The sequence below is a fragment of the Dipodomys merriami genome, unplaced genomic scaffold, assembly GCF_024711535.1.
Source record: "Dipodomys merriami isolate MVZ:Mamm:240054 unplaced genomic scaffold, mDipMer1.0.p SCAF_611, whole genome shotgun sequence".
Taxonomy (NCBI): domain Eukaryota; kingdom Metazoa; phylum Chordata; class Mammalia; order Rodentia; family Heteromyidae; genus Dipodomys; species Dipodomys merriami.
Window position 1 is genome coordinate 13,006 of NW_027206193.1, and position 72,089 is coordinate 85,094.

A 72,089-nucleotide genomic window follows, 5' to 3' on the forward strand; every position below is an offset into this window, starting at 1 on the left:
TCTGGAACTCTATACAAATATGTATTTATTGGTATACTACCACCTGCCTATCCATGTATGGCTATTTTGTCCACCCCTGTGGCTCGATGTCAGGTTCTGGGAACTGTTTGGCAGTTTCCTTGGCTAGAAGTTGCCATTTTGTCACACCCATTCATGATTTGGGTCTGCTGGGCCCTGAGTTCACATCCCAGCACTGCCAACAATTGGATTGTGGAATAAGAAGCCGAGTGTGACACCTGTTTTCCTTTGCTCTCAGAATTCTGGGTGTCAGACATGATGGAGAACACATCTATAAATCTAGATACTATGTGATAGGATGTCACCAAAATAATGAATGGAATGTGTGCTACCACAGTCAATAAAATAAATGGTAAATAAATCAATAAAATAGAAATACAATAAATAACTACAAAGAGTATATGTACTGAACATCTTAAGTACAAATCCTATCATTACAATGTACATAAATAGTATGTTTCCCAGGGATGGGGCTTGAATTCAAGCCTAGGGACTAGGCCTGACTTTCTTGTCTTCAAGCACGGTGAGCTTCCATTTTGCCCACAAAGGGGAAGTTACCCAGACCCTGAGTTCAAATCCAAACCCTGGCAGAAAAAACTGCACCAATTGCAAGCCAGGGAGATAATTTTGTTGTTGTCGTTTGCGAAGCCAAGTCTTGAACTCTGGTATGGCAACTCTTCCTCAGCTTCCATCACCCTAGTCTGGGGTACAGCCACTGGAACCATAGGCAATCCTGGGATCCTAGACCTCCAGGCCTTTTGTGTGTGTGGGAACTCATAGAGAAGAAGTGGCAGGATGAAGTTTTAACATTTTGCACCATGACCATTTGGGTCTGAATGACATGGCTCCAAAGGGTACTTCACCTTGTATTCCTGAAGGCTGGCAGGGTACTGGGGAAGACATAGTCCTGCAGGGCAATATAAGCCTAGAGTTGAATGCCAGTCATGTCACTTCCGAATAGTGGGAGATCCTAAGAGACTCGTTCCCGTTTATTGGAATAATAATTGAATGTTGTAAGTGTTACGGTTGAATGAGATGCTCATTAAAATACAACTATTTCTTACAGCGACACAATAATTTCAGTACACTGATTTGTTTAATAGTTTAATAAGGAAGAAAACAATAATATTAATTATATGGAGGCATAATAAATACCCAAGAATTGTTAGGACTGTAGTCTATATAACTGAATAATGGATAGACATCTCTAGCACACACACACACACACACACACTATATATATATATATATATATATATATATATATATATATATATATGTATATATATATGTATGTATGTATATCTATATCTATATCTATATCTCTCTCTATACATATACATATTAGCATATTACCATGTGCATGCCAATCTGTTCTTATTTTGTCAACCCCAGGGACACAATCTCAGGTCCTGGGAAATGCCTGTGAGCTCAGTTTGCCCCAGGATGGCATGTTGACATTCAATCATTCATGAATTGGGCCTTGCAGGCCATGAGTTCAGATGCCAGCACTCCCAAACAATGAATCGTGGAGGAAGAAGCAGATGGAGACACATGTTTTCCTTTTCTGTGAAAGTCCTGCATGTCAAGTATGAAGTGGAATACATATGCAGACCTATATTCTATGTAATCAATGTAATCAATATTCTATGTGCCATAATAGTCAATAACATAAATGGTTACTACATGAACAAAACAAAAGGTAAAATGAATAACTACACTGAATGCAATATCGAGTCAATATATGTATGTAAATATAAATCATATATTTAAAATGTACACAAATAGGAGGTTTTCTAGGGGTGGGGATCAATTTCAGGCCTCAGGAACAGACTTGAATTTCTTGACTTCAAGAAAGCAATCTTCTCTTTACTACTAAGTGCAACAGAGTTACCCAGACCATGAGTTGCAATCCCAGTCCTGGCAGAAAAAAATGGCATCTCTATGCTATGTGACAACCAATTCTTAGGTATTTCATTATTTCATTATTAAAATCAATCAGTATCCTAGAATATAATTGTATATAATTTATCCTAGAATCATTCAAACACTGCCCATTCAATCATGACATACATCACATTCCATTGGTATTCATATGGATAAAAATTAGTTTCTTAGGATCTCCTGCCATTTAGAGGTGGCAGGATTCGAATTGTGGGCTCCAGCTCCCACCACTTAAGCCCGAATATAGGGAACTCACCAGTCTGTCCAAGAACATCAGTAAGACCAATGAATAAGCAGGCTCCAGTGGCACTCAGCAGTCCTCAATGATACTTACAAGGCTGTGAAAGAAGATTCATGGTCAAAATCACTTAGGCTGGAAACTACTTGAGACCTCTGTCAAACTTCAGTGTTAACAAACCAGAAATCGAGCCATGTGCCTCCAGTGGTAGAGGGGTAGCTTTGAGCAAAAGCAGCTCATGGACTGTGCCTAGATCCTGAGTTCAATGTCCAGGACTGGCAACAAACAGACATACACAACAATCTGTGCAGCCTCTGGCGTCTTTTGATTGACACCACTACCAGCAGTTGGGGAAGGTAGAGGTAACTAAATGGTAAGCAGGAGTCTCGAGGCGAATTTGGAGTACAATAGGAAATTGACGACCTAGCCAGTGAATGGGAGAATAGAGGATTTCCCAGAGCCTGGGAATGTGGCTAGCCCATCTTTCCCATCAAAGTGCTCAGATATCTGAAACAACAAGACTCCAAGACAGAGCTGCGGGCAACAAACTACTGCCAGAACACCAGCAGAAGCATCCTCTCGTCAGACCTTCAACATTCAAGAAAACAAAGAATACAAAAAAGGATGAATCCCAAAGACAAACACCACTGGGGAGGGTGATTCAACGGAGGGTCTGACCACATGTGTTGCCTACCACAGGCTTCCCCTGCCTTTGGACACAGTCACAGATACCAGGGTTCAGAGTGTCAAGGTTCCTGATACCACCAAGAAACTACAGAAGTGCTATCGATACGGGGTGCCTGCCCTGTACTGCAGCAAAAGAAGAAACCATGTGATCTGTGACAAGATCCAACCACTGAAGCAGGAAAAATCAGACCTTCATGATTGACACGAGAAAGAGAAGGAGAAGGTAGACCAAGTGCACAAAGCACCAAAAACAGAGCTAGACATCCACAAGCTACCCATACAGAGGTTGGTTTTGGCAGAAAGTGATTTACAATCAGCACCAGCCCACATGGATGATGAAAGAGAAATGGAGCATGAAGCTCTCACCAGCTGCCTACAAGCTGCAGAGCAGTGTATGGGGGAGATTGAGGTGGTGGCTTCTCTGATTACTACTTACAGAAGGAAACTGAAATGTTGTTCGAACAGCTGAATGTTGTAACACTTCAGCTTAAGGAAAAGGCCAGAAGCTTCTATGGCCTGAACAAGTGAACACAAAGTTTTAGGAGAAGCTGGAAGCACTCTGGACATCCTAGAGCAACAGGAAGAACAGAATCTGCAAGTTCCAACAAGTGCTGCACAGGCGTGATGTACCAAAGAGACTACAGGACAACCTGAGCTGAATGGTGACTGCAGCGAATCTGGAGACAGACAACTACTCGCAGAACCTGAGCATTGAGAGGTCCATGCAGAAGGAGCAGGCCTGGTGGCTGACCAAGCAGGTAAACAAACTGACAGAGGAGCAGAAGTGAGGATCGAGGTAGGTGCTGCACCTAGAAAATAGCTGGGGGAACTGAGAACGAAGCTGGCAGAGCCATGGCCCCCGGAGTGTTCATCTCAGGAGGAGCAGCAACTGCAGGCCTAGGCCTACCGTATGCAGATAGGGTTGAAAAACCTGGAGGAATAATTTCACATCTAGGTCCAGGAAAACCAGAGGCTCTGTCTCCAGATTGCGGAGCAGAAGGAGAAACTGGGAAGACTAGAGGAGAAAACCAAGGATAGGCAGGATATCCCCAAGACCCCACGCTGTGCATGTGTGTGCAACCCAGAGCTGGAGGAACAGGTGGTCTTGCTGCAGGACGGTCTCCACAGGGTGAGCAGTGAGAAGGAGGATCTCACCAGCATCATGGACTCAGAGCAGCAGGTGAAGAAACACCTGCGGGACCAGCTGGACTGCTCAGAGGAGAAGATAGAGAAAGGGAAAGAGGTGGCTGAGAGAGAGAGAGCCAAGCGGCTCGGGAGCTGCAGGAGCAGCAGGAGCAGTCCCTGGCCTAACTGCAGGAGCTCAGAGCCACCTGTGTAACAGCACATCACTTCCAATAAGCAGCTGTGCTCCAAGTAGTAGGTCCTGCAGTAGCACTTGCAGAAGCAGATTCAGCTGTTGGAGCAGCTGAAACAAGTGCAGAGTCTGACCAAATGGGGGGACTAGGTGGTGCCCACAAAGTGGCAGGACAGTTTCAAGTGCGTGGAAGTGACCAGTCCACAGGAGGAGCACCTGCACGGCCAGCTGAGCTTCCTGGCTTTCCCTGGCGAAGGGGAAGCTATGAACCCTGGAGAAGCAAAATCTGAGGAACCGACTCTCCTCGATGTGCCCATGGCAGAGGATGGAGATGTCCCCCAAACTGATAAGGACATGGCTCTGTTAGAACTCTCGGAGGCTGAGATCCACAGGGGGAAACTCCTGCCAGATTGCTGCAGGCACTCCTTCTACCCTGGACATTTAAGTGCCAGATAGGGCTGGAGCCACAGTTCCCCCACACCGTGAGCTGCCACCACAACTTGTGAGAGAATGGGAAGTGGGACATGTGGGCATCCGAAAAGAAAATTTGCTTCATACAGAACCTTCCTGATGAGGTGAACTTCCAGAGTCCTGCAGATGAGCTCCACCATCAATGTAACCAACTGTCGGCACATATCCGCACTGTCCAGGAATCCCTCCTGGCATGTAAAGGACAGATGTTCATTCTTGATCAGCTGTGTCAGGAGAAAGCAGAGGGCATGTGCCTGCTGTCCCAGGAGAAGATGAAGAGTAGATAGCTGCAGGAGCTGCTGTCGCTCCTACACGGGACTCCAGATGCTGACACAGGCTGAGCTCCCCACCAGTGCAGCTGCTTCAGAGGCCTCAGGCTCCTGGGTGGGCAAAATGAGGGAGAAGCAGAAAGGTTTTGAAGAATTGCAACTTCAAGGTAGTGTGGAAACTGCAAGAGGAGAGGTGAGGGTTCCCTGCCCCATACAGGACTCCCCCACAGAGCATGTCTTGCTGCAGATCCCCACATCCAGAACTTCCCACAGCTGGTGTGCTCAGGCTTGCAGTGCTCCATCCCTTTTTTTCTGTAGACAGAAGGGGATGATGACTCCCTATGTGACATACTGAGTCCCAAAATCCTCAGCAGCCACCAGAACTAGGTAGCCAGGTGGGCTTCTCTAGGACTCCATTTCCTGGTGATAAGAAGGATAAACTGTGGGCTGAGTAGAGCAGAGGCTGGTGGGAGGAGGCACAAATTCCAGGGACATCTAATGGCCCATTGGTGGCCAGGGAAGAGGCCCATGTTATGCTTATCATAAAGAATGAATTGTTTCCAAAGGGAAAATAAAGCCTCCACAAAGATTTGTTCTTCCAGTTATGGGGCTGGAACTCAGGGCCTAGCCACTCTCCTTGAGCTCTATTTGATCAAGACTGGAGGTCTACAAGTTGAGCCCCACCTCTCCTTCCAGCTTTTTCTGTGTGGAATCGAACCCAAGGCTTCAGGCTTGCTAGGCGACCACTTTATCACTGAGCCACATTCTCAACTAGGATGATTCCCCCGCCCCCATACCCATATAGCCAATCCTCAGATAAATAGGAATTAGGGACTAGAATGAATATTAAGCACAAGTCTGGTTCACACAGAAATACTTCCTTGCCCCCTCTTTGACACCCTTATTTAAAGTCTCTCTTTTACTATTGAGGGATGAGAGAGGGAGAGGGACATCCGAGAAAGGAGTACCAAGAACAGTGGCCCCCTGAGTCCCACAGCCTCCCCCACACAAGTGGTCCTATAGATTCCCGTCTTCTCTGACTCAATGTTGTGTCTACACTGTCTCCCTACCCCTGTAAGTATCAGAATGAAATAAATGTCAGCCCTGGCCTCAACCCACACCCAGAGTAGAAGCTCCTAGTCCCAGGCTGATTTCCACCTCTGACTTCCTCGAGTTAGGCTGGACCCACCACTCACCACTGTGTTGGTGTCAATGATCTCATGGATGGATTTCAGGAAGAAGGTCTATGGCAAAGAGCAGAAGCAGCAGTGTGAGCAGGGAGGAAGGAGCCGGGGCAATTGGTCTGGGATCTTCCTCCTTGGAGCCTTCAGGTCAAGTGAGAGCCATTCTGACCTGAAGCACGGCCAAGGCCAGGGGTTGGACAAGATAGAGGATCATGGGACTAAAGAAGGTACTGTTTTATGTTGGCACACTTGAAATTTCCAATATGTGGAATATGCCAATCCCAAAGCCAACATGCAATGCCTCTCCTTGTTGTTGTTGTCCATATTTGTTGTTGCTGAGCTCTTTTTCTCAAGGCTTGCACTCTACCACTTGAGCCACAGGGACACTTCTTGTTTTCGGATGGTTCTTCGAGGATAAGAGTCTCACACACTTCCTTGACAAACCTGGCTTGGAAGCCAGATCTCACCTTCCTGAGTAGCTAGGATGACAGTCATGAGCCACCAATGCCCAGCATGTGATGCCTTTTTAAAGGATCTTGGCGAGTCTGTTAAAGGAACCCCAAAGGGTCTGGATAGACCATGACCCAATCAAAGAGTTGGGATTGTGGAAGGCTGACATTATATCCATTCTGTTCCCCAAAATTATAGATGTCAGGTAGTGTTGGAGGCATTGAACTCTTAGGCCAACAAGCACCGGATTTAGTGGGGGGGGAAAGGTAGAGAATACCCAAAGGTAACAGTGTAGAAATCTCTGATTTTGCATGCATATGGGGTGTGTGTGTGCGTGTGCGTGTGTGTGTGTGTGTGTGTGTGTGTGTGTGTGTGTGTGTCTGTGTCTGTGTCTGTGTGTCTGTGTGTTTTCCAAGGCTTGAAGAACCTAGATGTTAACCTTTAGATTATTTGCACAAGTTTGGTGCAAATTGTTTGCACAATTATAGTATTTCTTCTTCCCAGCTTTTTGTTTGTTCTTTGGAGATAAGCGTATGCCCAGGCTAGCTTTGAATCTTGATTGATCCTCCAGTGTCTGCCTTGAGTAGCTAGGATTATAGGCATGAGCCACTGCCATGCAGCTGCACGGATGTCTTTTCATACTTTCTGTTCTAACAGCTGTCTACTTGCCCTGGCCTAGATCTTTGACCTCTACATCAGCTCCCAGCAGCCCCTGACTGTGTGGAGAACATAATGCTCAACTTGTCCTCAGGGGAGGGTATGTTTCCTCTTAAGCCCGGAGGGTTAGGGGAAGGGGAAAGAGGGATAGCTGTAGATGGGTGCTCGGCTAGGATATAGGTATTCTGTTTTATCAAAGAAGGAAAGCGTGGTCAGATGCTAATGGCTCATGGTCTCTTATTCCTAGCTCCCTCAGCAGGCTGAGATTGTAGGACTTACATTCAGATGCAGCCCAACAAGAAATGTTCGTGAGACTCTCCTTTCCCAAGAACCACCTGAAAGCTAGAAGAAAAGCTGTGGTTCATGTGGTAGAGTGATATCCTTGAATGAAAAAACTGAGGGACAGAGCATGGGCTCTGAATTCAAGCCCTACTACCAAGATGCACTCATGCACATGCACGCACACGCACGCACACACACACACACACACACACACACACACACACACACACACACACACAAGAAGGTAGTAATGATAACCTGAGCTAGAATTGGGGGCACTTCTGAGGCATAATCATAGTAAACTTTCAAGCTACATCAGTTGTTTCTCCTTAAGTCTTTCTTGGGCTGAGGATTCTGGCCTATGACAGTAAGTTCTATGGAACCTGCCCCTCCATCCCAGCACGGGGCCATAGAACCAAGGGAAGGACACTATGGATGCTTCTTTGTAGTTGGCCCATAATTGCAGATCTTCATCTGCTCCTAAGCACTGGTGAGTTAAGCAGGGCTCTGAGCCCTGGGACTCCTGGGATGTAGTGACTGCTACAAGCAGCAGCCAGCCTTCTTTGGATTCCTCAGCATCCAAGTCTCACATGAGCCCAACTCAAAACCTGTCCAAAGTGTGCCTGAAAAATTCACATTCTTGTGATTCCCTTGTGAGCCGATGTTAACTGGTCTACCCCTTCTGGCCCAGAACTGTGGTCTGAGACATCGATTTAGTACTCAGATCCACACTGCACTCATGACAGATGCCCTTCTGATGACCCAGCCGATGACCTCCATGCCACAAGGCTTGTTCCTGATATTGTACTGTGTCCCGCTCTATAGGCAAAGGACTTCAAGGAGGCAGCTCTCTAGAATTGTAGGACACATAGACATTGGAAGACCATCAGGAGCCCACTGGAAAGTACTCTGCCTAGAGCCACAGCATGAGGTCAAAGCAGGCCAGGTATTGGTCATGGGGCTCTAACTCTGGGGATGGGCACCATCTCTCAGTTCTTCAGCTTAACTCTTCAGCCACATCACTGCTTCTGGTTTTCTGGTGGATCATTGGAGATCAGAGTCTCTTGGACATTCCTGCCCAGGCTGGCTTTGAATGGCAATCCTAACATCTCAGCCTCCTGAGGAGCAAGGAGGACTAGCATAAGCCACCCATGCCTGGCTGATCTGGCCTTTCACCACAGTGGACTAGGAGCTCCTGAAAGCTTTCCTTTATTTTTTAGGTGCCAGTACTGGGTCCTGAACTCATGGTCTGACCTGTAGTCTATTAACGTTTGTCTCAATGTGGACATTCTACCACTTGAGCCACAGCTCCATTTCTGGCTTTTGTTAGTTCATGGGCAAGAAAGTCTCAGTAACTTTCCTCCCCTGAGATGGCTTTGACCCATGATCTCTGATCACATTCTTCAGAGTAGCAAGGATTTACAGGGGTTGAGCCACTGGGGGATTGATCTAGAAGCTTTTCTTAAGCAAGAGTTCTTCCCTGCATTTGCCCTGACTCCTCCATGCAAAGGGGGTCAGAGGGTCAGGAGCTGTGAAAAATAGGCTTCCAGCCACGGAAATTGGCTGGGGTGTTTGGTGAAAAGTAAAGCTAATCTTTCCCTGGGCCTCATTCTGGGATCCCACCCACTTCCCCACCTGTGACTCAAGTACAAAACTTGACCCAACCTTCTGTGTTCGGCCAGACTTGTCTGAAGCCACAGAACCTTCATTCCATCCACACCACCTGCTCTACACCACATCTCAATATCTTTGCCCATGCTGTACCTTGTGCCTGAGGCTCTCTGTCCTGTTCCACATCTTAGAAATCCTGTGGAATTTTGGCACTGATTATATCACCTCCTGGAACAAGTCTTTCCTTCTTCCTCCCTCTTTTTTTAAAAAATACTGAGTTTTTAGAGGTGGAATTTGTGCAGGCTGACTGTCAAATTCTCTATCTTGGTGTGTGTATGTGTGTGTTTCTGTGTGTGTGTGTGTGTGTGTGTGTGTGTGTGTGTGTGTGTGTGTGTGTGTGTGTGCACGCGTGTGTGCGTGTGCCAGTCCCGGGTTTTGAATTCAGGGCCTGGACGATATCCCTGATCTTTTGTGCTCAAGACTAGCACTCTATTACTTCAACCATAGCTCTACTTCTTGCTTTTTGGGCGGTTAATTGGAGAAAAGATTCTCATATAGATTTTCCTACTTGCATTTGGGATCCTCAGAACTCAGCCTCCTGAGTAGCTAAGCTTACAGGGGTGAGCCAACAGCACCTGCCCTCTACCTGTTACCCATAACCTCAGCACTCTTCTAAGTCCCATTAGAAAATGTCTCACCATGCTCACTTTTTTATTTGCCAGTCTTGTGGCTTGAACCCAGGGTCTGGGCATGTTCCTGAGCTTCTTTTGCTCAAGGTTAGCACTTTTATTGCTTAAATCACAGTGTCACTTTTGACATTTTCTGTTTCTGTGGTAGGGAGGAATCGAACTCAGGGCTTCATGTGTGCTAAGTAAGAACTCTACCAGTAAGCCACATTCAAAGCCCAAGACTTACTTCTAACGGGAGTTATGACAGTAGGATTTATTGGATTACCCCTTTTGGCACAGAAATTGCAGCCTATTTTCTATCTTTCCCAGGATTTGCGAGCAGCCTGAGACTTGGCAATGAGGAATGATGAATGAGTTATGGCACCAGCTCCCAGAGGCCTAGGCTCACATCCTACCGAGGGATAGAGGATATGGAGCCACAACCTTCGACAACTCCTACAGCCTAAGAATTGTGGTTTCCCTTGACAAGTGCAAGGACATAATTCACCCGTTTTACAAACCAGTTGCACACACTAGCCCACACAAAGATTTCCTGGCTTTAGTTTTTAAACTGCAGTGAACGATGCTTGTTCAAGCTGACTGCTCAGACTTAGTACACTCTGAGGGCTTGTTCCAGATTGCCCATTGTGGGGGGCTGGGCATGGGCAACCTGCTGAATGCCCATCATCCAGGCCCTGTCCCTGAGCTCTTTTGCTCAAGGGTAGTGCTCTGCAACTTGAGCCACGGGGCCACTCATGTTTTTTTTATTATTATTATTTTGTTTTGACTTCCTGTGATCTCTTAAGAAATATGAATGTCACAGTCTTTCCTACCCAGGCTGAATCCAAATTGGCATCTCAGCCTTCTGAGGATATAGTATTACAGGCAAGAGCCACTGACACCTGGCTTCCTTTTCTTCTTGTTGTTCTTTTTTCGTGACAACCTGAAATCTTCACGGTGTCATTCCAATGGTTTGCATTTGAAGTAAAGGTCCCAGGCCTGGAATTGGAATGCTAGGACAGCCACACACAAATGGAGGGAGATCCTCACTAACTCATTCCTATTCATGTGAATGCTAATGGAATGTTATAAAAATTAAAATTAAATTTGCAGTTAATTCATGACTCTATTTTAGAATGCCACACAAAAATTATTGAATTTATATCTTCCATTTTAGCACGATGGTATGATTAAGGATAATATTGACTGATTTTTTATTAATGATTTCATAAATATTAGATGATGATAATTCATTAAATGGAAGCATAATTAATAACTAATAATTTCTAAGAATATATAATTTTATAATATCCTCACATTCCCTCTGTCAGTATATATATATATATATATATATATATATATATATATATATATATATATATATATATATATATATGGCACTACTGTGGATTGATCACAGGTCCTCAGAACTTCCTGGCAGCTCAGTTTTCTGGAGGCTGGTGTGCTAAGACTGTGACCCCATTTATTGATTGGGCATTGTAAGCCATGAGTTGAAATCCCAGCATGGCCAATAATGTATTCATGGAGAAAGAAGCCAATTTTGACACATTTTTTCCTTCTCTGTAAAAGTCCTGGGTCTCAGTATATGTGATATACTGTAATAAAGTAAATGTTTTATGTGTAATAATACTAAATAAATAAGGGTAATAAATGTCATATGGAATAACCTCATGTATGTAAATAGATCTCATATATGAGTATTATTTTTCCAGTACTGGGAATTCAATTCAGGCCCATGGAACTTTTCTGAACTTCTTGTCTTCAAGGACGGTGATCTTCCCCTTAGCCCACAGTGCCACAGAGTTACCCAGACCCTGATTTTAAATGCCAGGTCTGCCAGTGAAATGGTGCAAATTCCAAGACAGGGCCTTAATATTATTATTGTTGTTGTTATTGTTATTGCTATTGTTATCATTATTATTATTATTTGGTTTTAGGTCAAGCACCGGGCTTGAACTCAAGTCTTGGCATCTCTGCCAAAGCAGATCCTGGGAGCCTAGGTCCTGAGTTCAAATCTCAGGGCTGGCAAAAAAAATAAAAAGGAAAAGGATAAAACTGAGAAGTTCAATCAGGTGGTTTTACTTTTTTTTTTCCTTTGTATTGTACCATCCTGGGTCTAAATAACAGTGCCCAGACAATATACATGACCTTACATTGCTGATGTTTGGTGGGCTATTAGGGAAGCCAAGCAGAAATCAACAACTTCAGCCTGAAGTTTGAATCCCGGGACTGCCACTAATGAATGGCTGACTGGAGATTCTAAGAAACGCTTTCCAGGGCTGGGAAGGTGGCTCAGTGGTAGAGCGCTTGCCTTGCATGCTAGAGGCCGTGGGTCCGATTCCTCAGCACCATATAAGCAAAAAGAAAAATGCCGGAAGTGGCGCTGTGGCTCAAGTGGCAGAGCACTAGCCTTGAGCTGAAGAGCTGAGATACAGCGACCAGGCCCAGAGTTCAGGCCCAGGACCAGACCCCAAAAAACAATTTAAAAAAATTAAAATTAAAATTAAAAAAGAAACGCTTTCCAATAGACACCTGTACAAATAGAATGTTGTAAATGTAACAATTACATTAGTAGTTAGTGTATGATTATATTATAAAATTATACGCAACAATTATACTACATTGACTAATTTTCAATTAATACTTCATTATGTATTCAATCATGATACTTAAAAAAGGAAGGAATAATTTAATTGTCAATATTTGGCAGAAATATCACATATGCAATTTTATAATTTACAGATATCTATGGTTAAATATATCTACATCTATCTATCTATCTATCAGTCAGTCTGTCTGTCTGTCTGTCTGTCTGTCTGTCTGTCTGTATGTCTGTCTGTCTTTCTGTCTACCAATCTACACATTTATCTGTTTATACACTTGTCATTACTGGGGCTCGGTGGTAGAGTGCTTGCCTAGTGAGTACGACGCCCTTGGTTCGATTCCTGAATACCAGGTGCATAAAAAAATCCAGAAGTTGTGCTGCTCAAACACTCGAGCACTAGCTTTGAGGATAAAGGCTTAGAGACTGTGTCTAGACCCTTACTAAAGACCCAGGACTGGCATCAAAACAAAAAAAAAGGAAAATATAGAATGTTCTGACTGCAACTATATAAGGATAGGGCTGCAAATACCTCTTCACAGAGAAAGCTGGGATTCTAGGGCTGACATTTGCCATCTAACTTGAATTAGCCAGAGGTAAACCGCTGCAACCCAGTTCCATGGACTAGATGCATTTCGCTTGCTCATTCTGTCATCCAAGATACTCGGGGGATTGAGATCTGACCCTGGTGGGTTTAAAACCCAACCCTGGCAGGAAGTCTGTGAAACTCTGAGCTGTGGCTTAAAGTGGTAGAGTTCTAGCCTGATCAAAAGATTTTAGGACAGTACCCCCAACATTTCAGTGCAATCCCCGTGGCTGACTCCCCCCAAAAAAAATCTCACCCCTCTAAAATCTAAATTTGGAGTGTTTGTGGTATGTTTCTGAAAGAATGATGATACTGATGAAAGCACCCTAATTCTAATGACATTATGTGGGTTACAGCTATGTGATGAGTCTTTCATGAGTTGTTGTGTGCTGAGTACTTCATGGGGTGCATTTTTTCATTTTTTCATCTGGTTCTTGTAAGAGCTCCACAAGTAAGATGATTGTGCAGATGAGAAACGTGTGGCTCAGATATGTCCTCATGTCTGGGCCAAAATTATGTATGTACCTAACTCTAGTGAGTTGTCTCCTGTAGACAATTGTTTTGTTTTATGTTTCTTGATCATGAACCTTGAACTCAGGGCCTATCCACTGACACTTACCAGTGGGGATCATGGGTAGCACAGTACCACGTGGAGCCAAGGACCCCCTTGCAACAGAGTGTTACAGACTGGGCATAGTAGCTAAGGTCTGTCATCCTGCCTACTCAGGAAGCTGAGATCTGACGATATGGGTTCAAAACTATCCCAGACACAAAAGGTCCCATGAGACTATTATCTCCTATTCAACACTTAGAAACTTGAAGTGGAAGTTAGTCACTGCTGACTCGTGCCTGTCATCCTAGGTACTCAGGACGCTGAGAGCTGAGGATCACGGTCCAAAGGCAGCCTGGGCAGGAAATTCCTTGAGATGCTTCTCTCCAATGACCCACCAAAAACCTCAAGGGGTGCTGTTGCTCAAGTGGTAGAGTGATTGGCTTTAGCTAAAGAGCTCAAGGACAGCACCCAGGCCTAGACTTAAATTCCTCCAACTTCCAGCAAAAGAAAGAAATAACCCTGAAGATTAGTGCTGGGAATGTGTCTTAGGAGTAGAGTTCTTTGCATGTATGAATCCTTGGGTTTGATTCCTTAGTACTACATCACTAGAAAAAAGCCTGAAGTGGCTGTGTGCCTCAAGTGGTAGAGTGCTATCCTTGTACAGGGGAAACTCAGGTACAGTGTTCAGGTCCTGAGTTGAAGCTCCAGGACAAGTATATGAACACACATACACACACAGATACCAGAAGTGAAGCTTTGACACCAAATGATAAAGAACTGAGATTCTGCTCTGAGCTCATGGTCAGTACCAAGGTCTTGTGTTCAACTCTGAAACACAGCCACCCAGGGTCCAACTAGGATAGGTCAAAGTTTCAAAATCTGATGAGTTTCACCAGCCCTAGATGACAGGAAGCATAGTGATATTACACATGTGTTTTGATTTAGCAAGTTTCTGGAAACCCAAGGAGGCATCATTGCCAATAATGAGTCATTTCATTAGATTCAGCTAGCTAGTTGTCTGCCAGAAGGACCCTTGAATTAATTGTAGCACGTTATTTCAACACTGGAACATAGTCTAACAAAGACAGGATAAGTGCAGGGAACTTGGGAATGGGAGGTGCACAAATGAAGTCTTCCTGTCACAACAGAGCTCTCGGCAGAGAGATAGCTTGAGGTACATAGAGGCCTTTTTCTCCTGGACTTCAGAGCCTACCCACACTCCTCACTAATTGGCCTAGAAGGAGTTTTTTTTTTTTTATCACTCAGCTGTACAGGAGTGAGGCCTGTTCCAACAATGAGGAAAACTTCTTCCAACAGTCCCAGATGTGGAAAAAAACCTCAGGTTACAATGGGAACAGTGAGAGGAGTCCCGGAAGATGCACTGTCTTGAAAACTCTCTCTGTTCTATGAAATCATTCTATTCAAAGCAAATTTCCTAGCTGGATACCTTCCATCATAGGAACTCTAGACCTTCACCAATAGAAATACATGTATACATACATGGGGAGACTTGTTGTTACTGGCTTTTTTTTTTTGGCAGGTCCGGGGGTTTTACTATGAGCCTAAGCAATGTTCCTGAGCTTTTGCTCAAGGGTAGCGCTCTGCCCTTGAGTCATAGCCCCATTCATGGGAATTTTTTATTCCTGTAATCCCTCAGAAATAAGAGTGTGGCGGAATTTCCTGTCCTGGCTGAATTCAAACTGGTATTCTCTACCTCTCAGCCTCCTGAAGAGCTAGGATTAGAGGTAGGATCCACTGACACTTAGCTTTCTTTTCTTCTCATTTTTTTTCTTTCATCCTGACAGTCTGAAATCTTCACAGTGTCATTCCAATGGTTTGCATTTTGAAGTAAAATACCCAGGTCTGGAGTTGATGTGCCAGGACTGCCACCTATAAATTGAGGGAGATCTTGAGAAAATCATTCCTATCCATGGGTATGCCTAATGGAATGTTATAAAAGTAACAATTAAATTTGCAGTTAACTCATGATTCCCTTATAGAATGCCACACAAAAAGTATTGGATAATGTCTTCCATTCTAGCATCATGGTATGATTCTCCCAAATAAGGAATACTGACTACTTTTACATTAACGCTTTAATAAGTATTCAACCATGATACTTCATTTCATTAAAAGGAGGCATAATTTAATAACTAATAATTCATAGTATTTATAATTTAATATCCTCACATTCTCTCTCACATACATAGCAAACTACACATCTATCTATCTATCTATCTATCTATTTATCTATCTATCTATCTATCTATCTATCTATCATCTATCTATCCATCCATCCATCCATCGATCTATCTATCTATCTATCTATCTATCTATCTATCTATCTATCTATCTATCTATCTATCTATCTATCTATCTATCTGTCATCTATCTATCTATCTATCTATCTATCTATCTATCTATCTATCTATCTATCTATCTATCTATCTATCTATCTATCTATCTATCTATCTATCTATCTATCTATTTGTCTGTCTATCTATCTATCTATCTATCTATCTATCTATCTATCTATCTATCTATCTATCTATCTATCTATCTATCTATCTATCTATCTATCTATCTGCCACTACTATTGCTTGAACACAGGTCCTCAGAAATGTCTGGCAGTTCAGTTTGCCAAAGGCTTTTGTTTTACAACTGACCCATTCATGATTTGTGCATTGTGGGCTGTGAGTTCAATTCCCAGCATGACCAAAATTTTATATTGGAGTCAGAAGCCAATTTTGACCCATTTTTTTCCTTCTCTGTGAAAGTCCTGGGTCTCTGTATTATTTATAATCTATATGCAAATAAATCCATGTCATAAGATGTAATGAATGAAATAAATGTTATATATGTAATAATACTAAATAAAAAATAAATAAAGATAATAAATGTCATATGGAGTAAACACATGTATGTAAAGAGATCTCATGTATGAATATTATTTTTTCCAGTGCTGGGGCTTGAATTCAGGCCCTGGAATCTGGTCTGAAATTCTTGTCTTCAATGATGGTGGGTTTCCCCTCCCTCACAGTGCCAGAGAGTTAATCAGACCCTGAGTTGAAATCCCAGGCCTGTCAGAAAAATGGTGCAAATTCCAAGCCAGGGTACTAAATGTTTTTTGACCAGGAACATGCACTGTCTTGAAAGCACTCTCTGTGCTATGACATCATACTTTTCAAAGCAAATTTGGTTGCTGGGTGCTATTCTTCATAACGACTATGGATGTTCACTGAAAGATATACATACATATATACACAGACACATGCAGTTAATGGCTCTTTTTTTTTAGTGCAGATCCTGAGGCTGGAACTATGAATCTAGAAATTGTCCCTGAGATCCATTTACACAAGGAAGCACTTTATTGTGCCTTAATCCCTGATACTTCATTAACTGGAAGCATATTTTAATACATAATAATTATTAGTAATATATTACATGTAATTTAATAATATATAGACATCTCACATTCTATAAATATATTTATATTTAAATGTACATTGGAATACATATATACATCTCTCTCTTTCTCTCTCTCTATATATATTTATATACACATATTTGCAGCAATTTACACATCTATCTATTTATATATTGGCCACTCCTGGAGATAAAACTCAGGTCCTGTGAACTGCCGGGCATTGAATTTGTTTGAGGCTGCTGTGCTTAAACTGACCCCTTGATGAATTAGACATTCCAGGCCCTGAGTTCAAATCCCAGGAGTGCTGAAGTCAATAGGTGGAGTAAGAAGCCAATGTTGACCTGATTTTCTTTCCGTGGAAATATTGTGCCCTAGGTACAATATGTAATATCTATGCAAATACATATATATGATATATATTATACATGTATATAAATATTATTTTTGCCAGTTCTAGGGCTGGAATTCACACACTGGGAAATGCTCCGGATTTTTTTTTCTTCTAGGTTAGCTTTCACTTCACCCAGAGCACAATAGTGTTACCCAGTCCTTGAGTTCAAATTGCAGGTATGGCAGATAAAATGGCTCAAACTGCAAGCCAGGACCTTAACTTTTTTGGGGGGACAGGCACGAGGCTTGAACTCAGGTCACCACAACGCTGACTCAGCCTTTATTACCCTAGGCTGGGGTGCAGCTTTTAGACCCACAGATGATCCAGGGATCCTAGGTCCCAAGTTCAACTCCCAGCCCTGGCAAAAATAATCCAATCAAGATGGAGGAGGAAAAACTAGGAAGTTTTAGACAACAGTTTTACCTTTGTTTCCTTTGCACTGTGACCATCCTGGCTCTCAATGACTCGGTTTGACAATTGTACATGTCCTTGCATGGCCACAGGCTGCGGGCTGTCAGTGAAGCCTGAGCCCAACCAAGACACGTAGGCCCTGAGTTTGATGCTGGGACTTCCACCTACTCATTCCTATCTATAGGAACAATAACAGAAATTTTGTAATATAGCAATTGAACTACTAATTAGCTAGTCATTGTAGTATAAGATTGTACGCAATAAATATAGGTCATTGATTAATTTAATTAACACTTTATTAAGTCTCCTACTGTGATTAATTAATAGAGGCATAATTTTAGACCAAATAATTCATAGTAATAGAATGTATAAAATAAGATATAGGTCATCATTTTTTATATAGATTTATACACTAGAATCTACAAAAATGTCTGCCTCTCTATAAAACTTTATTTATAGATTCATATACATATATAAATACACACACACACTGCACTCTACACATCTATCTGTTTTTATATTGGCCACTCCTAGGGTTTCATTTCAGGTCCTCAAATTTTCCCTACAACTTCACTTGCGTCAGACTGCTGTGATAACATTTACCCATTCATGAAGTGTGCCTTCTAGGCCCAGAGTTCAAATCACAGAACTGCCAAAAACTTAATCCTGGTGGAAGAAGGCAAATTGTCCCACTTGTTTTCCTTATCAGTGAAAGTCCTGGTTCTCAGGAATGATGTACAATACATAGGCAAATCTATGTTCTGTGTAATAGGATGTAAAAAATGTTATACATGTAATCATACTCTCTAAAATATATAATAAATTAATAAAAAACAAAATAAAATGAATAACTACGCTAACTGTAATATGCAGTAAACATGTGTATGTAAATACAAATCATGTATTTAAAATGTATATGAATATTATTTTGCGAGTACAAGGAACACGCCTGTCTTTCTTGTCTTGCAGCATTGTGAGCTTTCCCTTCCCCCACAGTACTGCAGATTTACCGAGACCCTGAGTTCAAATCCCAGGCCAGGTAGAAAAAATGGTGTGAATACAACTCCAAGTAACCTAATAATTGTTTAAATATTTTTAATGTCTATATGTACGTATGCATGTATGTATTATGTATTTTTATTTTGTCAAGCACAGGACTTGAACTCAGGGCATGGCAACTCTGCCTCAGCTTTGATCACTCTAGACTGGGTTGCAGCCACTGGACCCACAGCCGAACCTAGGTTCCTTGTCCTCAAAGGCTGACAGGAAAAATAAATAAATAAAATGACACAGAAAAAAACCCAGTAACTTGCAGATGGCTGCCCGTTTTACATTTGTTTTCTTTTCGAGGTGACCATCCTGGGTCTAAATGACAGGGCTGAAAAGTGTTGGTAACCTGGCATTGATGAAGACTGTTGGGCTTCCAGAGAAGCCATGGGCCAACACGACAACATAGGTTCTGTGTTCGAAGCCGGGTCCTGACCCTTACCAATGGAGGGAGATCCTAAGAATCTCGTTCCTATTCATAGGAATTCCAATGGAAAGTTATGAATATCAATGTTGAATTACTTGTTCCTGAATGATACTAGCATAAAATTAGAGAGTGATTTTAGGAGGCCGATGGATTTTAATGAATATTTTTGACACATTAAAAGAATACTATTACTTACATGGACACTATAGTTTCGAGACAGTGGTCGATATAATTAATAATTCATTAAGGATGAAAACAGTAATATTAATTATATGGAGGCATAATAAATACCCAACAATTGGTAGGAATGTAGCCTATATAACTAAATAATGTATAGACACCTCTGGCACTCTATAAAGATCTATATTTGTTTGTGTACTACCATCTACATGTCCATCTTTTCTTGTTTTGTCAACACCTGGGGCTCAATCTCAGGTGCTGGGAACTGCTTGTCGGCTCCATATGCCCCAGGTTGGTGTGTTGACACTCACCCATTCATGAATTGGGCCTTGTAGGCTGTGAGTTCAGATTCCAGCCCTCACAAAAATTGAATCATCATTAAGACTCAGAGTGACACTTGTTTTCTATTTCTGTGAAAGTCCTGGGTGTCAGGTGTGAAGTTACATACATAGACAATTCTATATCCTATTTAATAAATGTAGTAAATATTCCATGTGTTATAGCAGTCAATAAAATAAATGGTAAATGAATAAAAAATAAAATGAATAACTACACTAAGCACAATTTGGAGTGAACATACGGGGCTCAATCTCAGGAGCTGGGCACTAACTGGCAGCTGAATTGGCTAGTGGCTGCTGTGCTGGCAGTCCTCCATTCATGAACTGAGCCTTCTTTGCCCTGAGTGTAGATCGCAGCACTCCCAAAAATATAATCTTGGAGTCAGAAACCGAGCATGACACATATTTTCCTTTTCTGTGAAATTGCTCAGTTTCAGGTAGGATGTATAATTTGGATGCAAATCTATTTGCTATGTAATAGGTTGTAATAAAGGTAAAAAACATCATAGGTTGAAGAATTGCCACTACAGTAAATAATAAACAGATTGAATTAGTAGTGAATAATTCTAGTCTAAAATTAGATGCAATAATTGTAATATGTGCACTAATTTTAATTAATATTTTATTAAACATTAACATAATAAAAATTACATGGAGACATAATTAAATAACTAATAATTGGGAGTAACAGACGATGCATAATTTAATAATATATAGACATTAGTCTCATTCTATGAAATATCTAATTATATGTATGGTTATATGTACATATATGAGAAACAATTATAGGATATTGAGTAATTATCAATTAATGCTTTATTAATTGTTAACTGGGACATATCATTAAATGGAGACATAATACCTAAGATTTGGTAGCAATATTATCTATAATTTAATAATATGCAGAAATCTCTTTTTCTGTATATAATATTTTTATACAGGAATCTCTATCTATTTATACGTTGTTCACTCCTGAGGTTTGGGGGTTGAGTGCTCTCATAGTAAGCACAAAAACCAGGGTGGTATTCCTCAGTGCCACGAAACAAAAAACTCAGAAGTTCTGCTGTCCTTCAATCAATTGAGTGCTAGCCTTGAGCACAACCGTTAATGGACAGTGTCTAAGCTCTTACTCAAGCCACAGGTCTGATGCCAAAAAAAGGTAGGATATTCTAACTGCAATTATAGAAGGGCAGAACTTCAAATACCTCATTACAGAGAAAGCTAGGAGTCTGGTGCTGACAGCTGCCACCTAACCTGACTTAGTCACATGTAACCCACTGCAAGCCAGCTCCATGGGATACCCATGTCATCCTGATTTATGCCCGTCATCCTAGCTGTTCAAGGGCTTTAAAACCCAGTCCTGGCAGGAAGTCTGAGAGACACCTCAAAATGTGGCTCCAAGTGGTAGAGCTTTGAGTTCAAGCCCCATGGCTAACACACCCTCCCCAGAGAAACACCCCACTAAACCATTAGATGTGAACTTCTATGGTTTATAAAATTTTCCTCAAAGAATGTTGATACTGATGAAAACACCCTAATTCTAATGACAGCTTGTGGAATGGAGCTTTGTGCTGAGTCCTCCACTCGGTGCTCTTTTCTGAGTCCTGCACAGGGTCCTATGTGCTGAGTCTTTCACAGGATGCAGTGTTCTGAGTCCTGCATTGGGTGCTGGGTGCTGAGTCTTTCACAGGATGTTGTATGCTGAGCGGTGCAAAGAGTGCCATGTGCTATGTCCTTAACCGGTGCATTCTTACATCTTGTATATGTAAGAGCTCCACAACTTAGATGATTATACAGACAAGAATATTGAGGCTCAGATAGGTCCCCATGTTAGGGACAAAATTATGTATTACTGAAGACTCGTGAGTTGTCTACAGCAGACAATGCTTTGGTTTGGTTTTTCCTTGTTCCTGAACCTTGAACTTGACGTGGAGGCACTGACCCTTACCTCTTGGGCTCATGGCTAGCACTCCACCACGTTGATCCATGGACTCCCTTGCAGCAGAGGCCATGGCCAAGGGGTCAGTAGCTGAAGACTCTCATCCTGCCTTCTTGGGAAGCTGAGTTCTAAAGATCTGGGCTCCAAACTATCCCAGACACAAAAGGTACCATGAGACTATTATCTCCAATTCACTACTAAGAACCTAAAGGGGAAGCTGGATGCTTGAGGTCATGTAGGTTATCCTACCTACTCAAGTGGATGAGATCTGAGGATCATGGTTCAAAACTAGCCTAGGCAGGAAAGTCCTTGAGATACTTAGCTCCAATGAACCACCAGAAAATCGGAAGTAGCTCTGTGGCTCAAGTGGTAGAGCATAAGACTTGAGCTGAAGAGGTCAGGGACAGCAACAAGGCCAAGACTTCAAATCCTTGAATCGACAACAACAACAATAAAAAAAGACAGAAATAAAGTAACAAAGCTGAAGTAGAGTGCTGGGAATGTGCCTTAGTTGTAGAATGCTTTGTATATATGAAATCGTGGACTTCATTTCTTAGGACCACATCACTAGGACACAGCCTGAAGTGGCTCTGTGGCTCAAGTGGGAGAGGGATATCATTATACAAGAGAAACTAGATACAGTGCTCAGGTCCTGAGGTCAAGCTTCAGGACTCATGTATATGTGTGCATGCACACACACACACACACACCCGCGCACAAACACACTGTGGTGTGCACACATACACACACACACACAAACATCACAGACCAGAAGTGATGTTGTTACACAAATTGGTAAATCACTGGACTTCTGCACTGAGTTCATGGTCAGTACCCAGCCCTGTGTTCAACTCCAAAACCTAGCCACCCAGGGCCCAACTAGGAGAAGTCAAAGGTTTCAAAACCTGATGAGCTTCACCAGTCCTACATGACAGGAAGTTTTTTGATATCCAACATGTGCTTGGATTTCCGAAGCTTCTGGAATCATAAGAGAGGCATCATAGGCCCAACATTGCCTGCAATGAATTGTTTCACTATGTTCAGTGCCATAGTTGTCTGCCTGAAGGACTCCTGAATTATATTGAGCACTGTAACTGAACATCAGAATATAGTCTCACAAAGGCAGGATAAGTGAACAGAACTTGCCCTGCCATGGGAGGTGGCACAAATGAAGGTCTCCTATTAAAACAGAGCACTGGGAAGAGAGATAGCTAAGGGTACAAAGAGGGATTATTTTTTTGTGACCTTCAGAGCCCGCCCACACTCATCCTCACTAACTGGCCCAGGTAGAGTTGTTTGTTACCCAGCTGTACAGGAGAGAGGGCTTTTGTGTGCCTTTCCACACAATGAGAGAGACTTCCTCCAGCAGGCTTGTGATACAGAGAAACCCTTAGGTAACACTGTGAACAATGAAGGGAGCCCCGGAACATGCACTATCTTGAAAGAAGTCTCCGTTATGAACTCATTGTAGTGAATATAAATTTCCTAGGTTGGTGCCATTCATCATAGCTACTCAGGAATTTCACCTATACGAATACAATACATAGACAAAGACATGGGAGTACAGGCTCTTTTTGAGGGAGCAGGTCCTGGGGTGGAAATATGAGCCTATGCCTGGTCCTTGAGCTCCTTTTGCTCAAGGGTACTGCATTAAGCTTGAGTCACAGGTCAACTTCTAGGAATTTTTATGATCTCTTAGAAATAACTGTGCCATGGACTTTCCTACACTGGCTGCATTCAAACTAAGTTTCTCTACATCTCAGCCTCCTGAAGACCGAGGATTACAGACAGCAGCCACTGGCACCTTATTTCTTCTCTTCTTCATTTTTTAATCCGGACAATCTGACTTCTTAAGAGGGTCATTCCCAAGGTTTTAATTTATAAGTAAACTACCCAATGTTCTTTATAGTTGCCCTGAGAAGGATTTTCTCTCCTCATCTTCCGCTCTGGTCACAGGTTTGAGGCCAAAAGTGAGAAATGAATATCACAGGATTTGGGAGCAAATATCCACAGTACATGCCAGTTCTGTCACTTAGCATTGAGCTGCTGTGAATTTACTGTCTCAGGATATGAGGACCAAAAGCTAGAGTGATCCTCATACAGTCTGCATTGCTCCTTTTGCCTATAAAATGATCTAATAATTATGAGTGTTTTGTGTCTCCAAAGTTAAGTGTCTAGAACACACTAGTAGCATCTTCATGTGAAGGGTTAAAGTTTTGAGGTAGTGATCTCAAAACTTGCTTGTTTCTAGCAGAGCAACACGTGGTGGTACTCTAAACACCTGGTTGGTTGTGTGCCTCTAAAATCCCTGCAACTCTTTAGCTCGGGGTTCTCCTCCTAGGCTCTGCTGTGTTGGAGTGTAGGATGAGACTCGAGCTGCAGCCTGTTTAAATAAAACCTTAAAACAGCTGTAAAGTCTGACTCTCGATGGTCTTCTTGGTGGGGATCCTGCGACCTGGGTATAACATATTAGTGGGGGCTCGTCCGTGACCCCTAAGATATCAGACTCCAAAGGTAAAACAGCACTGTCTTTGTTAATTTGTCTGGTCCTGTCATTTGTCTGTTTTACTTTCATTCTCCTTTGTGAGTATGGCCACTCCTATTCGTAAAGGGTTGTTGAAGCAGCCTCCCTTGCACCACAACCCTGGAGGAACTGGGAGATGTCCTAGATCCTCTTGTGGAGTGGGGGTCCTTGAAACTCTGACATGTGGGGTGGGGGTCCTTGGAACCCCGCTGTGTGGGGGGGTGTGGTCCTTGGAATACCGCCATGTGAATTGTGGGGTGGGGTTTGGTTCAGTGTTGGGCCAGAACTTACCAAGAGGGCCTCCTAACAGAGGCTCAACACGCCCACTGTGGCTCTGCTCCTTCTGCTGTGTGGCATGGGTGTGAAACCCCACCGTGACTGTAGTCAGTGGACTAATTTGGGAGATCTCCACTTTGTAAGCATTTTTGTAACTGTCAGGCCTGCATGTGTTTTGTTTGTACTGTTTCTAGTTTTTTGGATTGTAGGTCTGACGGGACTGAAAACCATAGGCACCACTCCATCTAGCAACCTAGACTTACAAAAAGAAACTGAGACAGAGGGAAAGAAAAGGTAGCCCCCAGTTTTTCAGGGAGATAACTTGGAAGAAAAAATGATTCCTCCCCCATATTCTCTTTCCAGGCTCCTTTTGCAGAACCTGAGAATGATCAAGAGGACGAGGGAGCTATAGAACACTTGGCACCTGCCCTTAAAGTTTCTGAAGAGCCAGTCACTTGACCATACCGTGGGATCCACCCCCCTTCTAATACAGCTGTTTTTCCCTTATGGGCCATAGGTCCTGTGGATGCGGATGGTCAACAGCAACTCCAATATTGGCCATTTTCTACCAGTTACCTATACAATTGGCACACCCAAAATGCCCCCTTTCCTGAGAAACCCTAGGATTTAATTCGTTTGCTTGAAATTGTTCTCTTTACCCATCAGCCCACTTGGGATGATTTTAGTCAGCTTTTATAGGTCCTTTTTACCACCAAAGAGAGAGACTGTATCCAAGAGGCAGCCTGGAAACATATCCTTGACCCCACAAGAGCACCTATCACAGATCCTCCCATGATCACTGCCTATTTTCCTGAGATCCGACCAACATGGGACTACAATACCATTGAAAGTAGGGAGTGACTCCTCGTCTGTTGCCAGGCTCTGTTGGCAGGTCTCAAGGTGGAGGCTTGCCAACCTACTAATATGGCCAAAGTTTATGATGTTAGACAGGGAGGAAGTGAAAGTCCCACAGCATATCTTGAGCAGCTCAGGGAAGCTTTTAGTCAATATATCCATATGATCTTGAGATCCAGGAGTTGGCTCAGATGATTATGTTTGCCTATATGAATCAAGCTGCACCAGGCATAAAGCGAAAGTTGCAGGCTCTAGACAGACTTGGTGAAAAGTCTATTAGGGATCTAGTAGCAGCGGCGGAAAAGGTTTACAATAAGAGAGAGAGTACCAAAGACAGGAAAGGAAGGAGAGAGAACGTGAAATTGAGTGTGAAAAGAGCGACCAGGTCAAAGAAAAGAGGACAGAATTGTTGGACTCACCCCTATTGCATGCCGAGCATACCTGGTTCAAAGATGGCAGCAGTTTCATTTGAGATGGAAAAAGGTACATGGGTACAGCATTCACCATGGACACTGAGATAGTGTGGGCAGAAGCACTCCTCCAGGGAACGTCTTCACAAAGAGAAGAACTAGTGGCACTAACAAAAGCCCTACAGATGGGAAAAGGGAAGAGACTAAACATTTACACGGACAATCGGTATGCTTTTGCCACTGTGCATGTCCATGGAGCCATTTACCAAGACAGGGGGCTGTTGACAGCTGAGGGAAAGGCTATTAAAAATGAACAAGAAATTTTAAGCCTCATCTGGGCCTTATGGGAACCAGCAAATATTGCCATTATGCACTGTCCTGGCCATCGAAAGGTAACTGATTCAATAACCAAAGGAGGTGGATCTCCAGCCCAGAGCGGAAGTAGACCCAGGGCCACAAGCTTTGCCTCCTGAGCCTCAGTACTCCGAAGAAGACTTGGAGTGGATAAAGAAAAATTTCCATGGCCTATGAACAACCAAATAGAGAAAGAAATAAAGACTGGAGGAAAACTGGTGATGGGAAACTTATCTTGCCACAAAGATTGGGCAAGAGGATTCTTATGAGAATCCATCGGGTCTCTCACATGGGAACTCGAAGAATGGAGGACTTGCTCCAACACTCAGAAGTAAAAATCAGGCATGGATATCAACTCATTGAGGACATTGTTAAAAATTTTAAAGCTTGTCAGCTCACCAATGCCCCTAATCAACTGGTTACAAAGGAGCTCGCCTCCATGAAGATAGGCTAGGTGTGTATTTGGAAGTAGACTTCACAGAAATTAAAACTGGAAAATTTGGATATAAATATTTGCTAGTTTTTGTAGACACCTTTTCAGGATGGGTTAAAGCTTACCCGACCAAGCATGAGACTGCACACATCATACCTAAGAATATCCTGGCAGAAATCCTACCTACCCAGGAATGGATTCCCATCCACCATCGGGTAGGACAATGAACTGGCCTTCATCTCAAAAGTAAGTCAGGGAATAGCCACGACACTGGGGACGGATTGGAAATTGTAGTGTTCTTATAGACCCCAGAGTTCAGGGTAGGTAGAAAGAATGAATCAGACTCTAAAAGAGACCTTAACTAAATTGGCGTTGGAGACTGGCCCAGACTGGGTATCACTGCTTCCTTTTGCCCTGTTTAGAGTAAGAAATTCACCCTATCAGCTTGGCTTTACCCTTTTGAAATAATGTATGGATACCCTCCACCCACTATCCCTAGCCTTCAGACTAAATTGCTTGATGATTTGGATGATATTGAATTTCTGTGTAAGCTTATCTATTTACAGCTGGTGCATAAGAGGATGTGGCCCCAGCTAAGAGCATTATATGATTCTGTTTCTACTCCTACCCCACATTTGTTTAAACCAGGGCACTGGGTGTTTATTTGAAGGCACAACCTGAGATCTCTGGAGCCACGGTGGAAGAGACCTTACATGGTTCCATCCTTACATGGTGCTACTGGTGTGTAGCCCTGCTTAAAAGTGTGTTACTTCCCTTAAGGTGGATGGCATTGCTGCTTGGATCCACTGTTCCCACGCCAGAGTGGCTGACCCCTTTGCCCTGGACAACCGTGGGGAAACATGGGAAGTCTCCAAGCATTCTACCCAACCACTCTGCATACACCTCAAGAAAAGAAAAATGAACTGATTGTTATTGGTATTGTTGTTTAATAATATGGCTATATCCGTTCAAGATCAAGAGCTCTTGGAGTTTTGTTTGAGCCTGGAGTCACAAGATTGTGTCTCAGGACCATAAGACAAGGGGCGGGGGGTAATGAAGGTTTAAAGTTTTGAGGCAGTGACCACTTGTTGCTTGTTTCTAGCAGAGCAACACGTGGTGGTAATCCAAACACCTCGTTGGTTGTGTGACTTTAATATACCCTGCAAATCTTTACCTTGGGGTTCTCCTCCTAGGTGCTGCTGTGTCAGAGTATAGGACAAGGCCTGAGATGCAGCCCTTTTAAATAAAACCTTAAAACAGCTGTAAAGTCTGACTCTCGTTGGTCTTTTTGTTGGGGGTCCTGCGACTGGGTTATAACAATGTTTCCATTTTTCGCTAGTACTCCTCCAGATTTAGACTGAGGGTATGTGTGGAGAGGCTCCTCAGTGAATCCCTGAGGAAACCACTTGAAGCCTCCTCAGGAGAAAGCCATTTAAGCCAGCTGAGCAGGAGAGTCTCTGAGACAATTTTGTCCAATAAACCATCAGAGAACCAGAAGTGGAGAAGTGGCCCAGAGGGTAGAGCTCCAGCTTTGAGAGGGAAAACTGAGCAGGAGAAACAATCCAGACAGGCAGGAAATCCTGGGACTTGTTTATGTCCAATTATCTACCAGCTGGCGGGAAGTGGAGCTGTGGTCGTGGTCAGCCTCAGCCTTCAGCAAATCAGGTCAGGAACACATCCGTCCCTGAGTTTAAGCCCTGAGATGGCCACAAAAAATTCAAAAAAGAAGGCCAAGTATATGTATCAGTGCCCTACCTACTTATGTATGTATGTATATTACCTCCCATAGTGCAAACTCTGCTTTTATTTACTGGTTTATTTTTCAGATATGCTAGTTGTGCATACTGCAGCATTCTCTTCATTTCAGGCCCATTGATTTTCTCTTCCAGGGTTCTAGGACTGTGTCTTTATATGATGCGCACTGAAGCACCTAGCAGCCTTTATTTATATTTTATTATGAGGGCAATGCAGGAACAATCACAAATCAGGCAGGGAAACAGAAGATCAGGTTTCTTAGAAGTAACCAGTATTCAGAACATTAAACTTGAGAACATAAAATAGTAGCATACTTATGTAAAAACTACCATTAAGAAAAAAATGAAGGGGCTAGGAATATGGATGAATGAGGGAGTGCTTGCCTAGCATACAAGAAGCCCTGGATTCGATTCTTCAGGCACCTGTACAGAGACAAAGCCAGAATATGTGCTGTGGCTCAAGTAGCAGAGTGCTAGAGACAGTGCCCAGGCCTTGAGTTCAACCCAACAACTGGCAAAGAGATAGCAACCTAGGTAGGTAGATAGAAAGAAAAAAGAGAAAGAAAGAGAGAGAGATAGGGAGAGGAAAGAAAGAAAGAAAGAAAGAAAGAAAGAAAGAAAGAAAGAAAGAAAGAAAGAAAGAAAGAAAGAAAGAAAGAAGAAAGAAAGAAAGAAAGAAAGAAAGAAAGAAAGAAAGAAAGAAAGAAAGAAAGAAAGAAAGAAAGAAAGAAAGAGAAAAAAGAAAGGAAGGAAGGAAAGAAAGGAAGGAAAGAAGGAAGGAAGGAAGGAAGGAAGGAAGGAAGGAAGGAAGGAAGGAAGGAAGGAAGGAAGGAAGGAAGGAAGGAAGGAAAGAAAAAAAGAAAGAAAGTTGATAGATGAATCTGTTTTTGATGTCAGAAGGAAAGAAGGGAACACTTCCCAGTCATGAGGATTCCTGCAGTGTGCCAGGACACCAGCATCGCCTTCACACAAACACAGAGCAGGATGACTGTCTCTTTCCCACTTCTCAGGAAGCCAAATACCCCAGAATGTAGAGGGCAGAGCCAGGTTCTAACTCAGGTGCTTGGAGACAGAAGAGAAATGCCCCTGCCCCTCCTTGGACTGGGGATTTGCATTAATGATGTGGAGAATGTAAGGAGAATAGACTGGCAGAGATAGAAGGGCCTTCAAACCTGACAAACGGAGAGTCAAAAACCCACACCTTATCACCAGAGAGCAGGGTTTTCTATTCTGTTCCTCCCCTCTCACCCTCTAAACTGGCTCTCTATAGGTAACCTAAAGATAGCCTGAGACTACCTTCACCTGAGGGAGGAAGTTTGATTAGTCATCATTTGAAGAGACTGAGAAAAGCAAGACCCTGCTGTAACTCTAACAAATGTTTCAGGTTTCCCCCATTGCTGGCTGTGCCTGGAATGTATGAAGTGGTTTTGCAGCTCACTTCCCTGTTGAGTGTGTACATTATGCCTCCTAATCCTGCAGACCTAGTTCTCTGTACCTAGCCTGGCGTTTGAAACTGTTTTCTGTCCTTCAAATACAGTGTTACACTGGAGTTCTTCCTTCTAACATAGCTAGGGCTTGGATCCTGAGAACTTCATTTGAACACCGAATGGGTCAATAATATTTCTTTCCTTCTTCTGTAACTAAAGAACTCCAAGAACATTTAGAGTGCAAGTAACTTCTCATCACCAAGGGAAACACAGGAATTTCTTGAGCATCTGACCTTTCAGAACAGGAAGTCAGAATGTGCTAGACTTCCCTGCCTTGCCTGGTTTTACCCTGTGATAGAGACCTCAGGCTCCTGAGCCTGGTCGTGAGCTATTGGTTCTCTGCTAGGGTCAGAACTGTAATGACATTGATAATACAAGTCAACTGCTTATCACAAAGGGCTTGGGGAGCATATTAAGCCTTTCAACAATGTGCTTTTCAGAACCCTGTAGGACACAAGTTTATAATGCTAGAATTTGAGAGGCTGGGTTTATGGATGTTCTACACTTGAACCTTGAGGTCTGATTCCAATTCTGGTGTACATCAGCATTTATTTTCCAAACAATATTCTCATAATTAGCAAATAGGATAAGTACTGTGATTATCCCTCACTCTTTTTCCAGAAGTGTGTCTCAAACTAAAGCCTGGGCGCTGTCCCTGAGCCCTTCAGCTCAAGGCAAACACTCTACCACTTGACCCACAGTGGCACATGGGGTTTTTTGATGGCTCATTGGAGATAAGAGTCTAACAGGCTTTCCTTCATTAGGCTGTCTTCAAACTGCGATCTTAAGATCTCAGCCTCCTGAGAAAGTAGGTTTCCAGAGCCACTGGAATCTGGTGTATTGTTTTTGCCAGACCTGGGCCTGGGTACTGCCTTTCAGCTTCTTTTTCTCAATGCTACCACTGTAGCACTTGAACCACACCACAGCTTCTGGCTTTTTCTGAGTATGTGGCACTGAGGATTCAAACCCTGGCATTCAAGCATACTAAGCAAGCTCTTTACCACTAAGCCACATTCCCAGCCGCAAACACGATTTTATCCCTCAACTTGCCTATCCACAAGAAAAAGCTTCTGAGTATAAATTATCTAAACAAATTCCTATAGGATGTTGTCCAAAGATAAATTAGACAAAGCTCATACTATGAACATATTCTAACCATGTGATGACTTGACAAATGCCTCCGTTTAATTATGTATCATGTTTCAACACTTAATAAAGTATTAATGAAAATGAGTCAATGTACTGAATTATTGTGTATAATTTTATAATATATGTACACAACATAAATATTATGTGTATAATAATACTAAATAAATGAAAAATGAAATGAATAAAATAAAAATTAAATACAAAATCTATAATAATAATCATAATATAAAATAAACATACATATGTACATATATACGTATATACGTAATAATCATAATATAAAATAAACATACATATGTACATATATACGTATGTATGTATATACGTATGTATGTATTCTTATATTACACATGTATACAAATATTTTTTCTATTGCAGGGCCTTAATTCAGGCCCTGGTCACTCTAGCTTGAAAATCTTTTCCTCAAGGACAAGGAGCTTAGCCTTCTCCCAAGGTGCAAAAGAGTTACGTGGACAGTGAGCTCAAATCCCAGCAATGGCAGAAATACTGGCCCCAGTTCCAAGACAGTGACTTAACATTTGTAACAGAAACAGTTATGTTTATTCAGTTCCATACTGAACACTGAAAAAAATCAGTGTAGAATTTTGTACAGCTATTCAGACATCCATCCCTTACCCCCAAAGTGCTTCTTGAGCACTACATAATTTTTGTACGTTTTTTATGGTAAAAATGTTGTACAGAGGGGTAACGGTTACATGAACAAAGTAATGAGTACATTTCCTATTGAGGATTTTTGTCTCCTCATTCGTTTTTCCCCTACCATCCCTTCCTTCCCATCTTTACAATTAACTTCCCTGCTGAGGTCAGTGTCTTATTATTTATTTTTGGCTTTGCATAGGGTTTGAACTCAAGTAATGGCAACTCTGCGCCTTCCATCACATTGCTACTGATTCATCAAGACTCTGAGTTCAAATCCCTGGCTAGGAAAGAAATCTGGCAGAAATTCCAAACCAAAGAGCTTTATTATTTCAATTTAGTTAGTTAAATAAATAAATAATTAATTAGTTAATTAATTTTGCCAACCACGGGGCTTGAACTCAGGTCATGGCAACTCTGACTCAGCTTCACTCTCCCTAGGATGGGGTGCAGCCTCGGGACCCAAAGCTGATCGTGGGACAATAAGCCCAGAGGGCCTGCCAGAAGAAAAATAAGCAGAACAGCACAAAAAGTGGGGAACTGTAGAAGGCTCAGGGTTTTACAAGATTTTTTTGCATGGTAACCATCCTGTGTCTGAATGACATGGTTTCAAAGTGGACCTGGCCTGCCATTGCTGATGGCTGGCAGGCTATCAGGGAAGCCATAAGCCAACACGTTAACATAGGCCTTGGGTTCAAATCCTAATCCTTACACTTACCAATGGCAGGCTATCACAAGAGACTCATTCCTTTGCATAAGAATACAGATTGAAAGAGTAGTCCATGCATTTGGTTAGTCTAAAATTGGATGCAATAATCCTAGGATGCTGATTGACCTTAATTAATAGTTTATTAAGCATAAAAAGAATAATATTTTTTCAGTGGAGATATAATAAATACCTAAGAGTTGGTAGGAATTTAGTAGATGTCATTCAGTCATAGATAGACAGCTCTGGAACTCTTTAACAATATGTATTTATTTGTATACCACCCTCTGCCTATCCATTTATTGCTGTTTTGGCCAAACTTGGGGCTTGGTCTCAGTGCCTGGGAACCACTTGACAGCTTCATTGGCTAGAGGTTTCTGTGCTCACACTTACCCAATCATGAATTGGGCCTGCTAGGACCTGAGTTCACATCCCAGCACTGCCAAAAATTTAATCTTTGAGTAAGAAGCCGAGTGTGACATATGTTTTCCTTTTCTGGGAGAGTTCAGGGTGTCAGGCATGATTGAGAACACATCTACAAATCTAGATGGTATGTGATATGATGTAAACAATGTAATAAATGTTATAGGTGTCATGAAAGTCAATGAAATAAATTGTAAATAAATGAATAAAAAAGAAATAAAATGAATAACCACACTAAACGTGATATGGACTGAACATCTGTATGGAAGCATAAATCCTACCACACCAAACACGGTATCTACTGAACATCTGTATGGAAGTATAAATCCTATCTTTAAAATGTATATAAGGAGTCTGTTTTCCATGCGTGAGGCTTGAATTCAGCCCACCCCCATGAGAAAGCAATGGCGGGAAATCATGAAATAGTGGTTTCTGGACCAGGAAAAGTTATGGAATGGAATGTGATCGATCTCATTGAATAAGTAGTTCATGCCTGATGTGACTAGGAAATGATAGGCAAGACTCATGGGGTATCTCCTATTTGTAAAGCAGTGCTGATTAAGCGTGATAATAATCATCACAGCATAGGCAAGACTCATGGGGTATCTCCTATTTGTAAAGCAGTGCTGATTAAGCGTGATAATAATCATCACAGCCATGAAATGAAGGCATCTGGAATGATCCAAGAATCAGTAGACACATGGTAGATTGGATTCCATCACAGGTTATCGTCTCTCCTACTCTCCTACAAATGTGTACTTATTTGCATACTACCTTCAACTTATGAATGGATGACTACTGTTTGCCCTCCCCCCACACCCTCACCTGGGGGTCCATCTCAGGTCCTGGGAACGGCCTTAATCCTTAGTGGCTCACAGGCTGGTGTGCTCACATGGACCCATTCGTCAATTGGGTCTGCTGGTCCCCGAGTTCAGATCCCAGCATTGCCAAAAGATTCATCTTGATGTCAGAAGGCAATTGTTGCACCTGTTTTCCTTTCCTGTGTGAGTCCTAGGCCTCAGCTAGGATGGAGAATGCATGGGCCACCCTGTGGCCATGGGAATAGGTTGTTATCACGTGAGCCCAGTTATATCTGTCATCTCATACTGAAGAAAATACACAATACATCCATGAATAGCATACAAAATAGAATAACTACACGAAATGCACAATGCAGTCCACACACGGATTTGAATATACATCCCATGTTTAAATGATGCATTCCAGACAATTGTGGCCCCCCTGGTGCTCGACCTCTGTTCCTGGAAACTGACCAGCTCCTTAGTGGCTCAAAGTCTGGTTTGATCACATGGACCCATTGGGAAGTTGGACCTACTAGGCCCAAAGTTCAAATCCCAGCACTGCCAAAATTCACCCTCATGTGAGAAGCCAGTCATTGCACCACTTTTCCTTTCCTGTGCAAGTCCTAGGTCTCAGCTAGGATGGAGAATGCATAGGCAACTCTATACTCATGGGAATATGTTGTCATCCAGGTCACCATAGTTATATCTGTCATCCTATACTCAAGAAAATACACAATACATCAATGAATAAGACACAAAATAAAAGAATGACTACACCGAATGCAAGATACTGCACATCCATGTATGGAAATATAGATCCTCCGTTTAAATGATGAATTTATGACTATATTGGCCCCCACCAGGGCTTCATCTCAGGTCCTTGGAATGACCTACTTCCTTAGTGCCTCACAGGCTGGTGTGTTCACCATGACCCATTCACCAATTGGGCCTGCTAGGCCTTGAGTTCAAATCCCAACACTGCCTAATGATTCACCTTGATTTGAGAAGCCAATCGATCCATCTGGTTTTCCATCCAATGAAAGTCCTGGGTCTCAGCGAGGATGGAGAATTCTATACAGACAACTCTATAACTATTCGAATGGTTGTTATCCATGTCAGCATAGTTATATCTATCACCATACTCAATAAAATACACAATACATCCATGAATAAGACACAAAATAAAAAGAATAACTACACTGAATGCAAGATGCATACCACACTTGTAGGCAAAGAGAGATCCTATGTTTTAAAAAGGCGGGCTTGTTATTTTGTCCAGTGCTGGGGCTTCAAATCATGCCCTGGACCAGGCCTGACATTTTAGTCTTCAAGGACAGTGAGATTTCCCTTCCCCCAAAGTGCAACAGAGCTACCCAGACCTGAGTTCAAATCCCAGCACTGACAAAAGATTCATTCGGTTGTCAGAAGCCAGTCGTTGAACATGTTTTCCTCTCCTGTGAAAGTCCTGTGCTTCCACTAGGATGTAGAATGCATAGGCAACCCTATAACTATGGGAACAGGTTGTCATCCATGTCAGCACAGTTATTCATGTGACCATACTCAGTAAAATACACAATAACTCCATGAATTAGACACAAATTAAGGAGAAGTGCACGAAATGCAAGATGCTTTCCACACATGTATTAAATATAGACCCTATGTTTAAATTATGAATTTATGACTATCTGGACCTCCCTGGGACTAGACGTCAGGTCCTGGGAATGGCCTATCTGCTTCGGTGCTCACAGGCTGGTGTCCTCACCTTTCCCCTTTCCCCAATTGGGCATGATAGGCTCTGAGTTCAAATCCCAATTCTGCCAAAAGATGAATCCTGATGTGAGAAGCCCATCGATTCACCTATTTTCCTGTCCTGTGAGAGTCCTGGCTCTCAGCTTGGATAGAGAATGCATAGGAAACCCTATAGCCAGGGCAATAGGTTGTCTTCCATGTAAGCACTGTTATATCTGTTACCTTACTCAGTAAAATACACAATACTTACATAAGACAGAAATTAAGGAGAAAAAGTACTCCAAAGGCAAGATGCTGTCCACACATATATGTAAATATTGATCCTATGTTTTAATTATTAATTTATGACTATCGTGGCCCACCCTGGGGATCAATGTCAGATCCTGGGAATGGCCTAACTCCTTTGTTGCTCACAAGCTGGTGTGGTCACCTTGAACTACGCACCAATTAGTCGTGCTAGGACCTGAGTTCAGATCCCAGCAGTACTAACAATTGGATCATGCAGTAAGAAACCAATTGTGAAACTTCCTTCCTTTTCTCTAAGAGTCCTGGGTGTCAGGCATGATGGAGAAGACGTCTACAAATTTAGATTCCATGTGATAGGATGTCGTCAATGTAATAAAGGGAATGGGTGTCATCATAGTAAAATCAACGGTAAATAAATGAATAAAACAAAAACTACAAGGAACAACCACACCAAACATGTATGGACTGAACATCCATAGGTAAGTACAAATGATGTATTTACAATGTATATACAATGTATGTTTTCCAAGGCTAAGGCTTGAATTTTGGCTTACAGTTCTGGCCTGACTTTCTTATCTTCAAATTCGGTGAGCTTCCCCTTCTTCCACAGTGCTGCAGATTTTCCCAGACTCTGAGTTCAAATCCAAAGCCTGGCAGAATAAACGGGGTGAATTGCAAGCCAGGGAGCTAACCTCTTTTATTTTTTGCTCAGCAGGGGGCTTGAACTCAGGTTCGGGTAACTCTGCCTCAGCTTTGATCAACCTATGCTGGGGTGCAACCATTGGACCCACAGTAAATCCTGGGATCCTAGACCCCTAGGCCTTGTGTGGCAAAAATGTACAGAAAAAATGCAGCGAGATGGCCTTTTATGTTTTCTTCCTTTGCACGGTGACCCTCCTGGGTCTGAATGACATTGTTGCAAAAGGTACTTCACCTAGTATTGCTGAAGGTTGTCAGACTATTGAGGAAGTTATAGGTCCACATGGCAATGTAGGCCCCGACTTCGAATCCCAGTCCTGACACCAATCAATGGCAGGAGATACTAGGAGACTCGTTCCCATCCATTGGTATAACAACGTAATATTATCAGTGCCACAGTTGAATGAGCTGATGGTGAATGATGCTCCTATAAAATTAGACAGCATCATTTCAGGAGACTGATTTTATTTAATATTTATGAAGCATTAAAAGAATACTATTGCTTACAGAATGCAATAATTTCAGGATATTGATAGATTTATTAATAGTATGATAAGAATGAAAACAATAACATTCATTACATGTAGTAATATAAATACTCAAGAATTGGTAAAAATGTAGTCTATAAAATTAAATAATATATAGACATCTCTGGCACTCTCTCTCTCTCTCTCTCTCTCTCTCTCTCTATATATATATATATATATATATATATATATATATATATATTAGTGTAATACTATCTGGATGTCAATCTGTTCTCATTTTTTCAACCGCTGGGGCTCAATCTCAGGTACTCGGAACTGCCTGTCAACTCAATTTGCCACAGGATGGCTGGCTGACACTCACCCATTCATGAATTGGGCCTTGTAGGCCGTGAGTTCAGATGCCAGCATTCCCAAAAAATGAATCGTGTAGTAAGAAGCTGATGGTGACACAGGTTTTCCTTTTCAGTGAATGTCCTGGGTGTCAGGAAGTATGTGCAATACATATGCAAACTTATATCCTATGTAATCAATGTAATCACTGTTCTATGTGTCATAATACTCAATAAAATGAGCAGTCAATACATGAATAAAACAAAAAATAAAATAAATAACTATACTGAATGCAATATGGAATCAACATATGTCTATAAATATAAATCATATATTTAAAATGTACACAAATACGATGTTTTCTAGCGGTGGGCATCGATTTCAGGCGAAAGGAACAGACTTGAATTTCTTGAATTCAAGGAGGCAAGCTTCCCCTTCCCACACAGTGAAACAGCAGGATTACCTAGACCATGAGTTCAAATCCCAGTCCTGGCAGGAAAAAAATGGCATCTCCATGCTATGTGATGCCCAATTCGTAGGTATTTCATTTGGCCTCCATTTAATGTGATTGTTTAAATGCTTCATAAAGTATTAATTATTATCGACCAGTGTCTTGTAATGTAATTGTGTATAATTTTATCCTCGAATCATTCAAGTACTGCCCATTTAATCATGACATACATCACATTCCTTTGGTAATCATATGAATAGGAATGAGTTTCATAAGATCTCCTGCCATTTGTTGGTGGCAGGACCAGGATTCAAACTGTGGACTCCAGCTCCTACCACTCAAACCTGAGGATAGGTAACTCATAGGTCTGTCCAAGAACATCAGCAAAACCAATGATTATCCAGGCATCAGTGGCTCTCAGCAGTCCTCCTTAAAACTTACAAGGCTGTGAATGAAGGATCATGGTCAAAGTCACCGTAGGCAGGAAAGTCCTTGAGACTCTTGTCCAACTTGTGCCAAGTCGTGTGGCTCCAGTGGTTAGAGAGCTAGCCTTGATCAAAAGCAACTCACAGATTGTGCCCAGATCCTGAGTTCAATGTCTGGGAACAAACAGCCATACACAACAATCAGTGCAGCCATCCTGCTAAAGCAGGTCACCCACTTGTCCCCAACTGGCTTGGACAGAGTTCCGGGAAAAAGGGGCTGCCATCCTTTTCAACTCCACCCATTCTGCCTGCATCACAGGATTCCAGCCACACCCCATTGTTTCATAGTTCTTTCTGACCAATGGGATACAAGAATGGTGTCCACGCCCACATTCCATCCTGCCCAGTTGCACTTTGATTCCCTCTGTTTGTTGACACCACTACCAGCAGTTGAGGAAGGTAGAGGTGGCTGAGTGGTGAGCAAGAGGCTCAAGGCCTAGGAAGAAAGGTCTTCCTCAGGCCCATCATGTGCCTGCCTGAGCCCTGACTCTTCCCCCCACTTCCCCATGGAGCAGCCTTTCAAACCTGGTGCTGTGGGCTCAGAACCATGGTTTCTTCAGACAATGGTGCAATGGTGTGCCACGAGCCATCTTGCTGCCCTGACCTGGTCCTGGCTCCCCTGTCCTCTGCTCAGGGCCTGAGTTTCTGTCATGACTCTGCCATTGCTGCTTGCCCCACCTGGAGCTGCTGCCAACAGCTTTTGCCAGCAACACATGTGAGTGGCTGCCACACAGCCCTGCAACCTGCGACCCTATATCCCCTCCCCTCCAACCCGGACCAGAGTCTCCCCTATGTCCCACAGTCTGGCCCACGCCCTGCCACAAATGTGCCCCAGGGGTGGGGCTGGGTGTTGACCCGTGGATCCCATCCCCATCCCCAGCGGCCTGTGTCCCAGGAAACGGAGAGATGCAGGGTTGGGTGAGGAGTGGGCACCACAGATCCCCTGGCCTGGAGCAGTGGGAGCCACACTGCCACACATGTGCGCCCTTCCTCTCCTTGGTGGAAACCCAGTGGATTTAGAGTTGGGGAGCAGCAATGCTCCACCTACGTTCTGGGGTCTTTTTATTTTTTTTTTCTGGGGATGGGAGGTGTTGGATGCAGAAGATGGACACCCTTGCTGTGTTAGCCCTTGTGTTCTGTGCTCGGTCAACCTTTCTCCTGAAAACAGAGAGAACAGAGATAGACATAGACAGAGAGACAGAGAGACAGAGAGATCATCTTTTTCCTTGTGCAGCCTGACTGTGCTCAGGTGAGTGATCAGTTGGCAAATTTCAGGTGCTGCATGGATGAGTCTTCTGTCACCGGTCTGGATGTGTGTGTGTGTGTGTGTGTGTGTGTGTGTGTGTGTGTGTGTGTGTGTGTGTGTGTGTGTGTGTGTGTGTGTGTGTGTATTGTGAGTGTGTGTGTGTATGTGTGTGTGTGTGTGTGTGAAGAAGTGGGTTGTAACAAGGAGGCTGAATGCTTTGGTAACTTCTCCCTGCTAACATTGGGGCATGTATGGGCTTCACAGCTGAAGTCTGGGGGCCCGGAAGGGTGAGAGGCTTGAAGGGGACACAGCACTGTTTAATTACAAGAACAAAGGATCTGTGTGCAATGGAGCTGTGTACTCCCTTGGGCCTGGTTGGTGGCAGTGGGAGCTTGGGAGGACCTGGGAATGTGGTCTACAGGGGATGGCTTCCCAGGGGGACAGAGAGCATGACTAACACTTAGTAAGGATATGAGTTCTGCTAGTATGGAGTGCAACAGCATTGATCAGACTCTGGGTCTTCTCATCATGACGTCTTACGGTTGAGGCCAACCCTATTATAAATCTTGAGCTGTGATCTTCAGATCTCAGTGTACTGAGTACCTAGGATTATAGGCATGCGCCTCTGGCACTGGGACACTTGTTCTTTTTAGTATATTAGGCTTAGACCTCAAGGCCTTAGGCTTGCCAGTCAGGTCTTCTACCATGCAAGTCAAGCTTTTCTGTCTTGGGCATTTCTGAGATGGAGAATTAATATATGCTCAGCCTGGCCTGGATCATGGTCTTCCTATCTGTGACAGGCATGAGCCACCAGGCCTGCTCTTCTGTAGTTGGGATGGTAGACATGTAGTGCCACGCTCAGTCATTGGTTTAGATGGACTGTCCCAAACTCAGTCAACGGCAGCCCATTCTTGACCAGAGGTGAAGCGATGAGTTGGACCTCGACCATTGGACTTCAATCTCCTCATGGGATAGTTGTGAGGAAACAAAGGATTAATACAGAGGGATCTCTGGAGCAGGGACAGGCACACAGGGAGGGGCCATCTGATACTGTTCTTGGCAATTCTGTGAGCATGAGATAGGAAGATACCCGGAAAGATCCCAGATGGTGTGTGTTATTAATGGTGCAACGTGAATGGGATTGTGAACCAAAACATGGCTCTCTTTCTTTATTACCCTATCCCCATGAGTAACGGGATCCTTCACTTTGTTCAGTTTTGAACATGGTGAAACTGAGGCACAGAGAAGCCAGGTGACCTACTAATGACCCCAGCTGACAGGAAGCTCAGCCTGACATCTCTGCCATGCTACCTAGGACAATGGGTGCTATTCAGTCCACTTCTTGTGGTGGGAAATCCACTTATTTCAAGTCATGTGGCTTGAACTTTGGGCCTGGGGCAGCTCCCCGAGCTCCTTAGCTCAAAGTTTGCACTCTACCACTTGAGTCACAGCACCACTTCCAGTATTCTGGTGGTTCTTTGGAGATAAGAGTCTAACAGGTGTTCCTTCCTGGGCTGGCTATAAAGCACGATCTTCATCTCTCAGCCTCCATTGTACTTAGGATTATAGGCCTGAGCCACTGGCACCTGGCTTAAGTGTAATTCTGACCTTCTTTCTTTCCCTTTCTTTCTCAGGACCTGATTCAATGGGTGCTGGAGGAGTTGTCCCAGCATCCCCATGTGGTTTGAACCAAGGTGGCCCTCTCATTCTGGAGGTAGGCTGTGGGTCAGGAGCTGTCTCGCACAGTCTATTGTACCAACTCCATGAGGTAAGTCCCTCTGTGAGCTGGCTACAAGGTGACAGTTATCCATTGTCCATCTAGTCTTACTGGACTCAGTACTGTGTTCAATGCTCTTTTCTACCAAAAATTTCTGGTTAAAATTATGATACATAGTTACAGAATGAAAATGTAATGCCATCCTAAGAAAGTCATTTAGGGTTCTGGGAATGTGGCTGCATGATACGGTGATTGCCTAGCATGCATGAAACCCTGGGTTCAATTCTTCAGTACCACATAAATGGAAAAGGAAATACTGGAAGTGGTCTTGTGCCTCAAATGGTGGAGGGTTAGCCTTGAGGGAAAAAAAAAAGCTGAGGAATAATTCCCAAGCACTGAGTTTCAGCCCCCGGACTGCCAAAACAACAGCAGCAACAACAACAACAATGAACATTTAGTTAGTAAATGCAAAATAAAGAACCCATACTTGGAATATATAATTGCTCCTTCCATACTGATACCTGACAATAGCTCCTAATTCATGTACTTTACCTGTGTTAGGATACTTTGTTGAAAAAAAATGTTATGTTCATTAGGTCACAGTAATTAATTCCAGGAATGTGCTTAGAAGTCAGGTGAAGATTCTGGAAATTCAAACATTGCAAGCTTTTGTATGTGGTCACTGCTAATCACAATGAGAAGGGTTGTCTAAGTGAGATTTGGAAAGTCTTTTGGCAAGTCATCACACCAAAAGGGCAGAGGCTAATTAACAGTTGTGACAGAAGAGAAGGAATAATTCCAGATGGAAGAAAACATGATAGTAACTAAGGTATAGCAGAAACCTTTCTAGGGATCCATTTTTGGTAATTGAAGAACTAGTTATCAACTAGGCTTATTCTTCATTGCCTTTAGCATTCAAAATCTCCTAGGCTTGTTCTTAATCTCTATGTGATAAATGTATCTCCTTCTATGCTGTTCTTTCATACCTGATCTCCTTTGCTTTCTAAAAATCTGTCTTTCTATATTTCTCTATGAACATTTTCTGATACCAAATACACCGACAAAGATGAAAGGATGCTAATGTAAGAGTCCCATAGCTCATGAGTCATTAATGTAACAAAATGGGAAAGGAGGACATATTTATTGCTACCTCAATTCTGAAAAGCTTCAATGTCACATCATTTGGTTCAAATTTCTATTCTTTGTCTACATAGTGACATTAAGTGCACATAAATGCAAATATGAGCCGGGTGCTGGTGGCTCATGCCTGTAATCCTAGCTACTCAGGAGATTGAGACCAGAGGATTGTGGTTCAAAGCCAGCCTGTTCAGGAAAGTCCATGAAACAATTATCTTCAATTAACCCCAGAAACCCGGAATTGGTGCTGGAGCTAAAGTTGTAGAGTGCTCAATTGTGCTGAAGAGCTGAGAGACAGTGGCCAGGATCAATGTTCAATCCTCACAACCAACAAAAATTGCAAATATGGCTTTAAATTTCCCCCAAAGGAATGATGAAGTCAATAGTAATCTTCCCAAATGACTTAGTAGTGCACGTACTTTTGCTGAGTTATTTGTTATGGATTCTTTGCTAAACATATTCTCTCGTTAAAAATTGTCAAGTGGTAGCTTTATAATAAACTTCATCTAATATTTCTTGTTTCAAAAGAGAAGTCCATACAGTTGATGTCACTGAGCTTTTTACTGTCTTAGTTCAAAGGCAACCCGGGCAAGAGAGTCTGTCAAAATCTTATCTATAATTAAACACCAAAAAACCAGAAGTGGAGTTTTGGCTCAAGCAGTGGCTCAAGTGGGCCAGCTAGGAAAGAAAGACAACTGTTCAGGGACATGGGCAACTCTCTAAGTTCAAGCCCCAGAACCAGCACAAACTAAACAAACTAGCAAACAAAACAAACCCTGGGTATTTCTTTAGGACTCTCCTTAAAATAGTGGTAATCCAAGAAGAGGCTGCTTTTGCTGATCATAATCACTGGATCCTGATTTTTTGGAATCCTTATTGCTATGGAAAACTCAGGACCAAAAGAAGTTCTGTGTTTATGTTTAAGTGTTCAATACAATATAGAAGACTCTACAAATAAGAAAACATTGAAACAATAAAGCCAAGTCCAGTATGTAGATTTGTGGGAGTGATATAGAGAAAGCATTACTGCTAAGTGGAACATGAAGCATGAGGCCACTCACTTTCTAAATCACACTTGCTAATCACCTAAATGTGCAAAAAGGAGAATGGAAGAATGATTCTGTTTCCAATGCAAGTCAGATATAGAATAGACTTGATTGGAAAAAAAGAGTCCATCTTGAGAGAACAGGAATTACACTAGCAATGAACCTGGTGGTTAAGATCACATTTCTTTTTCTTTTCTTTTCTTATATTCCTTTTTGTTGTTGTTGTTGTTTGTGGCACTTGAAATATGGGAAAGGGCGCTGTCCCTCTGAAACGCAACCCAAGGCTAGTGCTCTTCCACTTGAGCCACAGTGCCAATTCCAGGTTTCTGGTAATTATTGGAGAAAAGAGACTCCAGGACTTTCCTACCCGTGATGGCTTCAAAGCCCAATCCTCAGATCTCAAAACAACTTGGTTTATGATCACATTTCTAACAGTTTACACTCAGGATATGTAAGGTATATGTTCATCTATCTTCATATGAATTCTTGAGTTAAAAATCTTAGCTACAGGTTAGACTTTACACTCACAAAAGTGTTTGAAGTTTAAAAGTTGATACTCCTGGAAAAATAAAACCTAAGAATGTAAAGAAGTCTGGGAAGTTCAATTTGCATCGAGCTTAGACATTATAGGCTTTGAGACACTACCTATAGTTAACCAGCCAAAACCTGGAATACCAGTCACGAGCAAGATTGCTGAATAACAGCTTTAGGTTTTTGCATACATACATACAGACATACACATACACACAGAGGCACTTATAGGTGCACACAAAAATACACAAATGAAACAACTCTCAGAATATGTAAAAAACTTAGAAAATAAGTCCTGAGTAAGACTAGAATCAAGTGATAATTTTTAATATTAGAAACCCTTCAAGTGAACTTTCCCCCAGAAGTTGAGAATATTACATAGGTGGTGACCAGAGATAGTAAGAGAGTCAAGCAATCATTATTAACGGTTTATTATCCATGGTGGAATTAATCAGGGAACCCTGCAGGTGCATCTGAAAATGTTCATATCCAATGTCAAATGTTAAAACATCTTTCAAAATAGTACATAAACAGTCTGAGCAGTCAGTCTAGTGGATAAGATCATAGGAGAAGTTCAGAATTGCTAGTCTGCTTCTAGATTAAATAAAAAAAACTATGGCAGGGCAATGTGCTACAAGCCTGGAATTCTAGCACTCAGACAGGAGGTTAGAGAGTGGAATCATATAACGATACCTTCCCTGGACCAAGTAGAATAATTTTGTCTCAATAAAACTAATCAAACAACAAGAAAGGAATACACAGTTAGAAGTTTGGGCTGATTTTTTGTCATTGTTTTGAGAAGTCAAGTTTCCTATTGAATGCAACTCATATACATCCTCACTTATGTTTTAAATGCTCTCATCATTACAGAACATTCCTAGATGAAAAATAGTTCATGATTCCCACCAAAAAATTTGGGAAAGTAAGTAAGCCTGATTCTGCTGGATTCCAAATAAATGTTGGATTACAAAAGCTTAAGTCTGGAGAAATAGCAAAGTTCGTCTAATGTAAGACTTTGTAGACTTTGTTAAATTTGAATTTACATTTAAAATATATTTTTTGGTTTTGTTTGTAATTTCATATTCTATAAGATACTACAAAATTCTTTTTAAGTAAAGGGATTAAGTGAAAATTCACAAATGACTCTGGCATTCTATTTGCCTATATATTCTTTCAAGAGAGTTATAATTAGAACATAGTTAATAGATAATTCACACAGTTTCATGTATACCATGTTAATGTGAATAATCTAGACAGAGTTGCCAACAAATGGATGACATTAATTTATACATTTAGAAAAACCAATGTTTTAAGGGTTTGGTTTAATAGCGTATGAAGAGAGTAATTGTGTGACATCTACTTTCTTCTACATATATGTAATACAGGAAGCCATTTCCTTATTTATGTGCCTCTGTATACATGGAGAAAATGCTAGGTATGGGGTTTGTTTTCAGTTTTGTTTTTGTTTTATTGGTTTGTCCTGGAGCTTAAACTCTTGGCCTGGACAATGTCTCTGAGCCTGTTTATGCTCAAGGCTCGTGCCCTACCACTTCAACCTCAGTGCCACTTGAGTCTGGCTTTTGTGGAGAAGATTTTTGGAGATAAGATTCTAAGAAACCTTCCTGCATGGGTGGGCTTTGAACCATAATATTCCTATCTTTGCATCCTGAATAACTATGATAGTTAAAAAAAGTATAAATGTAAATAATATTTGCATGTGTTCTGATCTGAAGAATACAAGTGGAGGAAAAATGATCCAGCTCAGTTTGTTGTGGAGTTCTTTTCAGAACAAGGAGGGCCTCACATTAGCAGAGGTGTAGTATTTTTTCAAAATAGAGATAAGGTATTCATGATGTGAATTAAGGAATTTTAGGTGCCCCTTACCAGTTGGAAACTGTTGGGATAGGATGACTTTATGGCATCAATCTTGAGATAGGTGGTCATAGAAATAATAGCTTACTCTGATAAACAATTGGTTACTCTTGAAGAATTAATTATTGCACATGCTTCATAGTTTTATCCTCTACCAAAATGTGGCTATTTTTCTGTTGATTTCTCAAGATGTAACACCCCATTGGAAACTGCATCTATTGCAGAATTACATAACATGCAAACAGGTACTGTTTTGAATCTCTCAGGAATGTTGAGAATTGAAAACTGAGTAGTTATTATTCATAAGAATTTTGAAGAACACATGTATTCTGTCCTCTAACAACTTACTTACTTTTAAAAGTTATGGGTTTCCATAGCATTAAACTGTTTTCTGTTTTAGAATGAGAAAGTACAAAATTTATTCTTTTTTGAAAAATTTGGCAAATATATTGTGAAAATATTGTCTAGTTGGATAACATTCAAGTTGCTGAGCCTCTGATAAAGAAGGGGTAATTAATTCAAATTAGATGGCAAATATTATTGATTTTAAAATATTACTATATAAAGAATATTATTTACTGTGCCAATACAGTGAAATTATGTTTTACGCAGCTTATTTTTTTCAATTTTATTATCAAAGTGATGTACAGTGGGGTTACAGTAATTGTAAGTTATAAATCATAACATTTCAAACTTGTTAACCCTCTCTCATTTTTCTCACAGTTTTCCTTCATCCCTTCACCCCTTACAAGTTGCAATGTACATTTCCAACATATTGTCTTGTGAGTATTGCTACTGCATTGGTTTTCCTTTTGTCCTTTGTCTCACCATTATGCTTTTCCCCTTCCCTTCGCTAATTAAGGTAAATGTATATACAATACAAAATGATATACAGCAGGGATAACCATAGCGGGACAACCCAAAGAAAACAGAAATCACATAGTTCATCAAAAACAAAAACCACAAATGAAAAAATCTGGTTCCATATCATGGAATTCATTTTACTTAGGATGAGCTAATATGGTTATATATACGCATAACAAAGCCACAGGAAAATAATAGCTGCATGGATACTATATCATGAAAACAGCATGTTACCTTTTTGATGGTAAAGGTGGAATTAAGATCGGTGAATTCGCAGTTTTGATAAAGGATTTTCAAGAGTTTTAAATTTATGAGAGGTAAATATTAATTGTTCAAAATTTTAAAAACTTAGCATAAGAAGAATATTTAAAATTGCCAGGAAGAATAGGCTTTCATGCAAAGAAATCCAAGGAAATTTAATAGAGAGGGAGCAATGTGGATGAAGATGGCTCTTTTTCACATAAACAAACAAACCTCAGAAACGTTGCTGTAAATCCTGTAGGTTCCCTTGTAATTGTCCTTATCCAGGAACTATATTTTCACTGTTTGAAACAAAGTTGTATTAGAATTTACATTCAAAGTTCTTTAAAAAAATAAGGCATCAATATTTGTGAATATACCTTAATTACCAAAGAGTAATTGTCTGAAAAAGATAATTTGAGTCAAAATATTTAGGGAGAAAGTGCCCGTCTCAATGAGAGAAGGTGTTGGGATAACACATTTTTGTTTTTAACACTTTCCACAATGTCTGGATGTGAAGCAGTGAAACTCAGAAAAAAATCTCATTGGATACTTCAAACAAATGATTTCACATTTCTAACTGGCTCACAAAATATAATATCCTTATTCATATGAGATAGTGAAGACTTCTGTTCTTACATATGCCAAAAAGTTCAGAAAAGAATTGAGCAAATGGAAATGTTTAATAAAAAAAAAAAGTTTTCTTAGAAGACTTAGCTAAGCATATTGTCTTTAGCAGGGAAGGGAGGCCAAAACTTTTCGATATAAATTGTGTTAGTATTTTTACTCCCTAAAGTGAGTTTACAGAGCCCATTTGGCTCATTACAATGCAGAACTGCTTGAAGACATGAAAATAAATTCCACATCCAATGAGGCAATTAAAGAGTTTTAAAAGAGAAATAATGAAGATGTAATAGTGGTGGAGCCAGTATAGACCTTCAGGTTCACTAGACATGAAGCCAAGAAGCTGTGATTAATTGGAACTCCGGCAAGAGCTAAGAGGAGGACGTAGAAGTAGGACATAGAAGCATTGTCCTTTTGTAACAGACACTGTCTTCCAAGGTATGGGTGATTTAACTCTATTATCCTCCCTACATCTCGATGAAGTAATGCAAGACCAAGAGAAAAATAATGGATTGAAATAATTTTGCATAGAATAACTTCACTGTTGCTGATATGGTATCTAAGGAGAATCTTAGAGTGGATAAAAGTGCAATATTTTTTTGTTTCTTATAAGCAACTTGTTACAAAATATAACTTTGAGTTTAGACAACTCTGATTGAACCAACAAGTGATGAAGTACTTATTTTTGTGGGCACTTTAGACACAAGAAGTCTGTCAAGGTAAAAAAAAAATATAACCAAATATTTGTGATCACAGCATCTTGGACAGCTTTCTGGAGACAAAGTTTTACATTAGATTTCTCCTCATTAACATAGATGTTGTTTCATGGCAACCAAATGCAAGAGGGAAGTTTAATGGACTCACTTGGCCAATTAAACAGCATGAAAGAAGAAAATGGCAAATAATATTTAAGGAATTATTTTGCCAGAAGAAAGAAGGAAAAATATAATTCAAAATCAACTGACTTAAAAGTATGAAGGAAGAGTAGTGAAGAGAGATTAGAGAAAATAAAAAGTATTGTTTTCTCTCCAGTGGAGTAATTGGTGCTTGATCTTATTTCTCCCATTCTATCCTCACAAGCTACCAAGTGTGTCTCCGGACTGGGTTATCCAGTTCAGACAGAAAACTGGTAGAAGAAAGATACTATTTGCAGCAGATGTAGGTGATTTATAACCTTAGATAATCTATTTAATTCTCTTCAAAATTCTCCCCTATTCAAAATTCCCTCTTTGAACAGTTTTGTTTGATTTTTCTGACTGCCCTTCATTAACTGATTAAAATTTTGAGAGGTCATATTCATACTCTCTGGAGATTGCTGTTTGGTTGTGATTTTTGAGTGTTTTTTGTTTATTTTTGTGTTTTTTAACTGAATTTTAAAAGGTTGTACAATTGTGTTACAATTAAATATATACATCTAATTGTCCAATGCTCCTAGATCAGAGTCACTCGTTCCATCATTCTCAACCAACCCTTTCTCCAAGATTTATTTTCAATTTACCACTTCCTTTATCATATGTGAACACTGAGTATTCTTTTTTTTAATTTTTTTTAATTGTATTTTATTTTATTTGAGAACATACTGTACAGAGGGCTACAATTACATGGGCAGGATAATGTATACATTTCTTACCAAGCATTGCAGCCTCCTCCTTTGTTTACCCTTCACTTTCCTTCCCCGCCTCCCCCCTCCCCCCACCCAATTTTACCCCCCTCCCCCCACCCAATTATACCCCCTTCCCCCCCCACACTGAAATTGGAAAGCTGGTTTTGACATGACATTTTGTACATCTCATTGTTGCAACAGGTCCACCTGAATCCTTAAACGACTTGTTTGTCCCCATCTCCTCCACATGTTATACTGACATCAAATATAGTGAAAGCGGGGGTTACACTGTGGGGGAGGGACATACAAAGCAACAAAGAAATAATCTTATAAATGCATTAGAAACACATGCATGAAAGAAACGAAAACATTAAAATACATATTTAAGGGTTCATTTTCCTAACATCACATTATCTGGCCTTTTCCGCTTGACTCATACCTATACTAGATATTGCAAATAAGGGAAACCATGGGACCTATGCTTCTTTGGGCCTGGCTTACTTCACTTAATATAATTTTTTCCAAACCTTTCCATTTCCTAACAAATGGGGAAATGTCATTCTTTCTGATGGAGGCATAGAATTCCATTGTGTATATATACCACATTTTCTTGATCCATTCATCTACTGAGGGGCATCTGGGTTGGTTCCATATCTTAGCTATGGTAAATAATGCTGCAATAAACATAGTTGTGCTGGTAGCTTTAGTGTGGTCTTGTTTGTAAACATTTGGGTAAATGCCCAAAAGTGGGATTGCTGGATCATAGGGGAGATCTATGTGAAGTCTTTTGTGGAACCTCCATACTGCTTTCCAAAGTGGTTGAACAAGTTTACATTCCCACCAACAATGATGTAAGGTTCCTTTCTGTCCACATCCCCTCCAGCATCTGTTGTTATCAGAGTTCTTGATTTTTGCTGTTCTAACTGGAGTGAGGTGATATCTCAATGTTGTTTTGATTTGCATTTCTTTTATGGCTAGGGATGTTGAACATTTCTTCATGTGTCTATTGGCCATCCTTCTTTCTTCTTCAGAGAAGCTTCTCTTTAAGTCTTTCGCCCACTTATTTATTGGGCAGTTGTTTCTTTGAGGATTTGTTGTTGGGTGGTTTAATTTTTTGAGTTCCAAGTATATTTTAGATATGAGACCCTTGTCCGTTGTATGGCTAGTAAAGATCTTCTCCCAATCGGTGGGCTTTCTATTGATCTTGCCAGCTATGTCATTTGCCCTGCAGAAGCTCTGCAATCTTATGCAATCCCATTTGTCCAACCTTTCTTTGATTTGTTGTGCTTCCGGGTCTCTATTCAGAAAATTTCGACCTGAGCCAAGGAGACCTAGGGTTTCTCCTATTCCATCCTGTAATGTTTTTAGAGTGTCTGCTTTGAGTTCAAGGTCTTTGATCCATTTGGAGTTGATTCTGGTGCAGGGTGATATATAAGGATCTAGCTTTAGTTTTCTACATGTAGTTAACCAATTTTGCCAGCACCATTTACTGAAGAGGCTGTCTTTCTTCCATTCTATTGTTTTAGCTTCCTTATCGAAGATTAGATGGCTATAGGTCTGTAGGTTCATTTCTGGGTTTTCAATTCTATTCCATTGGTCCTGAGGTCTGTTCTTATGCCAATACCAAGCTGTTTTGATTACTATGGCTTTATAGTAGAGTTTGAAATTTGGTATTGATATTCCTCCAGCATACACTGAGTATTCTTGCTGTACTGGCCGCTTGTTCATTTTTCATTCATTCTATAACTTTACTATAATTCCTCTGCCCCTTGTTCGTTTTTATTCATTCTATGTCTTTACTATAATTCCTATCTGGTTTCAACTTCCTGATAGTCATTCTGTTAAACTGTCTATTAATACTTTGAAAGGTTTATATACATTCCATGGACTTTCAATCCTGCATATTCTTAAAATGATGTCAGCTTATATTTCCATAATTGATTCATCTGCAACAATTTGCAAGACTGGAGACGTGAAGCACCTAAACATGATTTTATTCTCATCCATTTGGAAGATTAATCTTTCGTCAAAAAGAAAGTTAAAAATGGCTTAGAATGTATTCCTAACTACAAATTTTTATAAATGGCTTTGTACAATTGTGTGATTCTTTTATTTTACATGGAATAATATTTTCTACTACCTATAAGTTTTGGAAAATGAAGAAAATTAAAATTTATTCCTACAGAGGAATATGATAGAAATAGAGGACAGATATTATGTTTGTCATATCTCTGATGAGTACCCATATTCAAGACTTAAAGTTATATTCTTAGTACATTAGACAGAGGGAAAACATAAAATAATATATGATAAGGCAACTATTTGTGACTTTTTAAAATGTACCTTATTAAATGATGAAATTTATTAGCTAACGTTTGGGTTTGAAATTTAGGAGGCTGATCTATTTAACACATTTCTGGAAGGCTCTTACTGAAAAACACAAATTGTGGGTGGTACTATTTCTACACTTTAATGAATGGTTGAACCTGTTTCGCATTAGTGCTGTGTAAATAATTCAACTCTATTGTAACTTGCTCCCTACACTTGAAAAAGTTGTAATATCACTAAGCATCATCAACTTGTCAAATGTTATTTTGGCGAATGTGATTTTAAAAAGTTTATTTGAAAAGGAATACACTTTCAGGAGATTCAATGTAGATTATCATTGGTTTGAGAGTGACATTTTTATACCACAGAACCATGTTGTACTGAAGTCCCAATGTTTTGAAGCACTCCTTAGTGCTTCAAATGTTTTTCTGAATTACATTGACCTCTAAGTCAAGTTTTCTGGGCTTTGGTAGACCAATTATGGATCTATCCTTCAAGGAACTTTTTTTTGGCCCACTTATGTTGAAATAAAATCTTTCATTAATCAAAGGGGAGGGGTGTTAAATATAATCTTATGATACTTTGTGAACTCGAAGTTGAATGTTTGAATTAAAGTACTTTCTCTAAAATTTTGTTATCTCATCCTTCATTTTAAGTTGCCTTGCATTTCACAATTGCTTACTGCTAATTCCTGCATCTCAAGGAATTGGGGCTCTGAAATATAGGAAATGAGAAATTGTTATGGGTCTTCAATTAGTTTGTGTTGACATGTTGCATGGGTCTTGGTGAGAAGTCTTTCCCCTGTTATCTGATGATGCAGGTAACTGGGACCTGGGATCCTAGGACACATGGGTACTGCAGAAGAATAATGTTTTTTAGACATCTTAGCAAAATTTGGGTATAATCAGTAGGAATCCTTCAGAAATATGGAGAAAAACATTTTGGGACAAGCGAGTGAAAGCAATAAACAGAGCAGCAGAGTAAAATCCATTATAGATTAGAGAAAAACATTGTTTTTTTGCCATGTGGATTCAGAAGACCAAGAACAGAATGCATCACAAGTTTATACTAAAGATATTGCATAGATATTTTATATTCTAATCCATATTTTAAACCTAATTATTTTTATTCCAATTCTATTTATTGTAATAAATAAATATCAATTAATTTGTCAAATTTTCAACTAATTCTAGTAAATTTCACTGTGTGAAATATAAAATCAGCACATATAAATATAAAATATATAACTATATATACTATAATTAAAAGGCACACGTTTTGCATTGTTCTGTTGTAGTTACTGTATCAATGGCAAATCTGTTTTAAAGTATTATTCCATTATCTCTACCTCAGTGTTTGATAGAGTTAGACCTAAAGCTTTACCATATGTAGATTTACAGCATAGGGGCAATAGGAAATACTGTGATTAAAACATTATCAATTTAATGCCTAATAAGGAGGAGAAACAGATGGACTTCTCCTGCAACTATGAAAATATTTGGTGATAAAAAGGCAGTAGTGTAAGTTCCTGCCTGGTTGGATGATAGACAGGCCAGGACATTAAGTAATCATGCATACCAACAATTATTCACCTTCTTGGCTTCAGCTATTTTTGAAATGGAAGGTATAACAAACAATTATATTTTGATAAAATACCTTCTAGTCTGAACAGTTCTGTTAGAACTGTTCAACTCTCTATGATCCCTTGTAACCAAGATTAGTTTTGTTCCAGTAATACAATCTATGCTGTCAGGGTAAGATATTCTGATTGGTCTGTTCCCACATGGAAGAAGGGTAAAGGCTCTTGTACACATTTGTGCCAGTAACTCCTCATTTGGGAAAATGTCAGCTGAAGAAGTTTAGAAGTAGCTCTTAAGCAATGCTTGCTTTGAATCCATTAGGTCCACATAGCTAACAAAGTTGGATAAATAAGTACTTGAAAAAGCCATCACCTTTGGACCTATCTATAAATAATTGAGTGTACGATCAAATTCCAAATTAAAACACTTGATAGTCTTTGACAAAAAAATGCAAATGTGAGCAATCGATTGATCAATATAATTTTTTCCACTATTCACAGAATTTTAGGGAAATATGATCGATAGCATTGTTAAGAACAATAAGCTTTCCTTGTTACTACTAGGCACCCATAGATATAAGCTTGTATAAAGATTGCATCATTAACTGCTTAAATTTAGAGGATAGTACATGCTTCAGCAGCATGTATACCGAAATTACAATGCAGAGATTAACATGGCACTTGCACAAGGATAATATGAAAATTTGAGAATATTCCATATTTTTCATTCTTCAGATGCAAGAAATGATAAACAGTTATTAAAAAGTTGATTACCAAATTATAACAATACACGTAATTCATATAATTAAATTTAGTTTGACATCAGCGTATTAAATCTTCACCTCAGAAAGACGTTTACATAGCATAATCTTTACAAAACTTTTCAAATTAGACAACATTTTCATTTTATCCCAAAGAAAAATAATATTAAGACCTAAAAAAAAAAGGAATCAAACAGTTTCTATATGGAATGCAATTGGAAAGGACACATTAATGAACCTATATATTATAAAATAGTGTAGAATACGGAGTATATCTAAGAGAAAATAAAATAAATTATGAACATTATGCAAACATAGAATATAGAATATTTTAAAATATACTTTTTCAGACAAGCTCCAGAAATATTTTAGTTTCTTTACTACTCATTTCAAAAGGTAAGTTAAAATTATTTCTGATTAAAAAATCACAAACTCTGAAGAAATCATTATATATGTATACAAAAAACTATTGAAAACATTTTGACATCCAATGCAGGCAATTCACTTGGAAGAATTCCGCGGAATCCATGAATTTTTACAGTAAAATATTGGTGTTGCCGGGCACTGGTGGCTCATGCCTATAATCCTAGCTACAGGGGAGGCTGAGATCTGAGGATCATGGTTCAAGTCCAGCCTGAGAAGGAAAGTCTGTCTTACTCTTATCTCCAATAAACCACTAGAACACTGGAAGTGGAGCTGTGGCTCAATTGGTAGAGCACTCACCTTGAGCTGAAGAGCACAGGGACAGCTCCCAGGCCCAGAGTTCAAGCCCCATGACTGACCAAAAAAAAAAAAGATATTGCTCTTATTTGGATTGTGAAAATATTTTGTAGGGACACAAAAGATGGACTTGCATTTTTGAAATTTAAGAAACTTAACCCGACCATTAAGACTTAGGTGAACAATTTGTACAGCCTTCCACATCATAGAGGTAATGATACATACTTATCATTTGGGCAATATCAAATGCAGTTATTTCTATGTTGTTCTTTAGGCCTGGTTTTATATAATGGTTCAAAAGAAGGAGATCAAGCATATCTTTGCTATCTCAATTCTCAGCAGCAAGATGTAAGGGGGTCAAGAGGCCTTAACTTTGGGCATTGGTATCTGTATCATAATGAAGTAAGAAAGAAGCCACTCTGCTATTATACCACGTATATGCACTGTCCAAGGGTGTCCAGTCATCTAAAGTTAGTGCATGTGCCGCTTGAGATAACAAATCACTGGCAATGTCTAAGTGTCCACTGTAGGCTTCTCGATGAGGAGGGGTATACTCATCATCATCCCTACTATTAACATGAGTGGCCTTTTGGGAAAGAAGTCTCCACACTGTAATAAGCCGAATATTTTTGGCAGCCTAATGAAGAAATTTGCTTGGATCCTTCTCCACTTTTTTTTTCTTGCAATTGATATCATTCCTTACTTTTTTATCTTGTTCTTCATATTCCTCAGAATTGCCTAACCAGAGACTTTCAGTGCCAGTGGGAATGAGGTGTCCATATATTTCCCTAATAGTTCACATTGGTTGAACTGGTCAGAAATATTGGGCGATTTTTCTGCATTTGTTTATTCACCATGATTTATTTTCTCTTTTTCAAATTTTACTATTCAAAATTATTCTAATTGGAGAGTAGGGAATTGATGGAGAGCAGAGGAAAGATTTTCCTCCGTATTCAAATGTACACACTGAAAATGAGGACCAGTGATTTCTTCATGTGCAGCTTACTCTAGGAATGAGAAAATAGGAAATAATGCCTTCTATATAAATGATTTGGGAAATGGCAGAGCAAAAAGTGAAATGCTGCAACCAAAAATATAAAAGCAAAATAAATTAGGATTATTATGGAGTAATCATATTATCTATGAGAATCAAGAAAGGGAGAGACAATGATTGAGACAGATGTGTAATGACCTAGCTTGCCACAAAATCCATTCCTCTGATCAATTAATAGAGCAAACAAAATATTTTTTTTTAAAGATGGGAGTTCCGGGAAGATGGCTGAGGAGAAGCTGAAGGCTAAACAAGCTCTCCCATAGAAATCAGTTTTAGAGTTCCAGTGAACAGTCCTAAGCCAGAGAATCACACCAAGTGTGCATTCATAGGATAGAGAGTTAGGCCAGAGAGAGAAAATACAGGCAAGGAGACAGCTCTGAGCACTTGCCAGCAGCTGCTTCAGCAGCGGCAGCGGTGATGGCGTAGACTACAACTGCCATACCTGAATCACAGAGAGTCCGGGACAAAGGAGCCAGATGTGGCAGGAGAGCAGATTCAACTCAACACCAGCAAGAACCGACAAGAAGACCAATTCATCAAGCAGTTCGCAGACCAGGGACGACCAGGAACCAAGACTCGGCATGAGTAGAAGCCTAACATCCCCACCCCTTCTCAGGGAGCAGAGGAGGGAAGAGCACCCCTCCCCCCCCCCAGTACCAGAGATCACCATCTTGGATACTGACAAAGCTCACCAGAGCTGCTAGCTCCGACTCACGCCTTGGAATAAATCTAGAGTCATCTAGCAGATCACAAGAGCCTAAACATACCTGCCAGACTCAGCTCCACCCAGGAAAAAGTCACCCAGCTCGGGCGACAGCCCCAGGAGTGGCTTTCTCAACCCGGTAATCAAAGCCAGAGGCTGCGCATCCCTTTAGCAGGTTCGACAATCAATTGAAATTCAATAAACAGAAACCCTGAGAGTTGCTCCAGGCTGGGCTCTGTGAGTTTCTCACAAAGCAGCCCCCAAGAAAAGCCACTGTTTGCTGAAAGGCCTCAACTCTACCCTGAACCTAGCCTCATCACAGCATCTCCAAACTCGAGGAAAAAGCCATTTCCCGCTTTTGTGATACTCAAAGCACATCTCCCTCCCATTGGACTAACCTGGGAGGAGGATCGCAAAATATTGGGGAAAGCAAAGCATTTTTCTGCCTGTTCAAGAAATTGAATTAAGTAACCAACCAAGCCACAGGAACACAAGCAGACCAGAGACTCCAACAAGAGGCTGGTTACAGACTCAAGGGAGATACAGGATTTTTCCCACCCTTCCAAAAAAATCAAAGAACTTTTTATTTTGTACCTTTTATTAAAAATTTTTTTTCTTTCTGATGGAGGCTTTCATGCATGTGTTTCTAACGCATTTATAAGATTATTTCTTTGTTGCATTGTATGTCCCTCCCTCACAGTGTAACCCCCGATTTCACTATATTTGATGTCAGTATAACATGTGGAGGAGATGGGGACAAACAAGTCATTTAAGGATTCAGGTGGACCTGTTGCAACAATGAGAAGTACAAAATGTCATGTCAAAACCAGCTTTACAATGTCGGTGTGGGGGGGGAGGGGGGTATAATTGGGTGGGGGGAGGGGGGAGGCTGGGAAGGGAGGTGAAGGGTAAACAAAGGAGGAGGCTGCAATGCTTGGTAAGAAATGTATGCATTATCCTGCCCATGTAATTGTAGCCCCTCTGTACAGTATGTTCTCAAATAAAATAAAATAATATTAAAAAAAATTTTTTTCTAAAATTTTTTTAAAGTTTAATTTTTACCTTTTTTGGAAAAAATTGTTTTCTAGTAATTTTTTTTCCTGTTAGAATTTTATTTTAGGGGTATAAGTGTGTGTGTTTTTTTCTTTCTTTTTTGTTTTGTTTTGCTTTTTGTCTAGCTCTACTGAACTTCTGATTTTTTTCTTACCATCTTATCCTTTTCTCCTGTTCTTCTCTTTCGTTCTTCTTTATGTGACTTAATTGCTGTTCTGCACATCCTCAGATAAACCCATAGTCGATTATTAGACCTTATTTCCCATTGTGTACACACTTAATCCACAAATTTATTACTCAAATTAAAAACTCTTAGACTTAAATTTCTTAATAGCAGTACTACCTCTTTATACCTACATAATATTTTAAGTATTTTTATTTTTAAGTTTTTCACATCTCCTTTATATCCCTCCCCTTCTCTCATTATATTCATGATCTTCTCTGGATAGTTTGTTTTTCAAACTGAATAATATTTTTTTAATTTTTTACCTTTCTATTTTTTTCTGGTCTCTTTTTGTTTCCTTTCTCTTTCTTCTTTTTTTTCTCTCTCTCTACTTTCATCCTATCCAACCTATTTCCTGCTTTGAGATTAGAACTTAGTTAACACTCCCTGTGCCTTCCCACATCACTCTATTCCTATTTTTTACCCACATCTCTTCCTAAACCTAATAATTTCTGGTTCACCAAATTCTTATATGGGGTTCATAGCACATTAATATACAGTTGTTTGATCTTGAATAGATGTTTCTTTTGAACTAGATTGTATCTGCAGACTATTGACTGTGCAAATACAGACTTTGCTTGATTCTTGCCTTAAGGTAGTGTTCTAGCACAAAACTAGTGTTACTTTCATCCCAAATGGGCTGAATACACCGGAAAAACACAAGAAAAATGGAAAGTCCGGTATCTCAACCTGTACTCATGGTAATTAGGGGACAGAACAGATATGAATAAAACAGAGGAAAGTTCCAAAATAGCTCTACAAACACGGATGGCAAACTTGATATATGAAAACATTGAAAACATACAAAGGACTCTGTATGAGTGTGATAGGGAGAGAAAGGAGGCAATCCAAAAGTTTTTACAGGAATATCATGAGCATGAGGAAGCTACTCAAAAACTGATACAGGATTTGCGTGAGCAGCTTGAGAATACCCAAAGAGAAAGGCAGGAATGGTGTGAGCAGGCTGAGAGCACTCAAAGAGAACTATAGGAATGGCATAAACGTGAGGAAGCTAAGCAAAGAGTAATACAGGAATTGAGAGAGCAGGATGAGAAAACACAAAGATCACTAAAGGCATTCATGGAATCCATTAACAAAGAGCTGAAGGAAGTCAGGAAGACCACCAATGGAATGCAGAATGGAACCCAACAGAAGGAATGGGAGTCCAAGGAAACCATAACAAATCAACTAAATGATTTGAGAATAAACACTGCACACCAAATTAAGGAAGTAAAAAAGTTCATACAAGATCTAAAACAAAGATTTAACAAAGAATTTGAAGCCATCAAAGCTGATCAACCAGAAGGAAAAGAAATAAAAAACAAAGTAGAAAGTCTCGACAGCAGGTTAGACCATGCAGAAGATCGAATCTCGGGGATTGAAGACAGCCTAGACATTATAGAGAAAGAACATACAACCATCCAAGACAATTTCAAGAAATAGGAGAGATCTATCCAACACTTGGAAAACTACATTAGAAGGCCTAATCTAAGGATAATGAGTGTAGAGGAGTACCTAGAAACAGAAGTTAATGATCTAGAAAATTTGTTTAACAGGATCCTATCAGAGAACTTCCCAAACATGCAAAAACATAGGCCTATTGAAATCAAGAAGCTTTTAGAACTCCAAATAGACCAGACCAGAATAGGACATCCCACCCTCACATTATAATCCACACAGGATCAACCCAGACCAAGGAATAGATCCTTAAAGCTGTCAAGGAGAAAAGATTAATCACGTATAAAGGGAAACCAAGTAGAATCACCTCAGATTTCTCAGCAGAGAAAATCGAAGCAAGAAGAGGCTGGAATGATGTATGCAATGCACTACAAACAAACAAATATCAACCAAGAATACTGTACCCAGCTATACTCTCCTTCAAAACTGAAGGCCAAACAAAAATCTTCCATAGCAAAGAAAAATTGAAACAATACATCTCCACTAAACCAGCCCTACAAAAGATTCTTAAAGATGTCCTACACATAGAAAACCAAAAAGACCACAATAAAGGCCAAGAAACAGCACCCAAACTGAGAATCCAAGAACCATAGGAAGAACCCAGTATCCTCAGCCCCCAAGAAGGTGGATAATATGGCAGGAACTCCCAAATACCTCTCAGTACTATCTCTTAACATTAAAGGAATTAACTCTCCAATTAAGGGACATATACTGTCTAGTTGGATTAAAAAACACGATCGTTCTTTCAGCTGCCTTCAGGAGTCACATCTTGCCCATAAAAACAAACACATTTTCAATGTTAAAGGCTGGAACAAAATCTACCAAGCAAACGGCCCACATAAAGAGGCGGGAGTTGCAATCCTAATTTCAGAAAAAATAGACTTCAAATTAAAATTTGTGAGAAGAGATAAAGAAGATCGCTACATAGTGATTAAGGGATCTCTCCCTCAGGAGGATATTACAATTCTAAATATCTATTCGCAAAACAACAGAGCATCCAAATTTATCCAAGAACACTACTTTCCCTCAAATCCCACATAGATCCAAAGAAATTAATTGTTGGGGATTTTAACACACCATTCTCCCCACTAGATCGATCAACTCGGCCAAAACTCAACAGAGAAACCGCAGATCCAAACAACTGCATAGATCAATTAGATTTAACAGACATCTACCAAATATATCACCCAATAGCATCAGAATACACGTTTTTATCAGCAGCACAAGGAACATTTTCTAAAATAGAACATATTTAAGGCCACAAAGCAAACTTGTCCAAATTCAGAAACACTGAAGTTATACCTTGCATTCCTCAGACCACAAGGGAATAAAATTAGAGCTCCACACCAAAAGCCACCAAACAAATTCCGGTAACACCTGGAGGGTGAAGAATACACTGCTGAATCTCGAGTGGCTCAAGGAAGAGATTAGAAAGGAAATTCAAATGTTCATGCTATTCAACCAAAATGAGCACACAAATTACCAGCTCTTCTGGGACTCAGCAAAGGCAGTACTCAGACGCAAGTTTATAGCTCTGAATTCCTACATCAACAAATTGGAGAGATCTGAAACCAACAATTTAATGAGATATATGAACCTCCTTGAAAAAGAGCAGCAAGATAAACCCCAATCCAGTAGATGGAAAGAAATAGTTAAAATTAAATCAGAATTAAATGAATTAGAATCCAAAAAAAGCTATAGAAACAATCAACAAAACAAAGAGTTGGTTCTTCGAAAAAATTAACAAAATTGACAGACCCTTAGCAAATCTTATCAGAAAAAGAAGAGAACACACCCAAATAAGTAAAATCAGAGATGAGAATGGAAACATCACCACGGAAACAACCAAGATTCAGAATATTATAAGGGAATACTTCTCAAAACTTTATGCTAATAATTTTGAGAACTTGGCAGAAATGGACCTTTTCCTAGCAAGTATTGACATGCCAAAACTAAACCAAGATGAGTTAAACCATCTTAACAGGCCCTTATCAAGCACTGAAATAGAAACAACAATAAGAGATCTCCCAGGTAAGAAGAGTCCAGGACCAGATGGTTTTACAGCGGAATTCTACAAGTCCTTCAAAGCAGAGAACACACCAAATACTCACCAACTCTTCAAAGAAATTGAAAGAGAAAGCTAACTACTGAACACATTCTATGAAGCCATCATAACCCTCATCCCAAAACCAGGTAGGGACTCATCAAAGAAAGAGAACTATAGATCCATTTCTTTGATGAACATTGATGGAAATCTTCTCAACAAAATTTTGGCCAATCAACTTCAACAATTCATCCCAAAAATCATATACCACGATCAAACAGGATTCATTTCAGGGATGCAAAGCTGGTTTAATATACGCAAATCAATTAATATTATTCACCACATGAATAGGAGCAAGGATATGAACCACACTGTTATCTCAATAGATGCAGAAAAAGCATTCAACATGATCCAACACCCCTTTATGATGAAGGTTTTGGAAAAATTAGGAATCCATGGAACATTCCTCAATACAATAAAGGCTGTATATGGCAAACCTACAGCCAGCATTATACTCAATGGTGAAAAACTAAAGCCATTTCCTCTTAACTCAGGAACAAGAAAAGGATTTCCACTCTCTCCACTTCTCTTCAATCTAATACTAAAATGCCTAGGTACAGCAATAAGACAAGATGCAGAAATAAAGGGGATCCAAATACGGAAAGAAGAAATAAAACTCTCCTTCTTTGCAGATGACATGATCTTGTATTTAAAGAATCCCATAGAATCCTCTCCCAAATTACTCAAGCTGATTCAAAACTTTGGCAAAGTAGCAGGGTATAAAATTAACCCCCCAAAATCAGTGGCTTTTCTGTATGCCAACAATGAGAAAAGTGTCGCTGAAATTAGGAAACCAACTCCATTTGTAATAGCCACACACAAAATAAAATACCTAGGAATTAACTTAACTAAAGAAGTGAAGGACCTCTATGATGAAAACTTTAAAATCTTTAAAAAGGAAATCAAAACAGAACTTAGAAAATGGCAAAACTTCCCATGCTCCTGGATTGGAAAGATTAACATCGTGAAAATGGCAATACTTCCCAAGGCCTTCTACAAATTCAACACGATACCTATAAAAATTCCAACCTCATTCTTCAAGGAAATAGAAGAGTCAATACAAAAATTCATATGGAACAATAAAAGACCCTGAACAGCAAAAACAATCCTCAACGGAAAGAACACTGCTGGAAGAATATCAATACCAAAATTAAAACTCTACTATAAAGCCATAGTAATCAAAACACCTTGGTACTGGCACAAGAACAGACCTCAGGACCAATGGAATAGAATTGAAAACCTAGAAATGAACCTACAGACCTATAGCCATCTAATCTTCAATAAGGGTGCTAAAATAATAGAATGGAAGAAAGACAGCCTCTTCAGTCAATGGTGCTGGCAAAATTGGTTAACTACTTGTAGAAAACCAAAGCTAGATCCTTATATTTCACCCTGGACCAGAATCAACTCCAAATGGATCAAAGACCTCGAAGTCAAAGGCAGATACTCTGAAAACATTACAGGATGGAATAGGAGAAACCCTAGGTCTCCTTGGCTCAGGAAGAAATTTTCTGAATAGAGACCCGGAAACACAACAAACCAAAGGAAGGTTGGACAAATGGTATTGCATGAAGTTGCAGAGTTCTGCATGGCAAAGAACATTGCTTCCAAGTTCAATAGAAAGCCCACGGATTGGGAGAAAATCTGCACTAGCCATACAACAGACAAGGGTTTCATATCTAAAATATACTTGGAACTCACAAAATTAAATTCCCCAACAACAAATCCTCAAAGAAACAACTGCCCAATAAATAAGTGGGCTAAAGACTTAAAGAGAAACTTCTCTGAAGAAGAAAGAAGGATGGCCAATAGACACATGAAGAAATGCTCAACATTCCTAGCCATAAATGAAATGCAAATCAAAACAACATTGAGATACCACCTCACCTCAGTTAGAATAGCAAAAATAAAGAACTCTAACAACAACAGATGCTGGAGGGTGTGGACAGAAGAAAACCTTACTTCATTGTTGGTGGGAGTGTAAACTTGTTCAATCACTTTGGAAAGTAGTATGGAGGTTCCTCAAAAGACTCCACATAGAGCTCCGCTATGACCGAGCAATCCCACATTTGGGCATTTACCCAAATGTTTACAAACAAGACCACACTAAAGCTACCAGCACAACTATATTTATTGCAGCATTATTTACTATAGCTAAGGTATGGAACCAACCGAGATGCCCCTCAGTAGATGAATGGATCAAGAAAATGTGGTATATATACACAATGGAATTCTATGCCTCCATCAGAAAGAATGACATTGCCACATTTGTTAGGAAATGGAAAAACTTGGAAAAAATTATATTAAGTGAAGTAAGCCAAGCCCAAAGAAACATAGGTCCTATGCTTTCCCTTATTTGCAATAGTTAGTATATGTATGAGTCAAGCAGAAAAGGTAGGATAAAGTGATGTTAGGAAATTAAACCCTAACATATGTATTTAAAATTTTTTTTCTTTCATGCATTTGTTTCTAACGCATTTATAAGATTATTTCTTTGTTGCTTTGTATGAACCATCACCACAGTATAACCCTTGCTTTCACTGTATTTCATTTCGGTATAATTTGTGGAGGGGAAGGGGAAAACAAGTCGTTTAAATAGGGATACAGTTGGACCCTTTGTAACAATGAGAAATACAAGTTCCCATGTCGAAAACGAACTTTACAACTTTGGTGGGGGGGAGGGGGGAGGATTTGATGGGGGGGCAGGAGGAGGCTTAGAAGGAATGGGAAGAGGAAACAAAGGAAGTGGCTACAATGCTTGATAAGAAATGTACTCATTATCTTGCCCATGTAATTGTAACCCCTCTGTACAGTTTTTTCACAATTAAAAAATTAATAAAAGGTACCAAAATAGTACTTTGCTTTTTTGGGGTGCGATGGGAAGATTCTGTATCTCCCTTGTGTCCATAACCAGTCTCTTTTTGGAGTCTCTGGTCTGCTTGTTGTGTTTTATTTTCCTGTAACTTGGTTGTTTTCTTAAGTCAGTTTCTTTGAGTAGGCAGAAAAATGCTTTGCTTTATCCAGGATATTGTCATCCTCCTCCCAGGCTAGTTCAATGGGAGGGATATATGCTTCGAGTATCCCAAAAGAGGGTGATGGCTGTTTCTTCTAATTTGGAGATGCTGTGATGGTGCTAGATTCTGGGTAGGGTTGAGGCCTTTCAGCAAGCAGTAGCTTTGCTCTGAGGGGCTAGCTTCTGAGGCAGTCACAGAGCCCAGCCAGGAGCCATTCTCAGGGTTTACTGTTACTGAATTTCAATTGATTGTCTAGGCTGTTGTAGGGAGCGGCAGCTTCTGGCTCTGTTTACCCAGTGAAGAAAGGTGCTCCTGTGGCTGGTGTAGGCCCGGGCTGGGTGAATTTTCCCTGGGTGGAGCTGAGCCTGGCAGTTCAGGTTAGATTCGTGTGACCTGATAAATGACTTTTTGTTTTCATTCAAGGACTGAGTTTGAGCTAGCTGCACAGCCAGGCCTTCGCCAGTGTCAAAGAGGGAGATCTCTGGTAGTGGGCAGGGAGGGGTTGCCTTCTCATCTCTGCTCCCTGAGAAGGAGTGAGGAAGTCAGGCTTCTACTCACATAGGAGTGTGGTTCCTGGGTCATCTCTGGCCTGCGGTATGAAGGATGAAGATGTCTGCTCTTTGTCAGTTCTTGCTGGTGTTGAGTAGAATCCTCTTGCCTGCTGTGTCTGGTGCCTTTGTCCTAGACTCTCTGTGTTGCAGGTATGGTGGCTATAGCCACCACCGGCCCCGCCACAGTCACAACCATGGCTGCTGGCAATTTGCTCAGATTTGTCTCCTTGCCTGGATTTTCCCTATCTGGCCTAACTCTCTGTACTGTGGTGGCACACTTGGTGTGATTATCTGGCTTAGGACTCTTAACTGGAGCACTAAAACTGCTTCCTATGTGAGAGCTTGTTTAGCTTCCAGCTTCTCCTCTGCTATCTTCCCGGAACCCTAAATTTAAATTTTAAATGACAAATTCCTTTCAAATCCTTTCACTCAGGCACAGGTATGGATAGATAAGTGATGTGGGCAGAATCAGAATTATTCAGAAGGTTGTAAATGGATGTTTACCGAATTTTCTCTAGGCTGGGCCATAGAATACATACTGTCCTAATTAGTAAAAGTTAGGCTTCCGAGGTTTTCTGCATATAAATACTCCATCTCCATCAAAATTTTGACTACCAAGGTATTAGTCCCTGGTCACTTTTTTTTTTGTCGGTCATGCGGGCTGAACACTGGGCCCTGGCACTGTCCCTCACCTTTTGAACTCAAGGCTAGTGCTCTACCACTTGAGCCATTGTGCAACTTCTGGCTCTTTTCTGCTTATGTGGTCCTAAGGAATCGAGCCCAGGGCCGCATGCATGCAAGGCAAGCACTCTACCACTCAGCCCACCTTCCAGCCCCTCCATCAGCATTTTATTAGAGGATTATTCAAGATTAGCTGTATGTTGATTGATAGTGACTGATCATGATAGAAAGTTGAGGGAAAACCATCTACACTTCAGTGAGGTTCTGATTTGTGCTTCACAAACTGTTATGAAAGCTCTACATGAGAAATCTAGCACCTGCATTTCTAAAAAGTCCTTGGTTGTTACATTTTCTGATATTGTCTCAATTCAAGTAGTTTTCCTTGGAGTTCAATACTATTCAATGATGCTGTATTAGCTCCTTGTTACAATTTGCAGACGTCTTTTTGATGAAATTTGTGCTTTTCAAAATTGCTCTCCAAATTCCATCCACAAACTGCATACAAAATTTATCTGAAAAAATTTGTATCTGTTTATAGTGCATACACTTTAATTTTCATTACAAACATAGAATGTAGTAAAAATTCTCATAGTAATTATACTGCACTAGCATGTGGGCAGATTCTAATGTAAATAATATACTGTGTTCATGTGCAGTTTTTGAATATCCAAAGTAACAAGCCTGTGGTCTAAAACAAATACCTTACTTATATTGAGTGACAAATACAATTTCATATAAGCACAGAAGTTTTTCTTGTATCTTTTTAACATATATTTTTATTATAAATACTGTACAGAGGGGTTACAGTTAAATAAGTAAAGTAATGAGTACATTTCTTATTGAGCATTGTTACCCCCTCCTTTGTTTTTCCCCTACCATCCCTTCCCTTCACACCTCTCCACCTCCCCCTTTCACCCATCCTCTGGTAGAGTGTCTTGTATATTTCATTGTTACATAGGTCAACCAGTATCCTTATATCTTAAATGAAGAAATTCTGGCTTAATTTATGCTGATTCTATTTGTGTAGACATATCTAAAATCACTGGTCATGTCCAAGAGCACATAAATGAAATGCCATCATTTTTTTTGTCAGTTGGTATAATTGTGTTCTACATATTTAGTGACAGGATACAAATTATTCTCAAACTTTAAAACATTAAAAATACTTTCTTTTCTCCTTATTTTATTGGCCAGGAAATCAGCAAGACCTTAGTCAGCATTTCTCACATAGGAATTTTCACATGGGTTAGTTAAATGCATATGTAGAGTCCAGTTTTCTGAGGACTCACTCATCTGCCAAGGAATTCATGGTGGTTGTTGGAAAAAGAGCTCAAGTAAGGATGCCATTTAAATCCTTATAACATTACTCTTTTCCAGGGTATTCTCCTGCCACTTTGGTTGTTGAGAGTGTCTACATGAGTAAGCATTCCCTGAGGAGAAGGGAGACACCATATGACTTATACTTACTGAGGTTTCCAAGTGACTTGCTATCACTTGTACTGCATTTTGTAAGTCAAATCTCACTAAAAATACGTTTTAAGAGATAAGAGGAGTGATAAATGAACTCTTAGGGACAAGTACATCTTCAACATATATTGTTCCAAGTATTCCGTTTAAGTCATATTCAACAACTGGTGAAACTTGTGTTGGCTGAAATTATGTGTCTTTCTCCATATGTGCATGTATACATGTCTATATTTATGTGTGTGAATAGTAACATACATGTGTACATTATGGCTTATATCATCATTTATTCCTTGCTAACAAATAAAGTAAGGAATCCCTAAAGTTTTAATAGAAACTGTGTAGTTAAAATCTTAACTCTTCACTCTGCCTCTTTACACAAAGACTTTGCAACTTCTCATTAATAAAGTTTCCATAAACTCTGAAATGTACATACTTAGTACTTAATGTCTGCTACCATAAATCTTAAATACTTTACAGAAAAGTTGTATACCTGCCAAACAGTCCTATTTTTGGCATATATAAGCACAATCCCAAAATTAAGCATATTTAAACATCAAAACTTTTAATAAAACTTAACAGTTGCTGCAATGTTCATTTTGACAGGTGCTTTGCATAGAATAATTGAATTCTTCCTCCTACACATCTCTTGAACTACAAATATCTGGAATTATTTTGTTTTTGGCATGTCTATCTTGGTTTTATTCTTAAATGTGTGCTTATATAAGAAATACATGATTCTAAAATTTCACAACTATTCTTTTGAACTTGCTTTTTGTTGAATTGTCTAGTTTAATAAAATCAATAAAATTTTACTTTATGTATAAAAATGTTCTGTGCTCAATTTAGCATCACACACACTAACATTGGATTGATACATAGAAGATTAGCATGCACCCTGTACATGGATGACATGCAAATTCTTGGAGCGTTCCATATTTTAACAACAACAGATGCTGAAAGGTATGTGGCCACAAAGGAACCATACTGCATTCTTGGTAGGAGTGTAAACTTGTTCAACTACTTTGGAAAGCAGTATGGAGGTTCATCAGAAGACTCCACATAAAACTCCCCTATGACACATTAATCCCACTTTTGGTGATTTACCCAAATGATCATAAACAAGACCACACTAAAACTACCAACACAACGATGGTTATTGCAACATTATTTACGATAGCTAAGATATGGAACCAACCCAGGTGCCCCAATTAGATGAATGGATCAAGAAAATATGGTATATATACACAATGGAATTCTATGCCTCCATCAGAAAGAATGACATCGCCCAATTTGTTAGGAAATGGAAAAAAAAATATTGAGTGAAGTAAGCCAAGTCCAAAGAAACATAGGTCCGATGATTCCCCTTATTTTCAATGACGAATGTATGTCTGGATAAGCAGAAAAGTTCAAAAGATATGTGCATATAACCAGATAAGATGATGTTAAAGAAATTGAACCTCAAGATAGGGTCACAAGTGGTTTTTTGTTTTTTGCTATTGTTTCTAAGTACTTATAATTTGCAATGTCATTTATTTTGTTTCTTTGTATGTTTCTCCCCACGCTATAACCCCTCTTTTCTCTGTATTTTAAGTTGGAGCACTTACATCTTGTATGTATGCTTCTCTAATTTGGGGAGGGGAAGGGGAAAAATGCTCAAATAGGGATACAGGTTGACCCATTGTAACAATGGGTGCACAAGACTCTATGTTGAAAAATGAACTTTGCAATTTAGGCAGAGGAAGGAAGCGAGAGGGGAGTGTACTTGTGGAGGTGGGAGGGAAGGGATGGTAGGGGAAATATAAAGGAGGAGGTAAAAATGCTTGTTAGGAAATGTACTAGTTTCCTCGTTCATGTAAATGTGACCCCTCTGCACCGTATTATTACAATAAAAAACATTTAAAAATGTTCTGAGATGGAAGAGTTTATTTCCTCTATTTTACCCATATAATATCATTAACAAAGAAAGTAATGCAGAACACTGATATGAAGGTAATTTGAATAAATGTGCATGTGTGTGTGAATGTGTGTGTATGTGTGACAGAGAGAGATAGAGTGGCAGCGCGCAAGCAAACACGCATGTGCATGCGAACACACACCATGCATGTATATTGGCGTGCTCAGAGTTTAAAATCAGGGCTTCAGGGTCTTGCTAGGCCTTTCCTGTCTATATTGGTGAGCTACTATATAAGCTGCATCTCAATTCCTGGATCTTTGGTAGTTCATTAAACATTTTGAAAAATAATTTCATTGTTTTTTTTTGGCCCTGATTGGCTCCCAAGTGTTATCCACAGATCTCAGTCTCCTGAGCAAATATTCAGAGTAGATAGGATTATAGGTGTGACCAGCCAACACAAGGCTTTTAGAATAATTTTAAAAATAAAAGAAAATTTACTTCATGGGGGCCTGTTTTATCATCTAATTTGAAAGCCTTTTGGAGTGATTATATGTCAATTTAATTAGTTTGGGAATTGTTAAAAGATAGTAAGTGATGATATTTAAAAGTTTTAGTACTTTTTAAAAAAGAAACTGGAACTGTGGGACAGAAGAAATTTGGCTGTCTTCAGACCTCAATTTGTAAGCTCAGCTCTGCCATGATAACCCAATGTCACCAACACAGTCTGTGTTGAAGACAAAATGTGACAGAAAACAATCACCATGGGCAATATTTGCTATGCTATTATTTCATGGACAATATGAATATTGAATTGAGAGTGTAAGAGAATGGAGAGATTTTACCCACCTTTTTGGTATTGCTGAAAGACTTTTGGAAATTTTGACTCATTTCCTTCCTCACTGTGTGTGTCTTTGGGCCATGCACTTACTTTCTTTAACTACAATTTTTCCCAACACTACAATGGCAATAACATTAGCATTATAGCAAATGTTATCTTAAGAATTAAGAGAATAAAACTTGTGAAACACTTAACATAAACCTATGAATGAGATTTGAGTTTAGCCAGCATTCTTTTTTAAATACTAAAAAGAATGTGATAAGTAGTACAGAAAACATTACATGTAGTGTGAACAACCAGAATTAATATCTATTGACGATGCTCTGCTTCCAAGGAAGGCAGGTGGATAACTTCTCATGCTGTAAATCAAACTGATTATCTTATGTCATGATAGTGTAAAAATATCAGAGACAGAACGATGAAGGAAGGTTGTAGACTGAGGTGAAATCCATATGAATATGTGCAAAACATATAAAACATAAAAGTATCTGAGTAGTATGTTGTGTTTTACATCATTTAAGTTACATGGCAAAGATAAGGAAGACCTAGAAGAATAAATTGTCTTTTTGATATTCTACCATAGGTCCTTAGAAGGATGAACACTTTCCTCATTCTTGTAGAGGCATCATCAGATGAGGGGAACTATATTTTTTGTTTGTTTCCTTCCATTTATTCTTCAGTTTGAAATCTGAACTACATGAGACTGAAAGAAACCAAGTGAAATTAGTCATGCAGGCTTTGGAAAGAACAAAGTAAAATAAATAAAATATATATAGCCTTGTAAAAGGTCTAAGTAAATTGAGTTATATAGCCTCAAGCGTTAACAGAAAATGATTTAAGCAATATCATGTTATTAAAAATTAAAAATGTTAGGAGCAGCTTAATTTTTTAACTTTCTACTACCTTGAATTAATAATTGATTTTCTATAGAGAGATTAAAGATTAGATTAACAAGAAACTTGATTAAAAATGGGCAAAAGTTCTGAATAAACATGTTTTCCAAAAAGCCGTGAAAATCACCTGTGGATTTACAAATTTGTATTTAATACAACTTCTATGCTGGCTTAATGCTTTGTGAGCAGAAGTCATTAGAGAAATGCAATTCAAAATTACTATGACACTACTTCTTAACTGTTATAACTCATCAAAAATATCCAAGGAACCAGGTGTGGTGGTAAAGGCTCATAATTCCAAGTGATTGGAGGTTGGAGTAAAAGGATTTGAGTCTAAGGCCAGTGTTGGGTACTGTACACAGTAAAAACCTGCCCTTTAAACACACTCAAAAGTTAATAATGTTGCCTGGTGATACAGGAGAAAAGGAAATTTTCTAAACTCTTGGTCAAAATACAGGTTAATGTTCTCGTTGTAGAATGTAGTGTGCAGTTTTCTAAAGAAATTCAAAGTTGAAATATCATCTGACCCACCATTCGGGTGATCATTTCTCTCTGGGTAACTCATAAATATATCTGTAGTTCATTGTTATTCACATTATTCACAACAACAGCCAAGATATAAATCGAAGTCCAGTGTTCACCTACAAACTAATAAAGCAACTGTGGTACATGCACAAATATCTTTTTCTGTTGATCCCAAAGTAATTTTTTATTGTTTTCTTGTTTCCATGTGATTAACCTCTAAATTAGAAATCGAGGTATATTATTTAATTTAACCAATACTATTTATTGAGTATTAGGACCTTCTACTCTCTGCATTATTCACACTAAGATCACCAAATATGATGAGTCTGAAATAATTAGTCTCTTTTTGACCTATGTTAATATTCTTTACAATGTGAGTGAAATGTTTAAAAAGTAGTATTTGTTTTAGCTTAATTGCTCTGAAGAGACAATAAATGATATTATCAATGCTTAAAAATGATTTGATTTAAAATTTAGAATTCAGGAAATGGTTTTGAATACTCTGGTTACTGGAGCCTTCACTACAACCTCATGAGATAATTTATATTGATGAAGCAAAAATCTGACGTTAGACATTTATGAATAAAAAATCGTCATTCTGAATATGTAGAGCTACATATAAAACATAGAAAATTTAGCTTCTAAATACCTGAATATGCTAGTACATTTAATTGCAGGGTAAGTACTTGTTCTGAAAGCAGATAAAATTGCACTTATTTTGAAATGTAATACTAAGTATTTATTTGAATAAAAGACAATGTTTAAAATATCACTCATTCAAGAAACAAGATGTACAGTTAGTTGTTTTTCATGCCAATTATGTTCTCTAAACTTACTACAAATACTAGATTAGTAAACCTAATTCATTGCTTTGTAGGGAAATAGCAATTCCGTTTCTTAAAACTCATGACAATAACTTTTTCTCAAACAATTGCTAAGTAACTGTTTTACATTTTTTGTCATGGAATCTTATTCGAAAAATTTTTATTCATCAAGTTAAATAATTAGCAAACAATATAAATTATGCATGGACACAGTTTATCTAACACGAGTTTTTTTTTTTTAGAAGACAGATCATGGCTCTCTTAATGAACACGATTAGGCAGTATGTTTTTTATTAATTTTTAGTTATTTTGTTAATAGATATTAATTGTGAGAAGTGACAATTCCATAATATATTTAATGCATTTGATTATACTCCCTGTATTTCCTTCTCATTACTCCTTCCTCCAAAGATCTTCTGTTTTTCATATAAATTACATCTTTATATATGCGCATATAAACTAATTTGGAACATTAGTTCCTGAACATTTTTGTTAACTTTTGAATTGAGCTATCATTATTATTATGGTTAGGGTTAGGATCCCA

General features: G+C 39.9%; 1 long non-coding RNA gene, 1 other non-coding gene and 1 pseudogene across 2 annotated transcripts; all 3 read left to right on the top strand.

Annotated features, from left to right (window-relative positions):
• Positions 1-38,417: 38,417 nt before the first annotated feature.
• LOC138814789 (uncharacterized) lies at positions 38,418-44,605 on the top strand. Its single transcript, XR_011368093.1, has 4 exons — positions 38,418-38,710; positions 39,164-39,244; positions 40,876-41,009; positions 44,543-44,605. It is a non-coding gene; the product is annotated as an uncharacterized lncRNA (long non-coding RNA).
• Positions 44,606-53,411: 8,806 nt separating this feature from the next.
• Positions 53,412-53,507, top strand: LOC138814795 (U6 spliceosomal RNA; annotated as a pseudogene).
• A 13,897-nt stretch (positions 53,508-67,404) lies between these two features.
• Positions 67,405-67,511, top strand: LOC138814792 (U6 spliceosomal RNA). The gene has a single exon (XR_011368095.1). It is a non-coding gene; the product is annotated as a U6 spliceosomal RNA (small nuclear RNA).
• Positions 67,512-72,089: the final 4,578 nt, after the last annotated feature.